The sequence below is a fragment of the Triticum aestivum genome, chromosome 2D, assembly GCF_018294505.1.
Source record: "Triticum aestivum cultivar Chinese Spring chromosome 2D, IWGSC CS RefSeq v2.1, whole genome shotgun sequence".
NCBI lineage: Eukaryota > Viridiplantae > Streptophyta > Magnoliopsida > Poales > Poaceae > Triticum > Triticum aestivum.
Window position 1 is genome coordinate 276,747,763 of NC_057799.1, and position 72,089 is coordinate 276,819,851.

The window sequence follows — 72,089 nt, forward strand, 5'->3', positions numbered from 1 at the left end:
TGTGACCATAAAAGGTTTTTATTCATGTAAACAGAACAACAATTGTTCTCTAACTTAAATGAATAACCGTATTGCAATAAACATGATCAAATCATATTCATGCTCAACGCAAACACCAAATAACACTTATTTAGTTTCAACACTAATCCCGAAAGTATAGGGAGTGTGCGATGATGATCATATCAATCTTGGAACTACTTCCAACACACATCGTCACCTCGCCTTTTACTAGTCTCTGTTTATTCTGCAACTCCCGTTTTCGAGTTACTACTCTTTAGCAACTGAACCAGTATCAAATACTGAGGGGTTGCTATAAACACTAGTAAGTACACATCAATAACATGTATATCCAATATACCTTTGTTCACTTTGCCATCTTTCTTATCCACCAAATACTTGGGGTAGTTCCGCTTCCAGTGACCAGTCCCTTTGCAGTAGAAGCACTTAGTCTCAGGCTTAGGACAGACTTGGGCTTCTTCACTTGAGTAGCAACTTGCTTGCCGTTCTTTTGAAGTTCCCCTTCTTCCCTTTGCCCTTTTCTTGAAACTAGTGGTCTTGTCAACCATCAACACTTGAAGTGGTCTCGTCAACCATCAACACTTGATGTTTTTCTTGATTTCTACCTTCGTCGATTTCAGCATCACGAAGAGCTCGGGAATTACTTTCGTCATCCCTTGCATACTATAGTTCATCACGAAGTTCTACTAACTTGGTGATGGTGACTAGAGAATTCTGTCAATCACTATTTTATCTGGAAGATTAACTCCCACTTGATTCAAGCGATTGTAGTACCCAGACAATCTGAGCACATGCTCACTAGTTGAGCGATTCTCCTCCATCTTTTAGCTATAGAACTTGTTGGAGACTTCATATCTCTCAACTCGGGTATTTGCTTGAAATATTAACTTCAACTCCTGGAACATCTTATATGGTCCATGACGTTCAAAACGTCTTTGAAGTCCCGATTCTAAGCCGTTAAGCATGGTGCACTAAACTATCAAGTAGTCATCATATTGAGCTAGCCAAACGTTCATAACGTCTGCATCTGCTCCTGCAATAGGTCTGTCACCTAGCGGTGCATCAAGGACATAATTTTTCTGTGCAGCAATGAGGATAATCCTCAGATCACGGATCCAATCCGCATCTTTGCTACTAACATCTTTCAACATAATTTTTCTCTAGGAACATATCAAAAATAAACACAGGGAAGCAACAACGCGAGCTATTGATCTACAACATAATTTGCAAAATACTATCAGGACTAAGTTCATGATAAATTTAAGTTCAATTAATCATATTACTTAAGAACTCCCACTTAGATAGACATCCCTCTAATCATCTAAGTGATTACGTGATCCAAAGCAACTAAACCATGTCCGATTAACACGTGAGATGGAGTAGTTTCAATGGTGAACATCACTATGTTGATCATATCTACTATATGATTCACGCTCGACCTTTCGGTCTCTGTGTTCCGAGGCCATATCTGTATATGCTAGGCTCGTCAAGTTTAACCTGAGTATTCCGCGTGTGCAACTGTTTTGCACCCGTTGTATTTGAACGTAGAGCCTATCACACCCGATTAACACGTGGTGTCTCAGCACGAAGAACTTTTGCAACGGTGCATACTCAGGGAGAACACTTTTATCTTGAAATTTTAGTGAGAGATCATCTTATAATGCTACCGTCAATCAAAGCAAGATAAGATGCATAAAGGATTAACATCACATGCAATCAATATAAGTGATATGATATGGCCATCATCATCTTGTGCTTGTGATCTCCATCTCCGAAGCACCGTGCTCGTGATCTCCATCTCCGAAGCACCGTCATGATCACCATCGTCACCGGCTCGACACCTTGATCTCCATCGTAGTATCGTTGTCGTCTCGCCAACTTATTGCTTTTACGACTATCGCTACCGCTTAGTGATAAAGTAAAACTATTACATGGCGATTGCATCTCATACAATAAAGCGACAACCATATGGCTCCTGCCAGTTGCCGATAACTCGGTTACAAAACATGATCATCTCATACAACACATTATATCACATCATGTCTTGACCATATCACATCACAACATGCCCTGCAAAAACAAGTTAGACGTCCTCTACTTTGTTGTTGCATGTTTTACGTGGCTGCTACGGGCTTAGCAAGAACCGTTCTTACCTACGCATCAAAACCACAACGATAGTTTGTCAAGTTGGTGCTGTTTTAACCTTCGCAAGGACCGGGCGTAGCCACACTCGGTTCAACTAAAGTGAGAGAGACAGACACCCGCCGGTCACCTTTAAGCAACGAGTGCTCGCAACGGTGAAACCAGTCTCGCGTAAGCGTACGCGTAATGTCGGTCCGGGCCGCTTCATCTCACAATACCGCTGAACCAAAGTATGACATGCTGGTAAGCAGTATGACTTATATCGCCCACAACTCACTTGTGTTCTACTCGTGCATAGCATCAACGCATAAAACCAGGCTCGGATGCCACTGTTGGGGAACGTAGTAATTTCAAAAAAATTCCTACGCACACGCAAGATCATGGTGATGCATAGCAACGAGAGGGGAGAGTGTTGTCCACGTACCCTCGTAGACCGACAGCGGAAGCGTTATCACAACGCGGTTGATGTAGTCGTACGTCTTCACGATCCGACCGATCAAGTACCGAACGTACGGCACCTCCGAAGTTCTACACACGTTCAGCTCGATGACGTCCCTCGAACTCCGATCCAGCCGAGTGTTGAGGGAGAGTTTCGTCAGCACGACGGCGTGGTGACGATGATGATGTTCCACCGACGCAGGGCTTCGCCTAAGCTCCGCGACGGTATTATCGAGGTGTAATCTGGTGGAGGGGGGCACCGCACACGGCTAAAATATCGTATATCAAAGTGTGTCCATGGGGTGCCCCCTGCCCCCGTATATAAAGGAGTAAGGGAGGAGGAGGCCGGCCCTAGGAGGGGGCGCACCAAGTGTGGAGTCCTACTAGGACTCCCTAGTCCTAGTAGGATTCCACCTCCCATATGGAATAGGAAAAGAGGAAGGGAAAAAGAGAAGGAAGGAAGGGAGCGCCCCCCTTCCCTAGTCCAATTCGGACCAGACCAAGGGGAGGGGTGCGGCCACCCTTGAGGCCCTTTTCCTTCTTTCCCGTATGGCCCAATAAGGCCCAATACGTATTCCCGTAACTCTCCGGTACTCCGAAAAATACCCGAATCACTCGGAACCTTTCCGAAGTCCGAATATAGTCGTCCAATATATCGATCTTTACGTCTCGACCATTTCGAGACTCCTCGTCATGTCCCCGATCTCATCCGGGACTCCGAACTCCTTCGGTACATCAACATACATAAACTCATAATAAAACTGTCATCGTAACTTTAAGCGTGCGGACCCTTTGGGTTCGAGAACTATGTAGACATGACCGAGACACCTCTCCGGTCAATAACCAATAGCGGGACCTGGATGCCCATATTGGCTCCCACATATTCTACGAAGATCTTTATCGGTCAGACCGCATAACAACATACGTTGTTCCCTTTGTCATCGGTATGTTACTTGCCCGAGATTCGATCGTCGGTATCTCGATACCTAGTTCAATCTCGTTACCGGCAAGTCTCTTTACTCGTTCCGTAATACATCATCCCGCAACTAACTCATTAGTCACAATGCTTGCAAGGCTTATAGTGATGTGCATTACCGAGTGGGCCCAGAGATACCTCTCCGACAATCGGAGTGACAAATCCTAATCTCGAAATACGCCAACCCAACAAGTACCTTTGGAGACACCTGTAGAGCACCTTTATAATCACCCATTTACGTTGTGACGTTTGGTAGCACACAAAGTGTTCCTCCGGTAAACGGGAGTTGCATAATCTCATAGTCATAGGAACATGTATAAGTCATGAAGAAAGCAATAGCAACATACTAAACGATCGGGTGCTAAGCTAACGGAATGGGTCATGTCAATCACGTCATTCTCCTAATGAGGTGATCCCGTTAATCAAATGACAACTCATGTCTATGGCTAGGAAACATAACCATCTTTGATTAACGAGCTAGTCAAGTAGAGGCATACTAGTGACACTCTGTTTGTCTATGTATTCACACATGTATTATGTTTCCGGTTAATACAATTCTAGCATGAATAATAAACATTTATCATGATATAAGGAAATATATAATACTTTATTATTGCCTCTAGGGCATATTTCCTTCACATTGTTGTCTAGCAACATGACTTCCAAGACAGGATTATGTACCACTCTGAAGTAGTACGCATCCTTGTCGTCCTATGAGGTTTGGTAGTGACTTGATCTGAAGTTTCATGATCACTATCATAAGCTTCCACTTCAATTGGTGAAGGTGCCACAGGAACAACTTCCTGTGCCCTGCTACACATTAGTTGAAGTGACGGTTCAATGACCTCATCAAGTCTCCACCATCCTCCCACTCAATTCTTTCGAGAGAAACTTTTCCTCGAGAAAGGACCCGTTTCTAGAAACAATCACTTTTGCTTCCAGATCTGAAATAGGAGGTATACCCAACTGTTTTGGGTATTCTATGAAGATGCATTTATCCGCTTTGGGTTCGAGCTTATCAGCCTGAAACTTTTTCACATAAGCGTCGCAGCCCCAAACTTTTAAGAAACGACAGCTTAGGTTTCTCTAAACCATAGTTCATACGGTGTCGTCTCAACGGAATTGCGTGGTGCCCTATTTAAAGTGAATGCGGTTGTCTCTAATGCCTAACCCATAAACGATAGTTGTAATTCGATAAGAGACATCATGGTATGCACCATATCCAATAGGGTGCAGTTATGATGTTCGGACACACCATCACAATATGGTGTTCCAGGCGGTATTAGTCGTGAAACAATTTCCACAATTTCTTAATTGTGTGCCAAACTCGTAACTCAGATATTCATCTCTATGATCATATCACAGACATTTTATCCTCTTGTCACGACGATCTTCAACTTCACTCTGAAATTACTTGAACCTTTCAATAATTCAGACTTGTGTTTCATCAAGTAAATATTCTCAGCATCTACTCAAATCATCTGTGAAGTAAGAACATAACGATATCCACTGCGTGCCTCAGCACTCATTGGACTGCACACATCAAATGTATTACTTCCAACAAGTTGCTCTCTTGTTCCATCTTACTGAAAACGAGGCCTTTCAGTCATCTTGCCCATGTGGTATGATTTGCATGTCTCAAGTGATTCAAAATCAAGTGAGTCCAAATGATCCATCTGTATGGACTTTCTTCATGCATATATACTAATAGACATGGTTCGCATGTCTCAATCTTTTCAAAAACGAGTGAGTCCAAAGATCCATCAACATGGAGCTTCTTCATGCGTTTTATACCAATATGACTCAAGTGGCAGTGCCACAAGTATGTGGTACTATCATTACTATCTTATATCTTTTGGCATGAACATGTGTATCACTACGATCGAGATTCAATAAACCATTCATTTTAGGTGCAAGACCATTGAAGGTATTATTCAAATAGACAGAGTAACCATTATTCTCCTTTAATGAATAACCGTATTGCGATAAACATAATCCAATCATGTCTATGCTCAACGCAAACACCAAATAATAATTATTCAGGTTTAACCCCAATCTCGATGGTAGAGGGAGCATGCGATGCTTGATCACATCAACCTTGGAAACACTTCCAACACATATCGTCATCTCACCTTTAGCTAGTCTCCGTTTATTCCGCAGCTTTTATTTCGAGTTACTAACACTTAGCAACCGAACCGGTATCTAATACCCTGGTGCTACTAGGAGTACTAGTAAAGTACACATTAATATAATGTATATCCAATATACTTCTGTCGACCTTGCCAGCCTTCTCATCTACGAAGTATCTAGGGTAGTTCTGCTTCAGTGACCGTTCCCCTCATTTCAGAAGCACTTAGTTCGGGTTTGGGTTCAACCTTGGGTTTCTTCACTAGAGCAGCAACTGATTTGCCGTTTCATGAAGTATCCCTTCTTGCCCTTGCCCTTCTAGAAACTAGTGGTTTTACTAACCATCAACAATTGATGCTCCTTCTTGATTTCTACTTTCGCGGTGTCAAACATCGCGAGTTGCTCAAGGATCATCATGTCTATCCCTGATATGTTATAGTTCATCACGAAGCTCTAATAGCTTGGTGGCAGTGACTATGGAGAACCATCACTATCTCATCTGGAAGATTAACTCCCACTCGATTCAAGTGATTGTAGTACTCAGACAATCTGAGCACATGCTCAACGATTGAGCTTTTCTCCCTTAGTTTGCAGGCTTAAGAAACTTGTCAGAGGTCTCATACCTCTTGACGTGGGCATTAGTCTGAAATCCCAATTTCAGTCTTTGGAACATCTCATATGTTCTGCGACGTTTCAAAACCGTCTTTGGTGCCACAATTTTAAACCGTTAGCATCACACACTGAACTATCACGTAGTCATCAAAACGTGTATGTCAGATGTTTCGTAACATCTACAGACGACGCTCGAGGTTCAGCACACCGAGCGGTGCATTAAGGACATAAGCCTTCTGTGCAGCAATGAGGACAATCCTCAGTTTACGGACCCAGTCCGCATAATTGCTACTATCAACTTTCAACTAAATTTTCTCTAGGAACATATCTTAGTAGAACTAAAGCGTAAGCTACGACATTATTTGCAAAGACCTTTTGACTATGTTCATGATAATTAAGTTCATCTGATTATTTAATGAACTCCCACTTAGATAGACATCCCTCTAGTCATCTAAGTGATACATGATCCGAATCGACTAGGCCGTGTCCGATCATCACGTGAGACGGACTAGTCATCATCGGTGAACATCTCCATGTTGATCGTATCTACTATACGACTCATGTTCGACCTTTCGGTCTCTTGTGTTCCGAGGCCATGTCTGTACATGCTAGGCTCGTCAAGTCAACCTAAGTGTTTTCTTGTGTTCCGAGGCCATGTCTGTACATGCTAGGCTCGTCAACACCCGTTGTATGCGAACGTTAGAATCTATCACACCCGATCATCACGTGGTGCTCCGAAACAACGAACCTTCGCAACGGTGCACAGTTAGGGGGAACACATCTCTTGAAATTTTAGTGAGGGATCATCTTATTTATGCTACCGTCGTTCTAAGCAAATAAGATGTAAACATGACAAACATCACATGCAAATCATAAAGTGACATGATATGGCCAATATCATCTTGCGCCTTTTGATCTCCATCTTCGAGGCGCGGCATGATCACCTTCGTCACCGGCATGACACCATGATCTCCATCATCGTGTCTTCATGAAGTTGTCTCGCCAACTATTACTTCTACTACTATGGCTAACGGTTAGCAATAAAGTAAAGTAATTACATGGCGTTTTTCATTGACACGCAGGTCATACAATAAATTAAGACAACTCCTATGGCTCCTGCCGGTTGTCATACTCATCGACATGCAAGTCGTGATTCCTATTACAAGAACATGATCAATCTCATACATCACATATATCATTCATCACATCCTTTTGGCCATATCACATCACATAGCATACCCTGCAAAAACAAGTTAGACGTCCTCTAATTGTTGTTGCATGTTTTACGTGGCTGCTATGGGTTTCTAGCAAGAACGTTTCTTACCTACGCAAAATCCACAACGGTGATATGCCAATTGCTATTTATCCTTCATAAGGACCCTTTTCATCGAATCCGATCCGACTAAAGTGGGAGAGACAGACACCCGCTAGCCACCTTATGCATCAAGTGCATGTCAGTCGGTGGAACCTGTCTCACGTAAGAGTACGTGTAAGGTCGGTCCAGGCCGCTTCATCCCACAATGCCGCCGAATCAAGATAAGACTAGTAACGGTAAGCAAATTGAACAAATCGTCGCCCACAACTACTTTGTGTTCTACTCGTGCATGGAATCTACACATAAACCTGGCTCTGATACCACTGTTGGGGAACGTAGCAGAAATTTAAATTTTTCTACGTATCACCAAGATCAATCTATGGAGTCATCTAGCAACGAGAGAGAGGGGAGTGCATCTACATACCCTTGTAGATCGCGCGTGGAAGCGTTCAAGAGAACGGGGTTGATGGAGTCGTACTCGTCGTGATCCAAATCACCGATGATCCTAGCGCCGAACGGACGGCACCTCCGCGTTCAACACACGTACGGAGCGGGGACGTCTCCTCCTTCTTGATCCAGCAAGGGGGGAGGAGAAGTTGATGGAGATCCAGCAGCACGACGGCGTGGTGGTGGAAGTAGCGGGATCCTGGCAGGGCTTCGCCAAGCGCAAGCGGGGAGGAAGAGGTGTCACGGGAGGGAGGGAGGCGCCAGGGCTTGGGGTGCTGCTCCCATGCGCCTCCCCACTATATATAGGGGTGGAGGGGGCTGGTTTCTTGCCCTCCAAGTCCATTGGGGCGTTGGCAAAGGTGGGGGAAAGAAATCCCATCATTTCCCTTCCCCACCGATTGTTATCCCCCTTTTTAGGGATCTTGATCTTATCCCTTCGGGATATGATCTTATTCCTTCTAAGGTGGGATCTTGGTGCGTCTTGACCAGGGGTGTGGGGCCTTGCCCCCACTACCCACGTTCATGTGGGTCCCCCAATGCAGGTGGGCCCCACTTCGGAACCTTCTAGAACCTTCCCGGTACAATACCGAAAAATCCCGAACATTTTCCGGTGGCCAAAATAGGACTTCCCATATATAAATCTTTACCTCCGGACCATTCCGGAACTCCTCGTGACGTCCGGGATCTCATCCGGGACTCCGAACAACTTTCGATTAACAGCATACTAATATCTCTACAACTCTAGCGTCACCGAACCTTAAGTGTGTAGACCCTACGTGTTCGGGAGACATGCAGACATGACCGAGACGACTCTCCGGTCAATAACCAACAGCGGGATCTGGATACCCATGTTGGCTCCCACATGTTCCACGATGATCTCATCGGATGAACCACGATGTCGAGGATTCAATCAATCCCGTATACAATTCCCTTTGTCAATCTGTACGTTACTTGCCCGAGATTCGATCGTCGGTATCCCAATACCTTGTTCAATCTCGTTACCGGCAAGTCACCTTACTCGTACCGTAACGCATGATCCCGTGGCTAACTCCTTAGTCACATTGAGCTCATTATGATGATGCATTAACGAGTGGGCCTAGAGATACCTCTCCGTCATACGGAGTGACAAATCCCAGTCTCGATTCGTGCCAACCCAACAGACACTTTCGGAGATACCTGTAGTGCACCTTTATAGCCACCCAGTTACGTTGTGACGTTTGGTACACCCAAAGCATTCCTATGGTATCCGGGAGTTGCACAATCTCATGGTCTAAGGAAATGATACTTGACATTAGAAAAGCTCTAGCAAACGAAGTACATGATCTTGTGCTATGCTTAGGATTGGGTCTTGTCCATCACATCATTCTCCTAATGATGTGATCCCGTTATCAATGACATCCAATGTCCATGGTTAGGAAACCATAACCATCTATTGATCAACGAGCTAGTCAACTAGAGGCTTACTAGGGACATGTTGTGGTCTATGTATTCACACATGTATTACGGTTTCCAGTTAATACAATTATAGCATGAACAACAGACAATTATCATGAACAAGGAAATACAATAATAACCATTTTATTATTGCCTCTAGGGCATATTTCCAACACTTGCGCCCACGCCGGAGGACCACTGGAGTAGGCGCCACGACCACGACCGAGCCGTCGCGACCTTCTTCTCCGGCGACATCGATGCCCACCACCGCGGTAAGCCGTCGCTCCGTCCCGTCCGTCTGATCCTAGATCTAGGGCTGCGATTAGATCTACTCCCTCTGTCCCATAATGTAAGACGTTTTTAACACTAGTGTAGTGCCAAAAAACATCTTACATTATAGGACGGAGGGAGTAGTAGTTTTTTTATTTTCAAACCAGTATGCGTTAGTTAGTGAACGTTCGCTCTATTAGCCCCGCAGTGAACGGTTTTTCAGCCTGTCGTTTTCTGACACGTGTCGAGGGACTTAGTTGTAGATAGTTTTTTTCAGTTTAGCCCCTGGTTTTCAAACGACTACAACTTTTAGCTTGCTTATCCAAATCCAACAAAACTAACGCCCACTTCTTCGTTATGATCCCCACTATCCAGTAAAACAACTTAAACATATTTTTGAAAGTTTTAAAATTTGAATTCAAACAGATTTATATTTGAACTTCTTTTGTTCGTAACTTGAGTATCGTAGCTCCGTTTGAGTTGATTCTTTTTGCAAATCGAAGCTCTTGACCTAAACTTTCTGATAAGGCCAAATACACTCAATTTTGGTACTGTTAGAAGTAGTTTTCTGTTGCAAGAGTTAATTGCTTGTTTTCGAAGTTTTTCAAGATCTTTTCTTCGATTCTTTTGCATGAGTGCTTATGTATGAAATTGATTGCTTACGATAGATTGAGTGGAGTGTGACGAGTAGAACTATCAGGAGTTATGAGAGCGAATCATCTTCATCAACAGTACAAGGCAAGTTCACACTTTGATCATATCCCTTTCATACCCAGTTTTTATGCATTAGTTTCACCCTCAAACATTGCATGAGTAGGATCTGATTAATATGTGGGTTTTGGGAAGTAGTTGATGAGGTAGAACCTATTGTCTTTTAATATCAAACCCTTGGGAGTTACTTCTATGTTATGCTTATACTGCTATGCTATGCTTGTAGACGTGGATTGGTTATAGAGAATTCATGAAAGTTGCGAGAGTAATATTATCTAAGGGAAACTTAAGGTGGCTACTTTAATACACCTCTGGGTGGATTGGTTGGGGCACCCTGGGGACATACCAGTGGCTTGCCCGGACACCTGGGGATATACTAGTGTTGTCCTAGGAGATCCCGGGGAACCCGTGTGATCATCCTATGGAATGCCACCCAGGCTCAAAGGGATCATAAGATTATTCATGCTGGAAACTTCCGTGTGCAGCCACAAGCCATTATGGGCTCTTGCATAGTTGAGTATGTTGAGTGACCTCGTTCAGTGGTGGGCTAGCAGATGTAGGGGAAAGTAGGTGTAACTGTCCACCCAGAGTAAAGAGTAAATGCTTCTGAAAGACTGTGTCTCGGTCATCTGTTTCTCAAACATCATGTAGTGCGAGAAATTCAACGGAGGAGATCGAGTCTTGTGGGGAAAAGTGCGCAAACCTCTGTAGAGTGTACAAACTAATAATGATTAGCCATGTCCCCGGTTATGGACATCTTGAGTCTCTCGTACTTGGATTATCATGTTGATCTCATCACTTTACTAAATTAATTTGTTGGGTTGTTCACTTATAATTGCGATTGAGTTGGAGGAACCTTCTCAATATTTTCAAATAACTTTGTAGTTAAATAAAATATATTCCTTTGCTGTAGGGAAAAATTGGCTTTATGCAAAATTAAACTTAGAGCCTCCACCAGCCGTATATGCATGTAGTGATAGCCATTACTCAGCATTGCTCTACAGTGTGAAATTGCCAGTACATTCAATGTACTGACCCTTTGTGGCTGCAACGTCTCATGTTGCAGGAATCTTACGATGAGTAAGTGATACGTTAGCGTTACGATTTGTACACTCAACTTTGCCGTTGGTGTTGATGGGAATCCACAACCTTTGTTACTTCCGCTATTTGGATTGAGGTAATAGTATTTACGTTACTTTCTACATGTGATTTACCTCTGTTATAAATCCTCGAGTACTGTGTGTGTCAGCATACCGATCCAGGGATGACACTTAAGCACAGAGACTTGACCGTCTGAGGTCGGGTCGCTACAAGATGGTATCAGAGCACAGGTTGACTGTAGGATGTGACCCCTAGAAACTGGCAAGCCCACATGAAAGATTTTCTCTAAAACTTTATTTTCAATAAGATCTTTTACCTCTCTTCTTTTCTGAGCTTTATCAAATATTCCCTTTTAGATAGATTATACCCCATTTTCCCTTTTGACCTCATGAAGATTCGACTAATGAGACCACTCCAAGAAGTACAAGATATCGGACAACTAAGACCACATCAGAAGGAAGAGGATTTTGCCGTGCATCTGAATAATGGAAACTACAACGGTTGAAGACTCCGGAGACTAGGAGAATTGGAGGCTATGAAGAATTTCCAGATTGGTATGACCTAGGAAGGCTACCCTTATGGAATTTGTCAGATAATTGAAGCTGTCAATACCCGAGATCAAAGTGTGTCAGAGAAAGACCAGAACATGGAGCGTTAGAACTCAAAGTTTTTGTCAAGAAAACCCTAATGGAGGAGATATCAACTATGGAATGATAGCTCATGGCAATGACAAGGGTAGAAAACACGACTATCCATGACGTTATCGCCCGCTTATGCTATTGTCACCGTGCTGAGTTAAGCATGCATTTCTTAGGAATGATTGGATGGTAGAAGGCTGATGGAGCATCTATCAGCAAAGGATGCAGTTTTGACCTTAGCTGGTGTATCGCCAGGATCTGGAGTATTACATCCAGAATTTTAAGATGGACCTTCAGGAAGCCGTATTTGACAACGAAGTATTTCGTGAAGAACTCAGGACCAGAAGCTGATAGTAGCCAATCTGAAGGAGCAAAACCTCGAGATACAGGGGATTCGTCAGGAACTAAAGGACAGTAGGATCATGGTTCATGTCAAGGTTGTTGAAACCCAGAAGTTTGAAACACAACTCCAGGATATTAAAGGACGTCATGAGAGACTTCACAACAACAGAAATGACCTGGCAGAAGAACTTGAGAAGGACAAACATGGTCGGAAGAAGCCATCAGAGACATGAACAGGACTTGAAGAGTTTGGCGACTTTGAAGATTTATTGACCTTTAGAAGACCAAACCCCTGTTATATACCTACGTTAGATGCGACGATTGTGATCTGTCATTTTGTTTGATGTGTTTCTGACAGCCACAAAATAAAATCTGTCTTTTCAAAACTATTGTTTGCATTGTGTATATCCTTCTCTATCTCTCTCATCTCACCCCAAAACCCATGGACCCAATAGAGGATGAATGGAGATGAGCTTGTATTTTCTGGACCGATGAGTCAATTGGAGACAGACCGATGGATTCAGAACATGGAGGATCACATGGAGAATAACACTATAGCCGGAAAGGATATGACCCAGCATGCTCTTCAGTGCTTTGAAAGAGGTGTTGCTACTTGGTGGAGGATGTACCAAACCATCAATGGATGGCAAGGAGTAACCACTTGGAAATAATTTAAGTTGACTTTGCCAAAGTCTCGGTTTGTGTCCCAGAAATTGAAGCCTTATGGAAATGGTATGAAGAAACCCTGTGCCTGCAAGCTTTGTGGAGAAATAGGACACAAGCATAAAGAACATAAGGATGAATGCCCTAATTGTGAAGGAAGTCACCCAGCTGAATAATGCCCAACTAGGCAGATGACTTGTTTCTTATGTGAAGGGACTACCCACTACCCTGCTTAGTGTCACATTTACCCTATGGTACAAAGAACCATCCAGCAGAAGAAAGAAGCAATGAAAGGAGCCCTCATGGAAATTTTAGAAGAACCCATGATGAAGGAAGAGGTGGAGGACACACCCGATGAAGACCCAATTAAACCCTGCACCAAGTGATGCTATGCATGTGGAGAAGAAGGACACATATCCCAGAATTGTCTGAATGGGGATCTAGTGGAATTCCCGACAGAGGAAGTAGAGTATGACCCACAGGAAATAGAAGCCCTGATTGGAACGAAAGAGTCCAGGAAGAGAAATAGATTGGATACCAGGAAGGACCTGAGTCATATCACCTGTTTCAGGTGCAAGGAGTCTGGGCACTACCTCAGCAGTTGCCCAAAAAGGAAGCGGAGGACCAAGGAGGCTATGTAGTCATAAGGAAACCACGAGACTTGTCGGAAGTAATATGTTTTCGTTGTAATGAAGCAGGGCACTTTGCCAGAGATTGTCCCAAGAAGGAGACTTGTGATAATTAGTGGTGTCTGTGACAAGTATAGTAGTAGTAGTGAGAACATTTTCCTTTATGTTGAGGCGATGAGTTGAGGCATGTAATGGAAAAGCAAGAGATTGTAATCATTGGAGAATCAATAAAGTTAGCATCGTTGGAACCGATTGGATTTTATGAGTTGTTACTCTATGAAGAAAGATTTTAACCATTTTCGAGGATATGAGAAATATGGTTTATGCATGAAATTGTGCATTTTATGGGTGGCAGTACCTTGTGAGGACACTTGACCCCTGGAAAGGATAATGATGTTCCACGAAGTGCACTTCATGAGTATAAGTTTTATCTTGATATGTAGGATACCCCAAGAATATGAAGGGATGAAGTATTATTGGATATAAAGGAGGTAGAACGTTGGTAATATGGAGCAATTGTAACTCCATGATGAGTCTGGGTATCACATCTCAGTTTGGTACCAATAGAAGGAAGGGAGACAGTAAAATTCGATGGATTTAAGAATGCTAGGAAGCGGGATGTTGGAGTAATGATCAGTTGCCCCGATGATGAGTTAAAGGTTTACAAGTGATGAGATGGGCAATAACACACAGGCTCCAGGACATGCCAAGAAGCATGCACACTCTTGCTGAAGGAAGAAACCTGGAAGAAGATATGCCTTTATCAATAGACGATCTTATAGGAGTTACGCAAAACCTGAGAGATGTGAAGAAACGATAGATGTTTGTTTGGCTTGCAGAATCAATGGATTCATCCGAACTTAGTTCGTCGACAAGAGAAATTCTGCAATGCTTGTGAGGATGACCGAGTGTTAGAATGCGAGATTCGCTAAACCATGTACAAGGTAATGATTTGGGTGCGGGATGGGTTAATCACCATACCGACTTACTCTTATTATTCGCCTTGATATATGGGATGGTAAATCTGAGTAACCTACCTATAGTAGAGAGACGACGATATTAAACCTTGTTTAAACCTTAGAATGGTATAGCAATTTTTTCCTTGTACAAGGCAGCTGTTGCCAATCATAGGTCATACGGTGAGAATGAAGCCCAGACCCATTTCCTGTAGGAGAAACCATAAATTGGTGACCACCATGAGATATCAATAGTTGTTTAGTATTGACGCCAGACCTGTCAGCTAAGAAGGCCCAGTCCCAGAAGAATCTTACTAAGATGAAAGGACAGAAGAATTGCGGTAAAGGTTACGCCACTACCGGAAGAGCCCAGAGGAGGAATTTTTCCGAAAATTTGAGAAGACCGACACTGTCAAGAATAAGGATGAAGTATATGAGGATTGATGGAACCGTAATAATGCTTCTAAGGGTGGTAGCACCCCAGACCCCTCTCACGATCGATGGATTTTGAGATAATCCCCGAACCTAACCTAATTCTTTCTAGCCTCTCCGAATCTCGAGGACGAGATTCATTTTAAGGGTGGTAGGTTTGTAACATCCCAAAATTCTAAATTTTGGAATGTTATATTAAATAGATAGTTATGATTGATTGTTTGATTGATTGTGGAAAATTGAGTGAAATTTGAAACTTTTTGAAAGTTAAATGAGAGGGAATAAACGAACTTTCCCAAACTTTCATTTTTCATTTATGATCTCGACGAATTCAAATTCTTTTCAGATACAAAACCCTAGAGAGAAGATGACCTGACTTCTTACATTTAAATAAAATGAAAAGGGTTCTGAAAATATTTGAATTTCATTTGGAAATATTTAAAATTCAAAAACTTTATGCAACTCAATGATTTTCATGAGAGAAGATAAAATGACTTCTTCAAAACATATGAAATATGAGTTGGAAGTTTTAAAAGAATTAAATTTAAAGTCCTTTTGGAAATTGTTTTCAATTTGGAGTTATTTGGTTTTATTCAAATTATTTTTCTCCAAAAATAAAATATATGGAAAATAGGGTAAAATGATTCCCTACATTAGAAAATTGGAGAGAAATAAATTTGAATTTATTTTGGTATTTTTAAAATGATTTTATGGGGTTTTATTGCACCAGTAGCACTCTTTGTTTTATTTAAATTTTGCGTATTTTATTTGACGTTAGTAAAATGTTCAGGTTGTAGAAAATGTTTTTCTGAAAATTTTGATATATTATATGCCTATATAATATTTTTATTTAATATTTTTGTTTGTCTGGAAAAAATATTTAAAAAAAGAGAAAGACTTGCCCCGCCGACCGAGCCGGCCCAACCCCGCGCCGACCTACCTCCGCTCGCTCGCTCGCTCGCAGCCCCGTTCGGACGCCCGCTTCACCAGCCACCGACAGGTGGGGCCCACCTGTCGGGATCGTCTTCCCCAAGCCGAGCCGGACTCCTCCTCCTACATGAGTCGCCGGCCGACGCCAAGTCCGCTCGGGATTCTCCTCCCGCCTTTCCCCTCGAGCACGAAAGCCCGCATATAAATAGCCGAGGCCCCGGCCTCGTTTTGCCTCAAACTGCCGCACCCGAGACCCTCCCCACGCCCCACACGAACTCGCCGAAGTTCGCGAGATCTACCGAGCTCCGCCGCCAAGCGCCGCGCTGTTCCGACGCGGCAGCCGAGCGTCGACCCCGCCATCGGCTTCACCACCTCGCGCCACTTCTCCCCGACCTTGCGCCCACGCCGGAACACCACCGGAGCAGGCGCCACGGCCATGACCGAGCCGCCGCGACCTTCTTCTCCGGCGACGTCGACGCCCACCACCGTGGTAAGCCGTCGCTCCGTCCCGTCCGTCCGATCCTAGATCTACGGCTGCGATTAGATCTAGTAGTTTTTTTATTTTCGAACCGGTATGCGATAGTTAGTGAACGTTCGCTCTATTAGCCCTGCAGCGCACGGTTTTTCAGCCTGTCATTTTCTGACATGTGTCGAGGGACTTAGTTGTAGATAGTTTTTTTCAGTTTAGCCCCTCGTTTTCAAACGACTACAAGTTTTAGCTCGCTTATCCAAATCCAACGAAACCAACGCCCACTTCTTCATTAAGACCTCCTCTATCCAGTAAAACAACTTAAACATATTTTTGAAAGTTTTAAAATTTGAATTCAAACAGATTTATATTTGAACTTCTTTTGTTCGTAACTTGAGTTTCGTAGCTCCGTTTGAGTTGATTCTTTTTGCAAATCGAAGCTCTTGACCTAAACTTTCTGATAAGGACAAATACACACAACTTTGGTACTGTTAGAAGTAGTTTTCTGTTGCAAGAGTTAATTGCTTGTTTTCGAAGTTTTTCGAGACCTGTTCTTCGATTCTTTTGCATGAGTGCTTATGTATGAAATTTATTGCTTATGATAGATTGAACGGAGTGTGACGATTAGAACTATCGGGAGTTATGAGAGCGAACATCTTCATCAACAGTACAAGGCAAGTTCACACTTTGATCATATCCCTTTCATACCCAGTTTTGATGCATTAGTTTCACCCTCAAACATTGCATGAGTAGGATATGATTAATATGTGGGTTTTGGGAAGTAGTTGATGAGGTAGAACCTATTGTGTTTTATTATCAATCCCTTGGGAGTTACTTCTACATTATGCTTATACTGCTATGCTATGCTTGTAGACGTGGATTGGTTTGAGAGAATTCATGAAAGTTGCGAGAGTAATATTATCTAAGGGAAACTTAAGGTGGCTACTTTAATACACCTTTGGGTGGATTGGTTGGGGCACCCTAGGGATATACTAGTGTTGTCCTAGGAGATCCCGGGGAACCCTTGTGATCATCCTATGGAATGCCACCCATGCTTAAAGGGATCATAAGATTAATGATGCTGGAAACTTCCGTGTGCAGCCACAAGCCATTATGGGCTCTGGCATAGTTGAGTATGTTGCGTGACCTCTTTTAGTGGTGGGCTAGCATATGTAGGGGAAAGTAGGTGTAACTATCTACCTAGAGTAAAGAGTAAATGCTTCTGAAAGACTGTGTCTCGGTCATCCGTTTCTCAAACATCATGTAGTGCGAGAAATTCAACGGAGGAGATCGAGTCTTGTGGGGAAAAGTGCGCAAACCTCTACAGAGTGTACAAACTAATCATGATTAGCCGTGTCCCCGATTATGGACATCTTGAGTCTCTGGTACTTGGATTATCATGTTGATCTCATCACTTTACAAAATTAATTTGTTGGTTTGTTCACTTTTAATTGGTATTGAGTTGGACGAACCTTCTCAATATTTTCAAATAACTTTGTAGTTAATTAAAATATATTCCTTTGCTGTAGGCAAAAATTGGCTTTACGCAAAATTAAACTTAGAGCCTATGCATGTAGTGATAGCCATTACTCAGCATTGCTCTACAGTGTGAAATTGCCAGTACATTCAATGTACTGACTCTTTGTGGCTACAACTTCTCATGTTGCAGGAATCTTACGACGATTAAGTGATACGTTAGGGTTACGATTTCTACACTCAACTTTGTCGTTGGTGTTGATGGGAATCCACAACCTTTGTTACTTTCGCTATTTGGATTGAGGTAATAGTATTTACGTTACTTTCTACATGTGATTTACCTTTGTTATAAATCCTCGAGTACTGTGTGTGTTAGCATACCGATCCAGGGATGAAACTTAAGCACAGAGACTTGACCGTCTGAGGTCAGGTCGCTACACCGCCGATCACTCATCTGGTTGTAGTTGTGGAGGATCAAGCCAAGGGTAACTCCCCCCTATACCGAGAACAAGCTATGTTCGGATTTCCGAGCCCTGCGAGCCAGATACCCACCTTCGGGAAGAGACTCCCTGTCCTCCGAACATAGAATCAGGCGTCAAGCGTGAAAACTCCCAGGTTACTCCGGATCCTGGGTTAGTGACCTTAGAAATTCTTAAAACTTCGGATCCCACAGTGGGTCAGGGTTCAGATTTAAGCCCTCCCACCCACCACAAGCCATATTCCCCAAGCAATTCCGGGCCTCCGGACATATGCGACCTAATGTATGTGTGGCAGCAACCTTAGGAAACAGTCCATCACTTTTGGGCCAGATTCCTCCTTGTCAAAAACAAGATCAAAGATTGCTACAACGATGACGCAGTTTCAGTATTTTGCCGCAACTGTACGGACGGGGGGATCCTCAATGCCCTCACCCAACGCCGCATTCTGCACTTTGCAGATTTGGCACACATAGTACATAAATATTGCGCCATAGAAAGCGCCTGGAAGGCCCAAACAGCTCGGTGGGAACCGCCGGCTTTAAGCCACCCACCGGACGGGCAAAAAGGATGCAACCTCACGGTGCACCTGATCATCACCCTACAGACAAGAAAATTAAGCCCTTAACGGGACACATAACTGTCCTGGATGAATGGCTCGACAAGCCCTGTTGGATACACATGACGCCGAATTCCGAACCAACACACAGCCTTCGGGCATGTTGGGTACTCCGGCAGGTGGCAAAGAGCGCTGAGGCTATCCTCACCAATATGACCTCGGAGAAATACCCTCCGAAGGACGACAATTTCCATGTCTTTACGGTCTTCAAGACCTTTTCTTCAATAATCGGTGTAAAAGGGCGCTCCGCGACCTCGCCGAAGTCAACCAAGTAGCCGCAGTAAACCCTTGGAACGATACGGCAATAACTTTCACCGCCAATGACGAACCAAGGGCTCGATTAGTCCGCGCACGAACCGCTTTGGTCTTAAATCCAATTGTCGACGACTTTCGGCTCGCTAAACTGCTCATGGATGGCGGCAGCGGACTGAAGCTCATCTACAAAGACACGCTCGATAAAATGCAAATAGACAAGAGCCGCATCGAGCAGAGCAGTACAACCTTTCGTGGCATTATCCCCAGTCGAGAAGCGCGATGTTCGGGGAAAATTAAACTTGATGTGGTATTCGGCACGCTGGAGAACTACAGGTCCGAAGAGTTAATCTTCCATGTGGCACATTTCAACAGCGGATATCCCTGTTGGGGCGAGACGCATTCACACGCTTTCAAGCCATACCCCATTACGGGTACATGAAGCTCAAAATGCCTAGGCCCAACGGAGTTATCACTATCACCAGTGATCCGGACATAGCACTCCCCGCAGAAAACAAAACCGCATCCCTGGCCCTCGAGGCACTATCCGAGGCCCTTGCGGCCGAGGAGCTCACCGCCTTGCATTCCACAGTGGATAGAGACGACGTAATCCTCGATAAAAGGCCTAAGTCCACCTCTTTCAAGCCAGCAGATGAAATAGTCAAATTCCAAGTCCACCCGATGGATCCTAATAAAATAGCAGCCATTGGAGCACAGTTGGATCCGACAGTCGACGCCGCTCTAAGAGCATTCCTGCATGAGAATTGGGACATCTTTGCCTGGCAACCTTCGGATATGCCAGGAATCCCACGCAGACTGGCCGAACACAGCCTCAACATAATAAAGGGGTTTAAGCCAGTTAAGCGAACGCCACGGCGATTTTCCAAACCCAAGTGACAAGCTATGGGGGAGGAGCTAGCCAAACTACTTGAAGTCGGGTTCATTTGAGAGATAAAACACCCGGACTGGCTAGCAAACCTGGTCATGGTGCCAAAGAAGGACAAATCCTGGCGCCTTTGCGTTGATTTCAAAGACCTCAACAAGGCCTGCCCTAAGTACCCCTTCCCATTGCCCCGCATTGACCAAATCATTGATGCAACTGCAGGACACGATTCACTGTGTCTCCTCGACGCATACACCGGATACCATCAGATTAAGATAAAGGAATCTGATCAGGCCGCAACGGCATTCATCACTCCGTACGGGCCTTTCTGCTTCAACACTATGCCTTTTGGACTAAAAAACGTCGGCGCCACTTACCAACAAATGATTCAAACATGCCTGGAAAAACCAATTGGCAAGACAGTGGAGGCATATGTAGATGATGTAGCCATCAAAACTAAACATGTCGAATCATTGGTGGACGACTTACTCCTTACATTTGACAACCTCCGAACATATGACATACGACTCAATCCGGAAAAATGCGTTTTCGGCGTTTCGGCCGGAAAGCTGCTCGGGTTCATTGTTTCCAATAGAGGAATCGAAGCAAATCCGACCAAAATCCGAGCCCTGTCACAGTTGGCAATACCAACAGACCTAAAGCGGGTCCAAAAACTAGCTGGTTGCGTGGCAGTCTTGAGCCGCTTTGTCTCTAGATTGGGAGAGAAGGCGCTGCTGCTATATCGCCTGCTCCGACGTACCGATCACTTTGAGTGGACGGACGCGGCAACAGCCAGGTTGGAAGAAATAAAAACTTTGTTAGCAAACAACCCAATTCTTGCCGCACCTAATGTCGGCGAACCTATGCTGCTGTACATATCTGCAACTCACCAGGTGGTGAGCGTCGTGCTCGTCGTTGAACGAGAGGAAGAGGGACACAAATTCCCACTCCAAAAACCAGTATACTATGTATCGGCGGTTCACACACCATGCAAATCCCGATACCCGCACTATCAAAAGATAGCATATGCGGTTTTCATGTCATCTCGGAAGCTGCGGCACTACTTTCAAGAGTGCTCGATCATGGTGGCCTCCGAGGTACCACTCAATGACATCATAAACAATCGAGACGCCACCGGCCGCATTGCAAAATTGGCTATCAAGCTCCTACCATTTGAAATAACATACAAGCCACGCCGAGCTATTAAATCTCAGGTGATGGCCAACTTTGTCGCCGAGTGGATAGAAGCCGAACTCCCTAAAGAGTACGGCACATACTCCAACTGGGTGATGTACTTCGACGGCTCTAAAATGTTAGCCGGACTGGGGGCTGATGTCATCCTAACATCCCCTACAGGGAACACAGTCCGTTACGTATTACAAATCATGTATACAAACTCCAATAACGCAGCCGAATATGAGGCACTACTGCATGGTCTCCGAATGGCTGTTTCTATGGGCATACAACGCCTCGAGGTGCACGGGGATTCGAACCTCTCCATATCCCAAATAAAAGGAGAATTTGATGCAAAAGATCCAAAGATGGCGGCTTACTGCAACACCGTACTCAAAATATCAGCTCGGTTTGAGGGGCTCGAGTTTCGTGATGTGGCCCGAGATAGTAATCAAGCAGCGGACATCCTTGCTCGAATGGGCTCTAAACGCGACCCCGTCCCGCCTAACACCTTCACGGAAAGGCTCTTTAAGCCATCCGTGGTATGGTAGGATGAGAGCGGAAATACCAGTCCGGCACCGATCACACCCCCAGATGCCGAACATGATTCGGATATCATCGGGGGCTCGGGCACAGAACCAACGCCTTCCGCCCATGTAATCATGGCAGTAATCGCTCCATGGACCGAACCTTTCCTAGCCTACCTTAATAGGCGGGAGCTCCCTGATGACCAGAATGAGGCTCGTTGTATCGTTCGACGCTCGAAAGGCTACATTGTTCATGAAGGAGAGCTCTATAAGAAGAGCACTACTGGAGTCCTTCAAAGAGGTATCTCCGAAGAGGAGGGGCGGCAACTCTTGGCCGAAATACATGCTGGCCTCGACGGCCATCACGCTGCAGCTCGGGCCCTCGTAAGCAAGGCCTTCCGTACAGGTTTCTTCTAGCCCACGGCCCGAGCAGACGCATAGGCCCTTGTACAACGATGTGTCGGGTGCCAGCTCTTTGCCAATCAAAGCCATATGCCACCCACGGCCCTAAGAACAATCCCCATTACCTGGCCTTTTGCGGTCTGGGGGCTAGACATGGTCGGACCCCTTAAAGGGGGAAGCCATAAGAAGAAACATTTATTGGTTATGGTGGATAAATTCACTAAGTGATAGAGGCCAAACCAGTAAAAATGGCTGAAGCCGGAACGGTGATAGATTTTATCTCCGGTGTTGTACATCGTTACGGTGTCCCACATAGTATCATTACTGACAACGGCTCTAACTTCACAGCTGATGAGGTGAAAAATTGGTGTGGTAATCTAGGTATTGAACTCGATTACGCCTCCGTGTACCACCCCAAACAAACGGTCAAGTTGAACGGGCCAATACCTGATAATGAGCGGCATCAAACCCAGACTAGTGTGATCCCTAAAGGAGTCAGATAAACACTGGGTCGAGGAGCTCGACTCCGTACTATGGGGGCTGCGGACCACGCCCAATCGCACGACCAGATACACGCCGTTCTTCATGGTGTACGGCGCAGAGGCTGTCTTGCCTGTGATATTATTCATGACTCACCTCGAGTGCACATGTATGAGGAGAGAGAGGCCCAGCTCGACCGGCAGGATGACTTAGATGGCCTGGAGGAGGAGCGCGATGTCGCAGAAGCCCGTTCTGCATTCTACCAGCAACAAGCTCGAAGATACCAAAGCAGAGAAGTGCGAGCAAAGACTTATAATGTCGGTGAACTCATTCTACGCCTACCAGAGAAGAAAAAGGACAAGCTCAAGCCTAAATGGGAGGGTCCCTTCATTATAGATGAAGTTCTCACTGGAGGAGCCTATCGCCTTCGCAATGCATCGGACAATCGCTTAGAGCCGAACCCATGGAATGCTGCCAGGCTCCAAAGATTCTACACCTAAGTCCGGACGCATACCTTCGTTCCCTTTTTCTCCTTTTCAATTTTTTCTTTTTTTCGCTTTTTATGATTTCTAGCGTGTGTTCGGGTAAGCCGCACACTTTAGGGGTATACATCCTTAAATGTACACACCCCACCATAACTGGGGGCTTCTCTCAATAGAAGCTTATTATTATTTTGACCATAAAGCTCACCATATATATGTGTTGTTTGCTCATACACGTCCTGTCTTCGCCATTATATGCACCTCTATGACTTAAGTTTGTGCCAAGCTGGGTTGCCTGGCTCCTATGCTTATGCCCTATGTTCCCGCTTGTTTGGCTAGGGCATAAAGGGAGCACCTCTGTGATTGTTACAACCGGGTCAGCCGGACATGTACCTCAAACGGGTGAAGCCGGAAGCTAACATTCTTAAGGGAATAATTGGTCGGCGCGGAAGACTCCTGTGATTGAACTGCCTTCATTGTAATATAAACTATCAAAATACAAAGACTCCTGTGATTCTTTTGCATCACGGCTTAGGCACGCATAAATAATGCATGCCGACCCAGGGAGAGGAACCCTTAACGGAACTATTCTCTCTGGAAGATGTTTCTTACATTAAAAAGTAATATAACATAACTCCCCGAATACAGTTTGTCTGTTCAAGCACTATGACCGGATTGCCTGGTTTCCGAACATACTTTGTGTTTCCTACTGGTATAGTGTTCGGAAACACTCGAACCCTTGGGTTCCGGAGGTAGAAGCGGAAGGTTTGCCATCACAATATTTTCCAGTTCGGACGGAGATAAGTTTGGTGATAAAGTACATTGTTCCATGGAATCAAACGCCTACTCATTATCTATACCATCTATCAGGCTGTCTAGTTTACAGTCCTGTTGTGAAAGTTTGGCGACTGTCTTTACTTGGCGTACACCAAGCTAACCGGAATTTCTTGCCCGTATGGTACCTGAGGTCCTACCCGGGCCATATGATTAGGATCGAGTCTGGTATACCGCGTTTTCACCATGGCCCAGGCCTCTCGTGCACCTTCTCGACATGCTGAAGCCTTTCATAGTTCAAAATGAAGACGAGCTCCCTTGAATAAATTCGCGAGCTCCTCCATATTCCTGGTGGAGAATCGGAGGGCCATAAAGCCTTAGACATGTTCCTCATGGCTTTACAAGCTCGCTTGTGCACTTTAGACAGCTCTTGCAGCAAGTAGCCTTGAAATCCGGACACTTCTCCCTCGGGCCGCCCAGTTAACAAACCTACAGAACAAATCTCGTAAAGACCTTTCCATTAGAGGACCGTATGAAAGTTAGGTTAAGGGACATACTGAATATGCCGCCTTTCAGCTTTCTGTTCTCCTTCAAGGCATCCGACAGTTGGGCCCGTACGTCCTTTAGCTCTTCGGCTTGTTTGATGTTGGTGTCCTGTAGCTTGTTCTTCTCATTAATGGTCCGTGTTAATACACGTTGACCAGCGGCTTCTTGCCCTTCGGCATGTTGTTTGCCCACCTGAGCAGCCTTCAGCATCTCCTCCAATTGATCGGCCAATGCTGCAGCTGTAAACAAAACAATGCATATTTAACAATCATTGTTGGCGCAGAATCATATTTTTCGGACACTGTTGTGCTTACCATCCGGTGCCTCCCTGGATTTCTTCCAATTTTCCAGTTCGGTGGTGACAACAATTAGGTTGGTCCGACATTCTTCAAGCTCCTTGGATAGCATGTTATTTTTCTCCGTGAGTACCTGATAATATAACGACCCTTAAATCAGTTGGGCCAACTACTTCAAGTCTCGGGGGCTACTGGCACACGATTATTGAATCTACACAAAGTTCTTACCCGCATATCCTTTCAAAGCTCGTGAGTGGATCCGGCTAGTCCATCCCGAGCAGATCGGCTATATGCATCTGCAGAGCTAAGGGCGTTGAATACCTCTTCGGTGAAACTAGGGTCGCACATGGCCTCTTTCTGCCACCGATGATTCATCGCACTCTCCACCTCGGAATTGGTGACAGATACATTGTCTGAATCCTCTAAGAGATGATAATCCGGCATTTTTCCCGTATCAACTCTAGTCCTTATGCCAGGGTCCGGGGCCGGATTGGTCGACGCCTGGCCGGCGATGTCCCCGGGTATAGTCCGGCGTATGCTCTTCCTAAAAAATGGCCGAGCATAAAATGTCAGTATTCGGTCTACCCACCGAGTGCATGTTAAAATCTATACCTCTTTGGTGAAGGCGGGGGCTCGGTAGCATCACCGCTTGCCCCTCTTTTCAAAGACTCGCCCTGCACGGGCGTCGCCTTCTTAGAGGACGCCTTTGATACAGCTCGGCGGGACGAGCGCCGCCCCTTCGGAGCATGAGACAGTGCGGTGGGTGAGGCGCAATGGGAAAACTCTTTTGGAGGAGACATCTCCTGGGTACTTACCTGGGAGGAGGGGAGAAGACCGGGGTAATCGGCTATAATAGCCACTTCTGTGATGTCGTAGCTCGCCTGATAGAAGACCCCCTCCTTAAGTTCTATAAATATATCTGGATCTTCTTCATATCTGGGATCCAGATCTCGAACATGGTCTTCTGGGTGCGGAGCGGGGCTGTATACCCCCTCAACGACCTTTCTCCACTCCTGTTAAAAGTAGCCAGATTAGATTCGACTAGCCTAACTCAGGAAAAAGATTGAGTGAGGCCGATAATAAAAAAAACTCACCCAGTCGATGGGGTTATACATGGAAAAACCTTCCCGACATTTCAAGCGAGTGAAGTCTTTCTTCTCCCCTTTGTAAAGGTCAGCTAAAATGGTGGCCAGGGCGGCAAAGTTGTCTGGGCCCTTGTGTAGGCAACGGGATGCATCGTCCTCTCCGTTGTAATTCCACATTCGAAAGACTCTAGATTGGAGCAAATCGCCATTACCTCAATTATAGACAGCCCAGAGTTGGCAAGCACTCTGATCTTGCTTGCTAACCTCACGACCTTCGCACTATCTTCTTCCTCGAGGCTTCGGGGACGCCCGCTGGCGCGCTTCTTTAAAGGAGCACTGGAGAATTCGGGAAGACCACACCAGATTGGGTCCGGAAGAACGACGTCTTCAATATAAAATCATTCTGAGGGCCACCCTTCAGATGCCTTCTTCGGAGTACCGGACAGGTATCTTGTCTCGGCTATGCACCATACTTCGGCGCCGCCCACCTCGAATATAGATCCCTTTTGGGAGTGGGGGACGAGGCAAAAGAATTTCCGCCATAGCTCGAAATGGGCCTCACAGCCTAGGAACAGCTCGTAGAGAGCAACGAATCCCGCGATATGCAGGATGGAGTCTGGCGTCAGATTGTGCAGTTGGAGGCCATAATACTCCAGGAGACCTCTGAGGAAAGGGTGGGTAGGGAATCCTACGCCTCTCAGAAGGAAGGAAACAAAGCACGCCCGCTCCCATTTAGAAGGATTGGGGAAATTCTCCGCCAGAGCTTCGGCATTGAGGGAAGTTAATCCAGCCTGAACAGAGACTAGATCTGCGGGAGGAAGATACCCCTGCGTCTGAAGTTTATTCAGATGGGCATGGGACACCGAGCAGCTTTCCCAGTCGCCTTTTTGAGGGCCGTGGGGACGTGAGGAAGAGCTAGGAGCGCTGGCCATGTTTGGACGATTTCCTGTGGCGAGGTCTAAGGATGTCCGCCTGGTGTGGAATGGCATCTGAGATCTAATCTCCTTAAATAGACTCCTTCCCTGCATGGTCAAGGGGTATTTGTAAAAGATACCTAGACCGTTCGCATTCGTTTGACACATGGAAGCCGAGGCGACAGCGACAAAGAATCAATAGAATATGATATTTAAATGTGGAGCCGAACTATCGTCAATCCGAAGTATAATGGAGAACCCGCCTTGCAAAACCGAAGACATAAAGTCGGATACTACATCGTCATTGAAAGCAAGTTCGGTGCTACTAAGGGAGTCCGGGATTAAGGGGTCCTCGGATGGTCGGACTATGTGAAATGGGTCGGACTGATGGGCCGTGAAGATACAAGACAGAAGGCCTTCCCCCGTGTCCGGATGGGACTCTCCTTTGCGTAGACGGCAAGTTTGGCGATCGGATGTGCAGTTTCCTTTCTCTGTGAATCGAATCTATACAACCGTAGCCCCCTTCGGTATCTATATAAACCGGAGGGTTTAGTCCGTAGAGAAAAACACAAATAATACAGGCTAGACATCTAGGGTTTAGCCATTACGATCTTGAGGTAGATCAACTCTTGTACCCTTATACTCATCAAAGTCAATCAAGCAGGAAGTAGGGTGTTACCTCCATTAAGAGGGCCCGAACCTGGGTAAACATCGTGTCCCCCGCCTCCTGTTACCTTTGATCCTCAGACGCATAGTTCGGGACCCCCTACCGGAGATTAGCCGGTTTTGACACCAACATCCGCCTCGGGAGGGTCTTGAGTTGTCGATAGCGAAGCTGGCCGTACCAGGCCGTCGATGGAGCCATGCCGTGGGCCGCAGGCAGGCAAGTCTGGGTACCCCCTTTCCCAGAACACCGACAGTAGCCCCGGTGTCCAAGGCGCACTTGGACTTGGCTTCGAGGCAAAGCCAAAGGGCAAGAGCGAAGCGCCGCGGGCCCTAACCGCCTGCGGCCTTGGTCGACGCGTGGCGATTGAAGGGACGTGGGCGTCTCCGCCTCCCCGTGCGGCCTCGGCAACCATTCTTGGCTGACAAAAAGGCTAGTGCCTGCTGCGGGGCCTTCATTGCCCCTCCTTCATCTTGCTGCAGATCACCTTCTCGTTCTGCTCAGAAAACCGCCAGATCTGCTGATCTTCCCTAATCTCGCCACCAATGGCCTTCGATAAGGTGAAGTCTTCTTCTCAGACTGTGCGCCTCACTTCTTGGTTCGAGCCAGCCCTGAGCGCGTCCACCAACACCGAGGAGAAGCACCTCGCCGCCGTGCTCCAACTGACGGCGAGCAGCAGCAACGAGGGGGGTGAGATGGCGCTTTGGGTCGACTCTGCCAAGCCGGAAACTTTGGGTGGCACCTTTTACCCCTTCTTCCTGCACAATGTCTTCACTGGGCTGGTTCCCCACTTCTCCAGTTTCTTCTACGCCATCCTTCGCCCTTACAGGCTCCATGCCCTCCATCTTCACCCCAACTCCATCCTCCTCCTATCGATCTTCGCCTTCTACTGTGAGGCGTTTGTGGGGGTGATGCCCTCCGTGGCGCTGTTCCGCCACTTCTTCTACCTTCGAGCGAGCAACGGCCCATGCTCTGGATGCGCCATCTTCATCGCGGCCAGCGGTAGCAACACGATCTCGCGGGCTGGGAAGAAGGTGGGGGACTTCTGGAACAAGTGGATCTTCATGGACACCAAGCGCTCCTACCCTCGGCTGGAGCTGCCGACCGGGCTGCCGACGCCCCAGGAAGGATGGAATCATGAGAAGCTCACCGATCCCCAGGCAAAGCCGTTGCTGGAGGGGATGGTGGCAAACCTAAAGGCGGAGGACCCGAAGGCGGAGCGGCTGACGGGGGCCATGATCGTCAAGGAGTTCCTGACGCATCGCCTGGCTCCACTCCACGCGCACTCGCGCCCCCTGTGGAGGTTCAAGGGCACAGAGGACGACCTTCGGTTGCGACCGGACAACTTGTCTGACGAGGAGCTGGGCAAGGTCATGCGTACCTTGCTCGGGAAGGACCAGGGTGGCCCCCCGGACACCCATCTCCCGTTGAACCGCCGCGCCGACGGGGAGAAGATTGCCGACGCCATGCCTGTCTTCAATGAGTGGGGGCTCGTGCCGCTGGAGCCTTCCTGGTCCTTGGGCTCCCTGGTGCCGGTGTCCTCCGGCGAGTCTGAAGAGGAGGAGAAGGCGGACTCGGAGGCGACCTGGGAAGGTGTGGGGGAGACCTCTCCCCCGCGCCAGACCGTTCTCCTCCGTGTCCTTTCTGATGACCATGATGCCGGCGAGCACCCAATCAGGCAGTCGCGGCGCTCCGCCGAGGTCACCATGAGGTCCAGGGTCACCCTCCAAAGAAGCTGAAGCTGGGGGTCCTGAAGAAGGGAAGGTCCGCGCTGCTTTCCCGAGGCGACGCCTCTCCCTTTTCGCCGGCTGACGCTACCGCAAATCCGGGCGCCGGGCACCCGTCTGCCCCCGAAAGCGCGGCGGGGCTCGCGCCCAGGAAACCTGCAGGCATCACACTCCTGAAGAGGATGAGGAAGTACGTCGCCATGGACCAGTAAGTGCATTCCCTCGCCCTTATTCTTTGATCTTGAGGCAGTACCCAATATCTCTATCTTGATGCCAGGCTGACGTCGGCGGTGAAGAGGAAGAAGGTAGACACAGGAGTCACCAAGGCCAAGCAGCCTGCCACGGCCGTGCCGCCTCTGGTGCAGATGGACGAGGCCGGCTCGCGTGCTCCCATGGCAGGGTTGCCCTCCCGAGCCTCCGGGGCCCAGCCTCAGGAGAGGACAATCCCTGCGGCCATGCCGACTCCGGAGGCGCTCGCCCCCAGCTCGCCGGCTGAGGTCCCGAAGGCTCCGCAGCCCCCGTTCCTTTCTGCTACCGCTGCTTTGCCAGTCTTGATGCCGACACCGCTTCCTCCCGTAGCCATCACATCAGTGGGCCATGGTTCCTCTGCCAGGCCCGATGCCCTGGAGCAGGCCCTCTCCACGCTGGATCATCTCCGGAACGATCTTTGGGGCTCCGACCGGCGCCGGGCGTCGGGGCGCCTGGAGCTGGTCTCGGGGTGGCTCCAGACTGACACATCCGTCAGGGCGGACTGGGCCCAGGTCAACGCAGCTGAAGAGGAGGGCAAGAAGGTGGCCGGAGTGATGACCCACAAGTATAGGGGATCTATCGTAGTCCTTTCGATAAGTAAGAGTGTCAAACCCAACAAGGAGCAGAAGGAAATGATAAGCGGTTTTCAGCAAGGTATTCTCTGCAAGCACTGAAATAATAGGTAACAGATAGTTTTGTGATAGGATAATTTGTAACGAGCAACAAGTATCAAAGGTAAATAAAGTGCAACAAGGTGGCCCAATCCTTTTTGTAGCAAAGGAGAAGCCCGGACAAACTCTTATATAGAGAAAAGCGCTCCCGAGGACACATCGGAATTATCGTGAAGCTAGTTTTCATCACGTTCATATGATTCGCGTTCGGTACTTTGATAATTGGATATGTCGGTGGACCGGTGCTTGGGTGCTTTCCTTACTTGGACAAGCATCCCACTTATGATTAACCTCTATTGCAAGCATCCGCAACTACAACAAAAGTATTAAGGTAAACCTAACCATAGCATGAAACATATGGATCCAAATCAGCCCCTTACGAAGCAACGCATAAACTAGGGTTTAAGCTTCTGTCACTCTAGCAACCCCTCATCTACTTATTACTTCCCAATGCCTTCCTCTAGGCCCAAATAATGGTGAAGTGTCATGTAGTCGACGTTCACATAACAACATACATCTCATCAAAATATCGAACGAATACCAAATTCACATGACTACTAATAGCAAGACTTCTCCCATGTCCTCAGGAACAAACGTAACTACTCACAAAGCATATTCATGTTCATAATCAGAGGAGTATTAATATGCATAAAGGATCTGAACATATGATCTTCCACCAAATAAACCAACTAGCATCAACTACAAGGAGTAATCAACACTACTAGCAACCTACAGGTACCAATCCCAGACTTGGAGACAAGAATTGGATACAAGAGATGAACTAGGGTTTGAGAGGAGATGGTGCTGGTGAAGATGTTGATGGAGATTGCCCTCTCCCGATGAGAGGAGCGTTGGTGATGACGATGGCGATGATTTCCCCCTCCCGGAGGGAAGTGTCCCCGGCAGAACAGCTCTGCCGGAGCCCTAGATTGGTTCCGCCAAGGTTCCGCCTTGTGGCGGCGGAGTCTCGTCCCGAAAGCTTGCTTATAATTTTTCTTCGGACGAAAGACTTCATATCGCAGAAGATGGGCACCGGAGGGCCAACAGTGGGCCCACGAGGCAGGGGGCGCGCCGGGGGGGTAGGGCGCGCCCCCCCCCCATCGTGGACAGGTGGAGGCCCCCCTGACGTGGATTCTTCTTCCAGTATTATTTATTATTTCCAAAAATAACTTTCGTGGAGTTTCAGGACTTTTGGAGTTGTGCAGAATAGGTCTCTAATATTTGCTCCTTTTCCAGCCCAGAATTCCAGCTGCCGGCATTCTCCCTCCTTATGTAAACCTTGTGAAATAAGAGAGAATAGGCATAAGTATTGTGACATAATGTGTAATAACAGCCCATAATGCAGTAAATATCGATATAAAAGCATGATGCAAAATGGACGTATCAACTCCCCCAAGCTTAGACCTCGCTTGTCCTCAAGCGAAAGCCGATAATGATAAATATGTCCACATGTTTAGAGGTCGAGGTGTCGATAAAATAAAATACGGACATGAGGGCATCATGATTATTCTCATAACAGCAGCATATATGGATATTGTCATATGATTTCTTATGCTCAAGTAATAATCTATTCACAATGCAAAGTATGAATCAGAAACTTTATTGAGAACTAACAAACTATAATCTCAGTCATTGAAGCAATTGCAATTTATCATAACATCAGAAAGAGTCCATGTCAGAGCTTTCTAGCAAGTCCACATACTCAACTATCATTTTGTCTTTCATAATTGCTAACACTCACGCAATACTTGTGGTTATGGAGTTTTAACCGGACACAGAGAAAGATAGGGGCTTAAAGTTTCTCCTCCCAACCTTTTACCTCAAGGGTAATGTCAACAATAATAACTCATGCTAACTTACATCCAGTTATATATATATATATATATATATATATATATATATATATATATATATATATCAGGATCTTTCCAACATCCTGTGCTTGCCAAAGGATAAAATGTAAAAAGGAAAGGTGAAGATCATCCTGACTCTTGCATAAGGTAGAGGATAATAATAAAAGATAGGCCCATCGCAGAGGGAAGCAGAGGTTGTCATGCGCTTTCAGGGTTGGATGCACAAAATCGTAATGCGAAAGAACATCACTTTATATTGCTACTTGTGATATGAACCTTTATTATGCAATCCGTCGCTTTTATTTCTTCCATATCACAAGATCGTATAAAGCTTATTTCCTCCACACCAATCAATCATACATATTTAGAGAACAATTTTTATTGCTTGCACCGATGACAACTTACTTGAAGGATCTTACTCAATCCATAGGTAGATATGGTGGACTCTCATGGCAAAACTGGGTTTAAGGGTTTTTGGAGGCACAAGTAGTATCTCTACTTGGTGCAAAGAATTTCGTTAGCATGAGGGGGAAAGGCAAGCTCAACATGTTGGATGATCCATGACAATATACTTTATCTCAGATATAAGAAAACATAACCCATTACGTTGTCTTTCTTGTCCAACATCAACTCTTTAGCATGTCATATTTTAATGAGTTCTCCCAATCATAAAAGATGTCCAAGATAGTGTATTTATATGTGAAACCTCTCTTTCTTTATTACTTCCTATTAATTGCAACGATGACCAAAGCTATGTTTGCCAACTCTCAATAATTTTTAATCATCATACTCTTCCTATGTGAAGTCATTACTCTCAATAAGATCAATATGATCTCTTTGTTTCTTTTTATTCTTTTCTCTTTTCTTTTATTCATTCAAGATCATAGCAAGATAATCAAGCCCCTGACTCAACACTAATCTTTATTATAAAGCTCACAGACTCGAATACATAGAGGGATCATAAAGCAAAACTCAAAACTAGATCATACCAAAACTTGTATTCTACTAGATCAAGATACTACTGAAAGGATCGAACTAAGAAAAACGGTAAAGATAGGAGAGTGATGGTGATACGATACCGGGGAACCTCCCCCAAGCTTGGCAGTTGCCAAGGGGAGTGCCCATACCCATGTGATTATGTCTCCTTTGCTAGTGAAGAAGGTGGAGGTGATGATGGATAGTCGCACATCGAGCGTAAGAGGTCCTCCACCTTGCGGATAATGCCCTTGAGTGCAACGATATGCTCCTTCAACAAAATATTTTCACGTGTGATATACTTGTTTTGTATACGAGCTAACTCAATCATCTTGAAAGCTTCGATCTCAGTTGGGGTAAGAAGATTGTGATCAAGTTGAAGGATGTCTTCTGTTGCCGGAACTTGGTCCTCCGTGGCCTTCTTGATCCCTTCATCCTTGTTGATATCCATGGGTTCTTCCCTCTTCAGCTCTATCTTCATTACCCAAGCATCATTGTCACCATTGTTGGAGGAGGGGGACGACATGATGCCTGGCCTTGACAACCCTCATAGAAAACAGCTCGAAACAAGAACAAAAGATAATTGCGTGATACAGGAGTCAAAACCTTCGGGAGATTATATAATGAATTTTTACCAACCAAAATACGTATCGTGCAAGAAAACAGAGTCCGGAGAGCACACGAGGTGCCCACGAGGTGCCCACGAGGTAGGGGGCGCGCCCAGGGGGTAGGGCGCGCCCTCCACCCTCGTGGAGCCCTCGTGTCCTTCCCGGACTGCTTCTTATTTTTCTATTTTTCTAAATATTCCAAAACGGAGAAAAATTGCCTTTAGAACTGTTTTGGAGTCGGTTTACTTACCATACCACATACCTATTCCTTTTCGGAGTCTGAAACGTTCCGGAAAGTGTCCCTTATGTATTCCTCCGGGGTTACGGTTTCAATAACATTGGTTTCAACATTTATGGGATTACCTAAGATATAATGTTTGATTCTTTGACCGTTCATCACCTTCGGAGTTGTACCTTCGAAGTTGTTAATTTTTATGGCACCGGAACGATAGACCTCCTCGATAACGTAAGGACCTTCCCATTTAGAGAGAAGTTTCCCTGCAAAAAATCTTAAACGAGAGTTGTATAGAAATACGTAATCACCTACATTAAACTCACGCTTTTGTATCCTTTTGTCATGCCATCATTTAACTTTTTCTTTAAACAATTTGGCATTCTCATAAGCTTGGGTTCTCCATTCATCAAGTGAGCTAATATCAAATAACCTCTTCTCACCGGCAAGTTTGAAATCATAGTTGAGCTCTTTAATGGCCCAATATGCCTTATGTTCTAGTTCTAGAGGTAAGTGACATGCTTTTCCATAAACCATTTTATACGGAAACATACCCATAGGATTTTGAATGCAGCTCTATAGGCCCATAATGCATCATCAAGTTTCATGGACCAATTCTTTCTAGATCTATTAACTGTCTTTTGCAAAATTAATTTGAGCTCTCTATTACTCAATTCTACTTGACCACTAGACTGCGGGTGATAAGGAGATGCAATTCTATGAATAAAATGTGAACCACCATCAGTCATTAAATATCTAGGGACTCCAAACCTCGGAAAAATAACTTCTTTAAGCATCTTAATAGAAGTGTTATGATCACCACTACTAGTTGGAATAGCTTCTACCCACTTAGTAACGTAATCAACAGCAACTAAAATATGTGTGTAACCATTAGAGGCAGGAAAAGGTCCCATATAATCAAAGCCCCAAACATCAAAAGGTTCAATAACAAGTGAATAGTTCATAGGCATTTCTTGACGTCTACTAATGTTACCAATTCTTTGACATTCATCACAAGATAAGACAAACTTATGGGCATCCTTGAAGATAGTAGGCCAATAAAAACCAGATTGCAATACCTTATCTGCAGTTCTATCTCCAGCGTGGTGTCCTCCATAAACCTCGGAGTGACACTTGCGTAGGATCTGTTCATGTTCATGCTCAGGTACACACCATCTAAGATGTGAGTCATCCCAGAAGTAATGTCTCAAGTCATAGTAAAACTTTTTCTATTGCTGGTATGTGAAACTAGGTGGTATAAATTTAGCAACAATATAATTAGCATAATCAGCATACCATGGAGTAGTACGAGAAGCATTTATGACATTTAATTGTTCATCAGGAAAGCTATCATCAATAGGTAGTGGGTCATCAAGAACATTTTCTAACCTAGACAAGTTGTCTGCCACGGGGTTCTCAGCTCCCTTTCTATCAACAATATGCAAATCAAATTCTTGTAGCAAGAGAACCCATCTAATAAGTCTAGGTTTAGCATCTTTCTTTTCCATAAGATATTTAATAGCAGCATGATCCGTATGAATAGTTACTTTGGAATCAATGATATAAGGTCTGAACTTATCACAAGCAAATACGACAGCTAAGAATTCTTTTTCAGTAGTAGCATAATTTCTCTGAGCATTGTCTAGAGTTTTACTAGCATATTGAATAACATTTAATTTCTTATCAACTCTTTGCCCTAGAATAGCACCTACGACATAATCACTAGCATCACACATGATTTCAAAGGGTAAATTCCAATCAGGTGGCTGAACAATAGGTGCAGATATCAATGCTTTCTTAAGTATTTCAAATGCTTCTACACAATCATCATCAAAGACAAATGGTATATCTTTTTGTAATAAATTAGTTAGAGGCCGAGAAATTTTTGAGAAGTCCTTAATGAACCTCCTATAAAAACCGGCGTGACCAAGGAAACTTCTTATACCTTTGATGTCCTTGGGACATGGCATCTTTTCAATAGCATCAACCTTGGCTTTATCAACTTCAATACCTCTTTCAGAAACTTTATGCCCCAAGACAATACCTTCATTAACCATAAAGTGGCACTTTTCCCAATTCAAGACAAGATTAGTTTCTTCACATCTCTGCAAAACTCGATCAAGGTTGCTTAAGCAATCATCAAAAGAGGATCCATAAACGGAGAAATCGTCCATGAAAACCTCACAAATCTTTTCACAAAAGTCAGAGAATATAGCCATCATGCATCTTTGAAAGGTAGCAGGTGCATTACATAAACCAAAAGGCATACGTCTATAAGCAAAAGTACCGAAAGGTCAAGTAAAAGTGGTCTTTGATTGATCATCGACTGACACAGGTATTTGAGAGAAACCAGAATAGCCATCTAGAAAGCAAAAAATGTGTATGTTTGGATAATCTTTCTAGCATTTGATCGATAAAAGGTAAGGGATAATGATCCTTTTTAGTAGCTTTATTTAATTTGCGGAAATCAATGACCATCCTATAACCTGTAATAATTCTTTGCGGAATCAATTCATCTTTATCATTAGGGACGACGGTAATACCTCCCTTTTTAGGGACACAATGGACAGGACTTACCCACTGAGTATCAGCAACGGGATAAATTATACCTGCCTCAAGGAGCTTTAGTATTTCCTTTCTTACCACTTCTTTCATTTTAGGATTTAGCCGTCGTTGGTGATCACAAACTGGTTTGGCATCTTTCTCCAAATTTATTTTGTGTTGGCATAGAGTGGGACTGATGCCCTTAAGATCATCAAGAGTATATCCAATAGTAGCACGCTGCTTCCTCAGAGTTTTCAATAATCTCTCTTCTTCATGCTCTGAAAGGTTAGCACTAATAATAACAGGATACATCTTTTTCTCATCAAGATAAGCATATTTAAGAGTATCAGGCAACGGTTTAAGCTCAAACACGGGATCACCCTTGGGTGGAGGAGGATCCCCTAGGATTTCAACAGGAAAATTGTGTTTCAGGATGGGTCCCTGTTTAAAGAATACTTCATCTATTTCCCTTCTTTCATTCATAAACATATCATTTTCATGGTCTAACAAATATTGTTCTAAAGGATCACTAGGAGGTACAACAATAGAAGCAAGACCAATAATTTCATCCTTACTAGGTAATTCCTCTTCACGGTGTTGTCTACGAAATTTAGAAAAGTTGAACTCATGAGACATATCACCTAGACCAATAGTAACAACATCCTTTTCGCAGTCTATCCTAGCATTAACTGTGTTCAAGAAGGGACTACCAAATATAATGGGACAAAAGCTATCTTGTGGGGAACCAAGAACAAGAAAATCAGCAGGATGTTTAGTTTTCCCACACAAGACTTCAACATCTCTAACAATTCCCATTGGTGATATAGTATCTCTATTGGCAAGTTTAATTGTGACATCAATATCTTCTAACTCAGTAGGTGCAATATCATGCTTAATTTCTTTGTATAACTCAATAGGTATTGCACTAGCACTAGCACCCATATCACACAAGCCATGATAACAATGATCTCCTATTTTAACAGAAATAACAGGCATGCCTACCACAGGTCTATGTTTATCTTTAGCACAAGGTTTGGCAATTCTAGCAGTTTCATCACGGAAATGAATAACATGCCCATCAATATTATCAAACAAGAGATCTTTAACAATAGCAATATTAGGTTCAACTTTAATTTTCTCAGGAGGTGTATAAGTTCTAATATTGCTTTTACGGACCACAGTTGAAGCTTTAGCATGATCCTTTATCCTAACAGGGAAAGGTGGTTTCTCAACATAAGAAGTAGGAACAATAGGATCATTATAAGTGATAGTCTTTTCTTCAACTTTAATAGGTGCAGCTACTTTTACTTCTATGGGAGGATGATATTTAAACCACTTCTCCTTAGGGAGATCAATATGAGCAGCAAAAGATTCACAGAAAGAAGCTACTATCTCAGAGTCAAGTCCATATTTAGTGCTAAATTTACGGAAAACATCGGTATCCATAAAAGATTTAACACAATCAAACTTAGGTGTCATACCTGACTCCTTACCTTCGTCGAGATCCCAATCTTCAGAGTTGCGTTTAATTATTTCCAATAAATCCCATTTGAATTCAATAGTTTTCATCATAAAAGAGCCAGCACAAGAAGTATCGAGCATGCTGCGATTGTTATCAGAAAGCCGAGCATAAAAACTTTGAATAATTATTTCTCTTGGGAGCTCATGATTGGGGCATGAATATAACATTGATTTAAGCCTCCCCCAAGCTTGATTGATGCTTTCTCCTTCGCGAGGCCAAAAATTATATATATAATTGCGATCTCGATGAACAAGATGCATAGGATAAAATTTCTGATGAAATTCCAATTTCAATCGTTTGTAGTTCCATGATCCTGATCATCACATAGCCTATACCATGTCAATGCATCTCCCTTCAAAGATAAAGGGAAGACCTTCTTCTTAATAACATCACCGGGTATACCTGCAAGCTTAAATAAGCCACAAACTTCATCCACATATATTAGGTGCTCATCAGGATGCTTTGTTCCGTCTCCTGCAAAAGGATTAGCTGGCAGTTTTTCTAACATACCTGAAGGAATTTCAAAGTAAACATTTTCATCTTCAGTAGGTTCAGTAGGTTGAGGAGCAACTCTTTGCTCTACTGGTCGGGGTGAAGATACCCCGAACAAGCCCCTCAAAGGATTACTTTCCATAGTAACAAGTGACAGTAAATTTCAGCACACTATATAAATTTTTCCTTACCAAATTCCACCTACCAAAGGCGCTTCACTCCCCGGCAACGGCACCAGAAAAGAGTCTTGATGACCCACAAGTATAGGGGATCTATCGTAGTCCTTTCGATAAGTAAGAGTGTTGAACCCAACGAGGAGCAGAAGGAAATGATAAGCAGTTTTCAGCAAGGTATTCTCTGCAAGCACTGAAATAATAGGTAACAAATAGTTTTGTGATAGGATAATTTGTAACGAGCAACAAGTAACAAAAGTAAATAAAGTGCAGCAAGGTGGCCCAATCCTTTTTGTAGCAAAGGACAAGCCTGGACAAACTCTTATAAAGAGAAAAGTGCTCCCGAGGACACATGGGAATTATCGTCAAGCTAGTTTTCATCACGTTCATATGATTCGCATTCGCTACTTTGATAATTTGATATGTGGGTGGACCGGTGCTTGGGTGCTGTCCTTACTTGGACAAGCATCCCACTTATGATTAACCTCTATTGCAAGCATCCGCAACTACAACAAAAGTATTAAGGTAAACCTAACCATAGCATGAAACATATGGATCCAAATCAGCCCCTTACAAAGCAACGCATAAACTAGGGTTTAAGCTTCTGTCACTCTAGCAACCCATCATCTACTTATTACTTCCCAATGCCTTCCTCTAGGCCCAAATAATGGTGAAGTGTCATGTAGTCGACGTTCACATAACAACATACATCTCATAAAAATATCGAACGAATACCAAATTCACATGACTACTAATAGCAAGACTTCTCCCATGTCCTTAGGAACAAACGTAACTACTCACAAAGCATATTCATGTTCATAATCAGAGGAGTATTAATATGCATAAAGGATCTGAACATATGATCTTTTACCAAATAAACCAACTAGCATCAACTACAAGGAGTAATCAACACTACTAGCAACCTACAGGTACCAATCCCAGACTTGGAGACAAGAATTGGATACAAGAGATGAACTAGGGTTTGAGAGGAGATGGTGCTGGTGAAGATGTTGATGGAGATTGCCCTCTCCCGATGAGAGGAGCGTTGGTGATGACGATGGCGATGATTTCCCCCTCCCGGAGGGAAGTGTCCCTGGCAGAACAGCTCTGCCGGAGCCCAAGATTGGTTCCGCCAAGGTTCCGCCTCGTGGCGGCGGAGTGTCGTCCCGAAAGCTTGCTTATAATTTTTCTTCGGACGAAAGACTTCATATAGCAGAAGATGGGCACCGGAGGGCCAATAGGGGCCCCACGAGGCAGGGGGCACGCCCAGGGGGGTAGGGTGCGCCCCCCACCCTCGTGGACAGGTGGAGGCCCCCCTGACGTGGATTCTTCTTCCAGTATTTTTTATTATTTCCAAAAATAACTTCGTGGAGTTTCAGGACTTTTGGAGTTGTGCAGAATAGGTCTCTAATATTTGCTCCTTTTCCAGCCCAGAATTCCAGGTGCCGGCATTCTCCCTCCTTCTGTAAACCTTGTGAAATAAGAGAGAATAGGCATATGTATTGTGACATAATGTGTAATAACTGCCCATAATGCAATAAATATCGATATAAAAGCATGATGCAAAATGGACGTATCACGGCCTGGCCGCAGCCGCCCGCGACGTGGCGTCAAAGGCCGTCGAGGAGCACTGTCGCGCGGCAGAGGCCGAGCTGAAGACCCTTCGTGACAAGCAGGCTGCCCAGGCCTGCCAGCTCGAGGTGCAGGAGAAGGAGCTGAAGGCCCGGGAAGCTGCAGTCACCGATCGTGACACTGAGCTGGAGCGAGTGGCCCAGGAGCAGGCCACGGAATGCGGCTGCCTGGAGAAGTTGAAGAAGGAGGTAGAGGCGACCTAGATGTCCCACGCCAAGCTTGTTTCTGACGAGAAGGCTCAGCTGGAGGCCAGGGAGAAGCTCCTTGCCAAGGCTGACAAGGCGGCCACCGTGGGGTGCGATGCCTTCGTCTCCCTCGAGATGAGGTCCTGCAAGGCGTTGCAGGATCTCTTCGAGCGCGAGTACAAGGAGCCGATGGCGACACCGGAGCAAGGTCTCGTCTTGATGCTCCCCAAGCTTGTCCTGGAACTCGAGGGCGTCGTCGTTGGAGTAGGCCCCATGGTGGAGGGAGAGGCCCGCACGCTTTCTTCCTCGGCCATGACGCGCGTCTTCAGCCACCTATATCTCTGGGACACCAGCTTTGACTTCGGTGCCTTGCTCCGTGGAGGCCATGAAGGATCAGGTGGAGGCCCTGCTGAAGAAGTTCCTCGCTGTCGACCCCATGGCTAGGGCTGATGGCAAGGAAAGCGACGACGTCATCGACAATGGCTCTCCCCAGGCGAGCAATGGCGGCGCCCAAGGCTGAAGAAGAGGCTCGATGGCAGCGCTTCCCCCTGTTTCAGCCCTGCAACATGTATCGTGCCTTGTAGAGGAGTACTTGTGCTTGGTACTTTTAAGAGACAATATGCTTTGTAATAATTTGCTAGGGTTCCGTGATTTCCTTTCCGTTTGCTTTAGTGTTCTGCGTCGGTAGGGCCCGGCCCCGCGCATACCTCAGCCGCCGTTGGATCGTCCGGATCACCAGGACGAGGCCAAGGGGTGAGGGGCTATGTGATCAGTTAGGCTCCTGAGTCGTGATGCTCAGGAGTCCCCCTTGACGTACAAACAACCCTCGGGAAGGAGATGCGAGAGTAGGTCTTAGCGTTCTGCGTCGGCAGGGCCTGGCCCCGCGCATACCTCAGCCGCTGTTGGGTCGTCCAGATCACCAGGACGAGACCAAGGGATGAGGGGCTACGTGGCCAGTTAGGACCCTGGGTCGCGATGCCTAGGAGTCCCCCTTGATGTACAAACAACCCTCGGGAAGGAGGTGCGAGAGTAGGTCTTAGCGTTCTGCGTCGGCAGGGCTTGGCCCCGCGCATACCTTAGCCGCCGTTGGGTCGTCCGGATCACCAGGACGAGACCAAGGGGTGAGGGGCTACGTGGCCAGTTAGGCCCCTGGGTCGCGATGCCCAGGGGCCCCCCTTGACGTACAAATAGACCACCATACCTTTCCTCGCCGGGCTCTCGCTCGGGAGGGGTGCATGAAGACCAGGTCCGCGGGACCTGGCGAGGTGGCGTATGCCAGGTGTGACCTGAGCGTAGCCCCCATGCCCAGCCCCCTCGCGTGACTCTCCCGGGGGAAAGCAGCACGGTGAGGCTAAGCACTGAGCCTGGTGGCTCCCTGAGGTTAATGCAGCCGTGAGGCTACCCCCAGTTGTTTATCACCAGCGCGGAGCATGGCACTTCCGCTCTTGCACGGGCATAGCCGCTCCTTGACGGTGTCAACTGCCAGCGCAGAGCATGGTGCTTCCACTGGTACGTGGGTGGGGGCTCCCTCTGAGGAGAGCCCTTGGGGCGTGTATAGCCCCACCCTGACATGTGGCTTGCACGACAGGGCTAGAGGAGGTGTGTCTGGGCACCCGTGAGCCAGCGCGGGACTCATGGAGCCTTACCTCAAGGCGGGTTGCGCCTGAACTTGATTGGGAACACTCGTGATAGTCCTGTGAGATGGTTAGGTAACCTGCGCCGAGTGAATCTCCTGTTGTTATCGCATGAGAAGGCCAAACACCAACGACCCCAGGAGGTGACGTGAGCGGGACCGGCCCGCCAGACAGAGCTCAGCCGTTGGGTTTATCGATGCTGCAGGGATGGACCCCAGCACAGACGACGTGCCCAGTCTTCTCATGCGAATGTCTCGAAGAGAGACAACCAGTGCGCGGCTCCCGCTGTGACGAGGCACCGGGTCGCGCGCCCTCACTCATCTGCCCGCGATTAGCTCATGCGAGAAAAAGGCACCAAGGACCATGGGAGGTGAAGTGTACGGGAGCTGGCCCGCGAGCCAGAGCTCAGCCTCTTGGGTTTAGCGACACTGCAGGGATGGACCCGAGCACAGATGTCGTGCCAGTCCTTAATCATGAGGCGGTCGTGGGTGGGCTTGCAAGGGCGTACGACGTTCATGGCGACGAAGCACCGGACAGACAGATGATAATCATAAAGCAACTCATGGAAGAAGGTAAAGCCAGCTCTGATAGATGCAAGAAGGATACATGCCGCAGGGACAGACCCACGCGGCTTGGGGATAATGCAGCCCGAGGGGTGCCCCCAATTGAACAAACCGAAAGATGTCACCTGGCACCGTTGCTAAAGGGGTGTCGGAGTAGTTGAAGACGCGTGCTGCAGAAGTCGCTCCTCATGAGTCGCCCAGGTCCTGAACCTTGGGATGCTCTGGAGACCTGGGAGGATCATGAGGATCCATCGCCATCTCCGCCTGGATAGCCTGGCGCCTGGCCTCATGAGCTGCTAGGATGCCCCGCATGTGGCACCGGAATGTAGCAGCCGCGTACGGCAAACCGAAAGGCATGCGAACATAGCCGTGAGGGGGGCCCTCACACCGGCCAATGCGGGACAGCCAGAAGAGCTCCTGAGATGCGGCCCTGTTGAGCCCAGGAACGTCGACGTAGACGCGCAGCTCACTGTCCTCGCCGGGGCAGGGGGCTGCGCCCGGTGGTGGGCGGTGATCGCCCCGCATAGTTCTTGCCTCCTGATTCTCCGTGGTTGCCTTGGCGATGAACTCCTGAGCGCCTAGTGCCTCACGCCCTGCACTTTCTTCACAGAAGTGCGCGTTGAAGCATGCCTCCACATGGTGCCCGAGAGCCTCCCTCGTGACGTCAGCCAGGTTAGAGGCCCTCCATAGGGGAGCCCCTGAGCCTAGCCTGAGAGGGGCATCAGGCACGCCTTCCTATGCGAGACGAGAAGGTGCCCCATCAGTGGGTGCAGGGCTCGAGGCAGCACCGCCGGACACGCCACCTTCCTGAGATCCTTGGTGGAGCAGCTGCTTCTTCTTCTTGGGGACGGCCTCAGGAGGGTAGACATCGCCCTCGTCGTATGGGTTCTCGACCGCCGCAGCCTGGTAGGCGCGCTCGAGAGAGCACACCGCGTCCTTCTCCTCGCAGGCGACCGTGATGATGCCGCAGCTTCCTGGCATCTTGAGGACGTTGTAGCCATGGTGGGTGACCGCCATGAACTTGGCCAGGGCCGGGTACCTGAGGATGGAGTAGTACGGGAGGCGGATGTTGGCGACGTCGAAGTCGGTGAGCTCTGTGCGGTAGTTGTCGCGCTTGCCGAAGGTGACAGGGAGGCGGATCTGCCCTAATGGGGTGGTGGAGCCATCGGTTACTCCTGAGAAGGGCTTGGTAGGCTGAACCTAGTGGTATGGCACTTGGAGTCTGTTGAACGTCTCGATGGAGAGGACATTGAGCCCCGCACCCCCGTCGATGAGTGTCTTGGTGACGAGTATGTTTCTTATGATGGGCGGGCAGAGCATCGGGAGGGCGCCGACTGTGGTCGCGCACTTGAGCTGGTCGGAGGAGTCGAAGGTGATGGTGTACTTGGACCACCTGAGCGGGTGTGTTACCCCGAGCTTGGGGAGGGCTGCGTTCACCTCACACGCGAACTTCTTGAAGATGCGATGGGAGGCTGGGGCTTGGGAGCCGCCAAGGATGCAAGCGATGGCACGAGGCTCCTAGAAGCCCCAGCCCCCTCGTCCTGGTGGTGATCTTCGTTCCTTCTTGGTGGTGGCGGCAGCGGGGGAAGGCCAGCGTTGCCCTGAGGACAGTCCTCATGAGGCCGATCCCTCCATGCGCCCTCACGAGGCTGGCCTTGCCAGCGGTCCTCCCGAGGCTGGTCGCGCCACTCCTGACGATGGTCGCGGCCGTCCCAACACCCTCCACCTCAGCCTCCTCCGCGACCGTAGCCTCGGTCGTTGCGCTCGGGGCGTCGACTGAGGCGCCCGTCGCGGATGGCCCTGAGCTCCTAACAGTCATTCGTGTTGTGACTGTCCACGTTGTCCAAGACGCAGAACGGGCCGCTGCCCTTGGATGACTCTGGGTGATCGCAGCCGCGCTTCATCTCTAGCTCGGCCGCGAGTACGATCGGTCCCTTGCGCTTCACATCCTTGGCCTTGGACTTCTTATCTTCTGGGTCCGCGTCAGGGAGCTCGAGGAGGGAGAGGCGTCCCTCAGTTGTCGCGCCCTTGGTTGCCATGTTGAACATCTCGAGAGCCGTGCATAGGTCCTCGTGTATGGTGAGCTCCTCCTTCATCTTGATGTCGTGGACACCATCGGTGAATGCCGAGATGATGGTCTCATCCGACACCTTGGGGATCTTGAGGTGAACGTTGTTGAAGCGCTGGATGTACTTCTATAGGGTCTTTCCTAGCTACTGCTTGATGCGCCGCAGGTCACCCGCGGCCGGCCGGTGGTCGCGAGTGCCCTGGAAGTTGGTGACGAAGCGCTCTCTCATCTCTTCACAGGAGGAGATTGATCCAGTGGGGAGGTTCAGGAGCCACGAGCGCGCGCCATCCTTGAGGGCCATTGGGAACCAGATTGCCATGACCTTCTTGTCGCCGTTGGCCGCCTCGATGCTCAGCTCATAGAGCTGCAGAAACTCAGCAGGGTCGGGGTGCCATCATAGCGTGGAGGCAGGTCGGGCATGAACTTCCCTGGCCAGATGATGTTGCGTAGCTCCGGAGTGAAGGCGCGGCAGCCCGCTGTGGTCACGGGTGCCCGTCGTGGAGGTGGAGCCTGATCTTGGCGCTCGCGCACCACCGCCGCAGGCGGCGCGTGGTCTTGACGTGGCGGTGCTGGGAGTGCACGAGCATCTTCTTGGGGACGCTGCACCACCTGACAGCTTTCTTCTTCACGCGTCGGCGCCCTGCGTGGCGGGTCATGCCTCGGGGCCTCATGCCTTGGCCCGAGGACGATGTCTTGATGGGGAGGTGGAGGAGGTGCTCTGTAGGCCACGTCACCCGCGGCAGGTGGCGAGTGAGGAAGCAAACGAGACGGTGTAGGAGAGTCCCCGGCGGCGCTAACAAGCTCGGTGATGCGGTCGAGCCAGTCCAAGTAGTAGTTGGTGACCGGGCGGAAGCGCAGGAGCTCCCGTGCCATGAGCAGCGTGGCCTACGCGTTCGCCGGGCCATGACGAGCATGGGAGGATGAAGCAGCCGGAGTCAGTGACGGAGTGGCGGTGCGCCCGTCGCGGCGCACGGAAGGATGCAGTGACGAGGCCTGCTGCTCATGGCCCGCGGGGCCGGTGGCGGCGCTTGCCGCTGGCGACGGGGAACATCGAGGGCAGTCGTCGCCCGCCGGTGTTGTCTGAGCGACACGGGAGGCGAGAGTGGCCCGGTGCTTGGCACGAGCACGACGAGCGTCAGCCATGGAAGCGGCGAAGCGGTTGCGAATCGACCTGCGGAAGAGAGGCTCCGACGCACCCCTACCTGGGGCGCCAAATGTCGGATTTCGGGTTCCGCAGACCCTTGAGAGGTTCGAAATTTGGGGTGCGTGCGAAGAACTCAACTTCCCCAGTCTGCCTACTCGCCGATCTCACAGCCTAGCTCGTCGAACTCAAAGGAAAAGGGGACACGACAGTTTACCCAGGTTCGGGCCACCTTGCGGTGTAAAACCCTACTCCTGCTTTGTGGTGGATTGGCCTTGGAAGGCTGAGGATGAACTAGTATAGTGGGAGAACAACCTCAGGAGGGTGTTCTTGAGCTCAAGTAAGCTAGTGAGCTGGTCCAGGTGGAATGGATCCGATCCCCCTCTATGTTGATGGCTAGGTCCTATTTATAGTGGCCTTTGTCCTCTTCCCAAATGAAGGCAGGAAGGGATCCCACAATTGCCAAATTCGAAGGGAGACAACTAGTACGTCTTATCCTGACAAAAGTAGTCTTCGCTTGCAAAAGCCTCTGGTTGTGACGCCGCGGTGGGCTCGGTGATGACCTCTGTCCCGCCGTCCTGGCGGTTGTTGCACGGGAATGGAAACCTTTGGCTGGTTCCACGGGACTCCGCGCCTGTGCTTGCCCCTTTAGCACCGAAGAGGAAATTGGTACATTGCGCCCGCTAGCGCCTTCCTAGCCTTGGTCGTCATGGCTCACGTCATTTGAGCCTTGCGAGGTGAGACTTGCATAGAGATCTTCGCCCCTCGGGAGCCAGCCTGAGGAGGTTGTTCCTCGTGGATGTCTTATTGTCGTCCGCCTCACGAGGCTTGGCCCCTCACGAGGGTCTTGAGTTGTCGATAGCGAAGCTGGGCCGTACCAGGCCGTCGATGGAGCCACGTCGTTGGCCGCAGGTAGGCAAGTCTGGGTACCCCCGTTCCCAGAATGCCGACACACACTTAATATCTTTGGAACAGGGACGCTCAACTCTATTTTATTGGAACTGCACAAAATGATCGGAATGTTGCATGCTCCTGACAGCTACTTTTTTTCCCAACATGCCTTGTTGATTTAGACAAAGCTGGGGGGAAGTTGCTGCCAATGAAAGCATGGATCAATTTTAATTTAACACCTTCTCACAACTTTGTCTTCAGTTGTGATGTAAATATTAGCTCTGATCTGCTAATCATTGAGATGCATTAGCAAGGAAGTTAGTTTTTTATTTTTTCCGAAAGAGCATGGACGGCAGGACACACAAAACAAAAGCTGAAAGCTCAGAGCATTGTACAATTTAATGTTGCTGGAAAATTATTTGTATAGTATGTCAATTATGTAAACAAATGCTAGAAGCTTGATAGCATTGCCTGAAGCCTCTTCAGCATCCGTGTCCACGTGCCATGCACAAAATTATACTCCCTCCGTTCCTAAATATTTGTCTTTTTAGAAATTTCAAATGGACATATTTAAGAGTGTAGATTCACTCATTTTGCTTCGTACGTAGTCACTCGTTCAAATCTCTAGAAAGAAAAATATTTAAGAACGGAGGGAGTAGTGCACAACCGCATGGGATACTCAGCCCGGTCATTGCGCCGCACTAATAGTGAGTAATGAGCAGTCAAATCATAAGCCCCACCTTTCCCACTATAAGTTGCTCGGAAGAAGCAACCACCAATACGCTCTTCTTTTAATCCGCTCATACTACTCCCTTCGTCGTTGTTTATAGAGTGCGCTTCAACAATCTCCGGGACCAAGGCGACTTGCGATCGGCCTGAAAAATAGCACTGGTAGTTGCACGGCGCAATTACTAGAGGAAATAATGCGTACACGCATGCATGCAGTGCTTCCACCCCGGGTACACACATGCATGCACTTACTCCACTCCGCGTACACACCTACTACCTCCGTCCTGGTTTATTGGCCCCCTTTGTAATTTTGCCAAACTTGACAAAATATTTAACTAAAAAATGTTAATGCATGTCAAAAACAATATATTGTTGGATTCATATTTGAACATAGTTTCCAAAGATATAGTTTTTTGTGAGATGCATGAACATTTGGTTAGTTAAATTTATGGTCAAAATTTGGCACGAAGTACAATGGGGACCAATAAACCAGGACGGAGGTAGTACATCGAGAGAAAATTGTGGACTTGATTGCGGTTACCACGCCCGAATTAATTGAGCATTAAACCAAACACGTCTAAAATCTCTCTGGTGGTGGAAATGCATGGAGATAAATGCATGAGAATGAAGCGCGCCCTGTAAAATGTGATGGAGGGAGGAGTAGTATGAAGGTGCAAAACGAAGTACGCGTATGGCTAGTCGGTCAACGCACTTCCTCTGGGCATTTCACTGACATGTGGGACTGGAGTGTGAGCAAACCGATCTCAATTGACGGCAAAATGGCCAGCCCGCCGTTCCTTGAGAGAGATGAGTTGCGAGAACACACACACGGGCTCGCATGGAGGCCAAGATATATTGAAGCATGGTTGATCGATATCGTCATTACATGTTCGATATTTTTTAATAGTACTATTGGGTTGCCGTTTTCTGCACTTCTCCTGAATAAATGTGTAATTTATCGGAGATTAAAATAAAATAAGAGTACAGACGCTCCACCATGCGGTTCCTAGTACTTGTATGCTACTAGTAGTACTACTCGTACTACTAAACCTTGTGCTTGGTTCTTCACCTCTTCGTGAAGTCGAGCAATGATGGTACTACAGTGTATGCCTCTGGCAATCTGACACTGAATGGACTGTTGCCCGTCCACTGCCTGGGCGAGGGTAGGTTGCATTAGTCAAAAGCTTCTCATTGTCATGTGAGCCACCAGGCTTGAGTTTGACGGAGAGGGCGTAAGCGAGCTTCACCTTGTCCTGCAAGCTTCTCCTCGTTTTGCGAGTTGACGGGACACACCAAAAAGTACTGCTAGTCCATACTCCCTCCTTTTCGGTTAATATGGTTTAATCTTTTTTGCAGGTAAATGAGGGATCTTTATTCATATATAAGCATTCTTACGACGATCAACCAAGCGACTGGTCACTAGGAAGCGAGGTACCCCGCAAAAGAAGAAGAAGGAAGCGAGGTGTTTCGTCAAGCCAGCTCTCGATCACATTCAAAGTGCAGCAAGCACGGTTCGCACAAAGATGCGCCGCAAGGTTTGCTGACCTGTTTACATGCTGAATAACAAAAAAAGAGAAAATATTATCTTGCGCTCCTATTTCTAACAGGATAGGAGCCAAAATTAAGCGAGAATTGTGGCGAGTGTCCCATGCAATCAACTTCCATTATCACATGCGAGAACCCTCGAAGAGAACCAAATGTGTTAAAGATTGCTTTATCACAGATTAAAATAAAATAAGAGTGCACACGCTCCACAATCTGGTTCCTATTAGTACATACCTGTATAGTAGTACTAGTAGTAAACTTTGCGCTTGGTTGTTCGCCTCTTCCGGAAGTCGAACAATAATGGTACTAGTACAGTGTATGCTTCTGGCAATCTGACACCAAATTAACTATTGCACGTCCACCGCCTAAGCGAGGGAGAGCTTGCATTAGTCAAAAGTTTCTCCTTGTCTGCGAGCCACCGCGCGCAAGCTTCTCCTCGTTCGGCAAGTTGACGGGACACGGCAAAGTAATGCTAGTCCATACTGCCTCCTTTTCGGTTAATATGGCTTAATTTGAAACGAGACAAATACACTATCTGTCACTGTATATATGTAAAAATACGGTCAGTGGACTTCATAATATGCTCACTGCGCTCAATATATACATTTTCCGGTGTTTATACGGTCACTAGCTACCCTGGCTGAGTATGTGTGTGCATGCACGTGTAGGTTGAGCACTTGAGCGCGGCCGTGTGTGTTCCGTCGTGTGCTTGGACATGCATGCATTAGGGCGTCGCGCGTTTTTTTGCGCCCATGTGTACATGTGACTGTTGCATGCATGCACGAGATTGTAGTCCCTCACATTCACATGTTCATAAGTCAATGCCTTGTGAAAACATTGTATGCAAGGTTTAATCATCCGTTGTTCACGCATGCATTCCCGATATTAATACGTTGGTAAAGACAATTTATTGAGGAAAACGAGCCCATGAATTGAGTACAAAGGGGACCAATCAGCCAGGACGGAGGGAGTACCAGTAGTGAACCAGAAGGAGGGAGTAGGTACTAGTAGTACTACGTAACAACATGCAGTAACAAAATTCCTCTATGCGCATCATCTCTACGTGTCATGCAAGAAAATAGAGATAAGTACAAGTGAGACTCATGGACGGTCATACACGTAGGGGTAGTACATGTAGGGGCCACTCAGGAGCAGTCAAATCACACAGTAAGTTAGTCGGATGAAGCAACCATCATTTCACTCTTCAATGACACGTACGCAGGTTGATATGGAGAGAAAAAGAAAACCGCTCCACTATATATACACTAGCAGGAGCCTAAGCTACAAGCCTGCTTGCTTGGGTTGCTCTCATCACAAGCATAGAACGACGGTGGCCACACCACTGGTCACAGATCCGGCCTGATCCCACCGCTAGGGGAGGGGACGATGTTCTGAGTTGCGCGGTCGACAGCGGCGAGGGAGAAAACCCACTGTCGGTGCATCCCGATCGGGGGTCCCCGCGGCATGGGTTGATGCCGCCTCCCAACCGCCCTTCTAGCTACAGCCCGACGCCCCATGTACAACTTCCTTTTGGAGCCGGCTTGCTCCACTGCCGCAGCTCCCCACGTAGCTCCATCTCCATGTGGGTCTTTCTCTACTTCAACCGGCTTCTATTTGTGATGAGTTTATGTCTCATGAACTAGTGCCAGTACTATTATTGTAATCACACTTCTTCAATATCTTTGCCAACAGGGATGCTCAGCCCGATTTTAGTGGAACTGTACAAAAGCATCATATGATCCGAGGGTGCCAGCCGTCTTTCCTTCGACAGGTTCTACCTAGGTAGGAAATTAAATCCTATTTAGGGTTTAGGGTTTACGTCGTAGTGACCCCATCAGTAGTTTTTTTGTACACACTCTCACAAGTTTTGTCTTTAGTTGTGAAGTAAATATTGGCTACGATCTGTGAATCATTGAGATGTATCAGCATGCGTGCTAGTTTTCCTTTGTATTTGATGGAATGTCGTAACGGGGCAACCTTGGAGTAGGAATGAAAATGGAGTGGAAAGTTTCCGTTTTCGGGAGAAAAATTGGAAACGGAGAGAAACCAATTTTTCGTTTCGTTGCATCACGCCATCGAGCAAAACCAATGTTTAAATCACGTCTGTCGCGTTCGTGTCTCACCCTCCTCCACGGCTCCACCCCACACGGTCGCTCGGCATGCCACTCACTGCAAACCGAGTATACCATAACTTTCCCGCCTGCTTGTCGATGGATCGCGCCATGGAGTACTAGCACTACTTGAAGAGATTGAAGAGGAGGGGGAGGACAGCTAGCTGTAGCACGGACTCCCGAGAACTTTTTACATGCATGTTGTGGCCGGCTATTGCGACCTTTGAACGCGGAGCAGTCGCGTGCAACGGGAAGCGGCGCGGGCGGCGCTCTCTCGGCCGATGCGCCGCTTCAATGCCGGCACCAGTGAGAGGTCAGGTCCGCTCTGGCCGTGCATGAATGCGGCAATGACCGTTTCGGGTGGGAAGCACGCGCGAGTGATGAAGAGGGTTCGGGTTTGTTGACACCAGATTTTGGCATAGAATGAAATGCAATTAAGATGGTCTCAAATGGAGAAGTGATCTACATGAAAAAGTTCCATATTGTCGACAAGAACATCTTTGAAGTGTGGGCCATCACCATCCGATCTCATCTCTAAGGCCGAAGTGGTGTTCGAAATACTGAGATTTTGTATCCAGAGCGCTGTTCGGCCAATTAAGCCTCAAGGGAAGCCTGAAATGAGAAAACATTCTACATGAATAGTTTTTGTCTCGTCGAAATGGTCGATTTTAATTTAAAAATCATATCAATCCAAGGTAGCATGTAAAAGTTACAGCCACCTGAGTGCGACCCTGTCACGGGGCAAAAGTGGCGCGCCCCATCAGACACGGTGTCTGATGGGTAGCGCGAGTAACAACCTATTTTGCGCGAGCGACTCGGCCCTGAATATGGCCTCGAATCGGAAAATGTCCAACACAAAAGTTGTTCGTCTCGTTGAACCGGTCAAATTTTCTTTCGGGCTCATCCTCATCCGAGGTCGTTTGGGGCCTGTGGGACCTAAAAATTAAACTGATGTTCCAGACATACCTAAATCCGAGTTCGGTTAATTTTGGGAAGATTTCGACGTGATGTCGAGTCCTTTTCTTGTACGGGAAGTCCATCCGCCTCTTATATACCTAAGGGGTGACGGCCGATTGAATAACACACAATCACAAAACCCATCTATTTTTACCCTAGTTTTACATCTCTCCCTGGTTCTTTCTGTCTCGTTCTTTGTGTTGAAGGGCAACGATCCTCGCGGCTCTAGGGGCGGGCGAATTGACCTAGGGTAGCCCATAGCCACGTGCGTCCAGACGGGGTCCCTCCCGGGCGTGTGGGGTTTCGGGTCCTGAAAGGCACCCGCCGGATTGCTTGTGTACCACACTTCCGGACGAGTCTCCTTCGACGTGAGTTGCGGTGCATCACCCTCGGCATTGGAGGTACACGTTGAAGTGCTCGTGTGCAAACACACTTTTTGGCGACTCCGTTGGGGAAGAAAGATCAAGAATCATCATCAACCATGTCTAATCTCCCCAAGCCCTTAGAAGTTAGCGCCGATAACATCATTAAGCTCGGTCTTGATGAACCATCAGATGAACATCGCCAAGCCTACGAAGCGCGCAAGAAGCAGCGTGAAGAGGCTTTTGAGGCGCTCAAGAAGAAGCGTGAGGAGGAGGATTTGGAAGCATTTCTTTCAAGTTTCAAGAAGGACCATCAAGGCAACATCACTCCGGTTGGAAACGTCAACTTCCCTCCTCTCACTGACGAACAAGATGAAATCACTGTGAGTAAAGTTTTTTCTCCAGAGCAAGTGGCTATAATTGGGCCGGGGAAGTGAAATTCTCCCCCAATTTTTATAACGGCGGATTCTTGGCATCAGGAAAACGATCCCAAGGTCCCCGGAGCAGCCGACGCCACTGCGGTGGACGGCGACCTTCTCCACAACATTTTTTGACGGGAGGGTGGATTGGCGACCCGGTGCTCTGTTCCTGGATCGACCTCACTACTTCTGCTTCCTGCGAGATGGGGAGGGGAAGATTGAGGAGGGTCATCTCGTTCGTGACGGGGAGAGGATCTTGCCGGGCATGGAGCTGGTTCTCGTCGACTGCATCATTTGTGTCGGCCACCGCGTATTCCCGGATCGGCGGCGGCTTACATTAGCTCCCGGCACCCTCCAAGCGCTCGCGGAGTCGCCAGGATCCGGGTCAAGGTTCGACGTGTTGGGCGCCGACAACGAAGATCTAGATCCCGATGCGGAGCGTGCGGCGGTCCAGGCGGACGACATGGTCCTTTCCGGCGAAAATCACGAAGATGACGGAGACCTTGGAAGACCGTGCATGGGAGGAGAAGGAAGACGAAAGATGAATTGGTACAGGAATTTTGGAACGACGTCGGCTTCCCGACGCCGGAGGCGCGTGTTTGGGAGTGCTGTGGATCAACGTCGCCTGCTACTTCTTCCGGCCAGGTAGGCAGCGGTTCTTTTCCGGCTAATTCGGTGTCATCTGGTCACAGGAGATCTCCGGATCAAGTAGTTTGTCGGGGTGCCGCCGGGCACCGCGCGTCCTGTTGACCGTGGAGTGCCCATACGTCCCTGGAAGGGGCCTCTACCGCATCACTGTGCGGTGCAGCCGGTCATCCTCTCGGCGTTCATGCCGGACGTGTCGCCGGCCTCGGTAGAGGCGGAGGTGCAACCGGTGGATCCGGTTGCGGATGGCTCGGCCGAGGCAATTCAAAATCCTGGGCAGCTGCCACGTGGGGACAAGCAGCTGACTTCTCCAACCGGTGGGGTCTATGCTAGCGAGGCACAAACGTCAAGATGGCCCCGTCGGGCGGATGTTTCTCATAGGGAAGGAGTCGTATGGGCTTGGTGTCTGCATCCTACTTCGTCGTCGGATCAATCTCGTGCACCTTGACGCATCGGGCCACCACCTTCGCCCTCCTTCTCCGACACCGTCCGCACCACCCCTCCTTCGACCATGGCTAGGAGCAATCCGCGGCCGCCCTGGAGTGGTCGACTGGCTGGGCAGTGTGCAGTGCAGTCCCCTTCTGCGGTTGTGTCTTAGGAACGGTTCGCTGGTTTTGGCTCCTCGGCCGGGCCACCGCAGATGGGAGGCCCCAGCTACTATGGCTGGGCAAGCCGCCTCATCGAGTGTTGCACCTCCACCGGTGGTATTCTGTGTGCCAACACTTCCTGCACATGAAGCTTCGTTCAACCGACATAACAAAAGAAAGAAACAAAAGGCCAGTAGGGCTCCACCGCTCGTGAGTACAGGGCCGGCAATACTTGCACCGACTCCGAAAGTCGCTCCCTCGGCTCCAGTACAGTCCAACCCTAGGCCATCCCGAGATGTTCAACCAGTCGAGGGCTCTGCTATTGTGGCTAAAACAAATAAACAGAAAATGCACTGCTTCAAATGCCGAGCTGGCGATCATATGTCCAAGAATTGTACAGTATTGCACTATTGCTACATCTGCAACAATTTCAAACACACATTATTTTTTTGTCCCGTGCTGAAGCAACCACGGCCATTGGCGTCTTTCTATGGACAAGGAACAAGTGCTACCAGGTTCATTTAGATTCATGAGTCCGCGAGCAAGGACGTCGATTGTACTCCAGCGGCGTTGCCAATTGCCTTAGTCAAGGTCTCTGGTCGTGAGATTCCTGCAGCAGTGCTTGAAGAAGAGTTTGCTAAGTTTGTTCGGACCCAGGCTCCATGGAAGTGGGAGGCTGTCCCTCATGGCAAGGATACTTTCTTGGTGTCGTTTCCCTCCTTCGACGATCTTCACCGAATGGTGGACCTAGAGGTTTGAATCAAGTCACACAATGTTCAGATTTCTATCAAAGAATGGAACGTGGAAGATGTCCCATCCTATGTTTCTCTTGAGACTGTTTGGGTGCATGTTGCGGCACTTTCTCAGACATTGGGCTGTTGGTTTGGTCATTGGAGCCACTCAAGACGTTGATCTTTATGCCTTGCGTCTCCACGGTATTGATCGCATTCAGGTTGAGGTGCGCTCCTTGGATATTTTCTTCTCTGATGATTTATTGGGAGGAGAATCCGCGTCCGCTGAGGTGTTTGTCAAGCTGGACGGATATACCTTCCACTATCAGGTTGAAAACAAAGACTATATTCCAGATGCGGATTTTATTCCTTTTATGTGGAAGCGTGACCATAGTCGAGACAGAGGTAATGACCGTGATGCTAAAGAATATGATGGGGATTTGAATAAAAAGGCAGAGAATGAAAACTCAGAGATTGTCAGTTCTCCTCCAAATTCGAGTTCAAGCGCTCTAGTGCCTATGCAGACTACATCCCTCTCCACGCCGTTGTCTGAGCTGCCACATTATAAATGGCTTTCAAACATGAATGGTGCTCTTGCTACAGGATTTGCTTCACTGCCCTCATCGTCGTCACCGCGTATAGTAAGCACCGGTGTGGCCCCAGGGGCTAATGCAACGCTGGGCCAACATGCGCAGCTGCAGCCGCATCTTCTACTCTCGCCACAAATGCCAGGTGAGCAGGCATACATGGGCTAACATACATGCACGTCCACAGCGGCTATTGGGTCTCTTGCATAAAGCATGCATGCATGCACGGGGATGGCAACACATGTGTCCCAGCCGGCCATGCAAGGAGCATCTGGCTCATCGCCCGTCGATGCTGTCAAGGCATGCCCGACAAAGCAGCTCTATGCCCAGGTCACGGCTTCACCTACTCCTGAGTCAGTGACCTCACTACAGCAGACTGCACCTCCACTTGCTACAGCTGTTGTGGTTCCATCTGGCACATCTGCTGCTGTATTGGCAGGAGTTGCTACTCCTTTGGGGTCGCCCCCGTCTACTCCGGCGCCACCGAGGACGAGTTTGACTACTCTCATCCGGCGTAGCGGTCATCACGTCTCCTCTGCTGATGGGTCATCAGCCACGGATTAGAATTCCCTCTCCAAGGCAATGCGGCGCCAGGCGGAGCGTAACCTCGACTTGCCAATAGGTTATTTTTCGCTGTACGTACTCGCTTCGTACGTGGTTTACACTACACCAAACAAAGTATCAACCGCTATTCAAGGCGGTGTGTACGCGGTTGAAGCGGGTGGCCAGGGAGGTCTTCACCCAGCATGGGTGGCAGCATAATCTACGGATAGCCACACCAACTCCTTCGACATAGGCGGACTGTCGGTCCTTTATGATCTTACAGTTGCTGACATGTCATCTTTTTTATCTTCTTTCAATTATTTTTTGTTTGGCTATGTGCATCTTAGTTATGCAGAGGCCGGGTGATGCTCATTATGTTTTGTATCCGCTTGATGCTACATTTTGAGTCAATGAAAATGCCCTTTATCGAAAAAAGTGGTTGTAATTGAGAGTCTTGTTAGTAAGGGTAATGTGATGGCATACAATTATTTTGTGGCTGGTGCTAATGCTCAGAAAAATATGCCTCCGTCATCTGGTGGTACAGTTGGTATATCTGGAAGTCCAACTTTACCTATTTCATCGGCACCACCTATGCAACAACAATATAATATGCCATTGAATTTTTACCCTAATCAAACCAACCAGCTTGTGGCTGCACCTACCTATCCTAATCCTATCATGAGTATGCCCAATTCGGCATCAACGCCAAATCACTTTGTCACACCACCTACAGGCGCAAGCATGTTTGGCCTTCCATCGAATTATTGTTCAGTGCCCATCCCACAAGTTGCACCACTAGCTAGTGCTCAGGTTGCTCCTATGTCATTGCCACAAACATCTTCATCTACCTTGGATCCAATTTTAGCCAAATTAAGGGAGGATTCGCATAAGATGTTTCAAGAAACTTTCGGAAACGAGCCGAAAGTAAAGAGTCATGTATACCAAAAGCCTTATCCTGAACACTTTGATGAAGCTTTGTACCCTCAAGGGTACAAGGTTCCTGATTTTGTTAAATTTAGTCGAGAGGGCACGAAAACAACTTGGGAGCATGTGAGTCAGTATCTAGCACATTTGGGTGAAACAGGTTCCATAGAAGAGTTGAAAGTGTGTTTATTTCCCTTGTCATTAACTGGCATCGCATTTTCATGGTTTGTTGCTTTACCACATGGCTGAATTCTTTTATGGTCGCAATTAGAGCAAAAGTTTCATGATCAAAGGCTTGCTTTCGGACCTTCTGCTTGACGGGTCGGGCATGTGGGCAGACAGCAAGGTGGTGCTCAATTACCTCCCTAGGAACACCAGGGATATCTGATGGTTGCCAAGCAAACACATTGATATTCGCCCGTAGGAAGGCAACGAGCGCACTTTCCTATTTGTCATCAAGGGTGGCACCGATAGTAAAGGTACCATCAGCGCCAGCTAACCCTGCCGGGAACTTTTTCACATGAGGTGCGGTAGCCTTGGATTTCTTGATGTTGGAACTCTCCGGCAAGTCATCAACAGGCGCAGCATACTCTGAAGAGGTACGCTTCCCAGATTCCTTGCTGGTGTCCCTGCTAGCTATTTTCCATCATATTAGTTTCCGATCTACTATTTTGCAATCTTTCATTTTCAGATCTATAAACCAAAAGATCCAAAATATTTTACATTTTGTTTAGTTTTATCTAGCTCTATCGTATCTCACCTTTGCAAGGGACCGTGAAGGGATTAACAACCCCTTTATCGCGTTGGGTGCAAGTGTTTGATTGTTTGTGCAGGTGCATCTATTGGGGACTTGCGTGTTTCTCCTACTGGATTGATACCTTGGTTCTTAACTGAGGGAAATACTTATCTCTACTGTGCTGCATCACCCTTTCCTCTTCAAGGGAAAAACCAACGCAAGCTCAAGAAGTAGCATGCACCGATGAAAACTTACTTGAAGGATCTTGCTCAATCCATAGGTAGGTATAGTGGACTCTCAAAAAAAGATTTTGGGTTTTAGGATTTTTGGATGCACAAGTAGTATCTCTACTTAGTGCGGAATTTTTGGCTAGAAAATATATTGCGCAAGCACCAGATGTTGAAGGATCTATGACAATATAACTTCTGTGTGAATATGAACAAACATAAATCATTACATTGTCTTCCTTTTCCAACATCAACAATTTTGGCATATAAAATTTTGTGGGGGCTCACAATCATAAAAGATGTCCAAGATAGTGTATTTCCATGTGAATCTTCTCTTCCCTTATTAATTTTTTAATGAATTGCAGCATGGACCAATGCTATGTTTGTCAACTTTCAACAAATTTTACCACTTGTACTGTTCCTTATGTGATGTCATTACTTACCATAAGATTAGCATATGATCTTTTTCATTATTTTCTTTTATTTTGATTGCAACATAAAAGTAAAGAAACAAAACTCAACAAAACTTTATTATATAACTTGCATTCGATTACATAAATAGGTAGATCACGAAACTAACACTTCAAAATAGATCATGCTAACTTTTATTCAACTAAATCATAAGATAACTGATCGAACTAAGCTAGGTAAAGGCAATAAAAGTTGTGGTGACTACCGGGGCATCTCACCCAATCTTGGCAAAAGCCAAGGGGAGTTGCCATACCCGTTACTCAAGTCTCCTTTGGTGGGGAAGATGGTGATGGTGGTGGTGATGAGGTAGTAGCGAGCTTATCCTCCGACTTCCAGGGCAACGGCTCATCATCGAAAGTGGATGCACGAGTCTCCCAGGTCCTGCAACCGATAGCTAAACTCATACCTTTAAATCTTGCCTCATATTCAAAGACTTGATTTTGGAAATCATAGACTTGGCTTTGCAGAAAATTGATTTGCTCGTTGAGGGTGAAGACGAGGTCCTACATGGACCGGCCATTCACCATGTGATCACGGGTGAATTCCGTGATGATGGAGTGATTGGCACTGAGTCCACGCTCGACCATCCCCTGGCGCTTGAAGATGTCTTGTTCCACCGCATCGAGCTTGGCCTCCATGCTCCCCGTCCTCTTGGGCCCCTGAGCATCCCAGATGTGGAGCACCCCCTCACACATCTCAATGGCTTGAGGGTGCTTCATCACCTCCAACAAGTACGGGTTGATGACCTTCTGGAAGAACTTGTCGTTGGAGGAGCTTGGTGGAGCCATGGCGATCTAGATTTGACCGAAAAACAGCAAGAAATAAGAACAGAGGATTTCTCCATGATACGGTGCTCAATATGTTCGGGGGGTATATAAAGATTATTTTCCTGGAAACAAGCAAACGGAAGGAAAACAGAGTCGGGAAGGTTCCCGAGGGGGCCGCAACCCACCAGGGTGCACCAGGAAGGGTAGGCGCTGTCGGATTTCGGGCTCCGCAGACCCTTGAGAGGTTCGAACTCTAGGGTGCGTGCGAAGAACTCAACCTCCCCAGTCTACCTACTCACCAATCCCACGGCCTAGCTCGACGAACAAGGAGGATATGGGACACAACAGTTTACCCAGGTTCGGGCCACCTTGCGGTGTAAATCCCTACTCCTTCTTTGTGGTGGATTGGCCTCGATGGGCTGAGGATGAACTAGTGCAGTGGAAGAACGACCTCAGGAGGTGTGTTCTTGAGCTGGTGTGGGAGAGGATGATCTGAATGATCCGTCCCCTTCTATGGTGGTGGCTAGGTCCTATTTATAGTGACCTTGGTCCTCTTCCCAAATGAAGGCGGGAAGGGATCCCACAACGGCCAAATTCGAAGGGAGACAACTAGTACATCTTATCCTGACAAAAGTAGTCTTCGCCTGCAAAGCCTCTGGTTGTGACGCCATGGTGGGCTCGGCAATGACCTCTGTCCTGTCGTCCTGGCAGTCATGGTCTTGTTGCACGGGAATGGAAACCTTTGGCTGATTCCTCAGGACTCTACGCATGTGCTTGCCTCCTTTGCACCAAAGAGGAAACTGTTGTCCTGCGCCCGCTGGCGCCCGCCTGGCTTTGGTCGTCATGGCTCACGTCATCCGAACCTTGCGAGGTGAGGCTTGCATAGGAATCTCTGCTCCTCAGGAGCCACCCTGAGGAGGCCGCTCCTTCTGTAGGTCTTGGTGTCGTCCGCCTCACGAGGCCTGGCCCCTCTTGAGGGTCTTGAGTTGTTGACGCTGAAGTTGGGCCGTACCAGGCCATCGATGGAGCCACGCCGTGGGCCACAGGCAGGCAAGTCTGGGTACCCCCGTTCCCAAAACGCCGACAGGCGTGCCCTGGTATATCGTGCCCACCTCGGTTGCCTTCCTCGTTGTTTCTTATTTTCCTAATGTTTCTAATATTCCAAAACTGACAGAAAATATTTTTGCGGATTTTTCGAAGTCCCTTTACTTACCGTATCACGTACCTCCTCTTTTTCAGTGTTCTGGAGTGTTCTAGAAGGTTTCTTTTATGTGTTCCTCCGATGTCATGGTTTTGATAATACTGGTTTCAACACTAATAGGCGTGCCTGAGATATAGTGTTTAATTCTTTGAAGATTGACCACCTTCCGATTAGTGCCTTCGGCATTATTGATCTTAATGGCTCCAGAACGATAAACCTCTTCGATAATATGAGGTCCTTCCCATTTGGAAAGAAGCTTTCCTGCAAAAAATCTAAAATGAGAATTGTACAAAAGAACATATTCACCTATGTTGAATTCCCGCTTTTGGATTCTTTTGTCATGCCACCTTTTAACTTTTTCTTTAAATAGTTTGGCATTTTCATGAGCTTGGGTTCTCCGTTCATCTAGTGAGCTAATATCAAATAACCTCTTTGCACTGGCAAATTTTAAATCATATTTGAGTTCATCAGGAAAGCTATCATCAATAGGCAGTGGGTCATCAAGAATATTCTCTAACCTAGACAAGTTATCAGCTACGGGATTCTCAGCTCCTTTCCTAGCAGTGATATGTAAATCAAATTCTTGTAGCAAGAGAACCCACCTAATGAGTCTAGGTTTAGCACTTCTCTTCCATAAGATATTTTATAGCAGCATGATCAGTGAGAACAATTTCTTTGGAATCAACAACGTAAGATTTGAATTTATCACAAGCAAACACAACTGCTAAAATTCTTTTTCAGTAGTAGCATAATTTCTTTGGGCACTGTTTAGAGTTTTACTAGCATAATGGATAACATTTAATTTCTTATCAACTCTTTGTCCTAGAACAGCACCAACAACATAATCGCTAGCATCACACATAATTTCAAAAGGCAAGTTCCAATCAGGTGCTTGAACAATATGTGCAGAAGTTTAGGCTTTCTTAAGTGTTTCAAAGGCTTCTACACAATCATCACCAAAAACAAATTGAGCATCATTTTGTAAAAGATTTGTAAGAGGCCTAGAAACTTTAGAGAAGTCTTTAATAAACTCCTATAGAAACCAGCATGAACAAGGAAACTATGGATACCTTTGATATCTTTAGGACATGTAATTTTATCAATTGCATCACCTTTAGCTTTATCCACCTCAATACCTCATTCAGAAGGTTTATGCCCCAAGACAATACCTTCATTAACCATAAAGTGGCACTTCTCCCAATTCAAGACAAGATTAGTTGTTAACATCTCTGCAAAACTCGATCAAGGTTGCTTAAGCAATCATCAAAATAAGTTCCGTAAACGGAAAAACCATCCATGTAAACCTCAATCTTTTCACAAAAGTAAAAGAATATAGCAGTCATACATCTTTGAAAGGTGGCAGGTCCATTGCATAAACAAAAAGGCATACGTCTATAAGCATAGGTTCCAAAAGGACAAGTAAAAGTGGTTTTTCTCTTGATCAGGTTGTGAAATAGGTATTTGAGAAAAACCAGAATATCCGTCAAGAAAGCAAAAGTGTGCGTGCTTTGATAATCTTTCTAGCATTTGATCAATAAAAGGTAGAGGGTAATGATATTTTCTAGTAGCTTTATTTAATTTTCTAAAATCAATTATCATTCTATAGCGAGTAACAATTCTTTGTGAAATAAGTTCATTTTTATCATTAGGAACAATAGTAATACCTCCCTTCTTAGGGACACAATGAATAGGACTTACCCATCTACTATCTGCTATGGGATAGATTATACCTGCTTCTATAAGCTTTAGCATTTCAATTGTTACCACTTCATTCACCTTAGAATTCAAACATCGTTGGTGTTCAACAACCGGTTTAGCATCAGGTTCCATATTAATCTTGTGCTGACATGGAGTGGGACTAATACCCTTAAGATCATTAAGAGTATATCCAATAGTGGCACCGTGCTTCTTCAGAATTTTTAATAATCTTTCTTCTTCATGTTCTGAAAGGTTAGCACTACTAATAATAGAATATATATTTTTCTCATCAAGATAAGCATACTTCAAAGTGTCTGGCAATTTCTTTAATTCAAACACTGGATCACCTTTAGGTGGAGGAGTACCTCCTAGAGTTTCAATAGGCAAATTGTGTATAAGCAAAGTTTGTTATTCAAAGAAAATTTTATCTATTTCATTTCTTTCAGGCAAGTACATATCATTTTCATGGTCTAGCAAATATTGTTCTAGTGGATCAGTAGGAGGCATAGCAATAGAAGCAAGACCAATTATTTCATCCTTACTAGGTAATTCTTTCTTATGAGGTTGTCTACTAAACTTAGAGAAATTAAACTCATGAGACTCATCACCAAAGCTAACACTGACAATTTGTTTATGGCAATCTATAGTAGCATTGACAATGTTCAAGAAAGGTCTACCAAAGATAATGGGACAAAAGTCATCTTGCAGGGAACCAAGAACTAGAAAATCAGTAGGATATTTTATTTTCCCACACAAGACTTCAACATCTCTAACAATCCCAAGAGGTGTGATGGTGTCTCTATTAGGAAGTTTAATAGTAACGTCTATGTCTTCTATTTCAACGGGTGCTATGTCATTCATAATTTCTTGGTATAAGGTAAAAGGAATAGCACTCACACTAGCACCTAAGTAACATAAACCATGATAACAATGATCTCCTATTTTAACTGAGACAACAGGCATGGCAATAACAGGTCTATGTTTATCTTTTTCATCAGGTTTGGGAATTGTAGCAGCTTCATCACAGAAATAAATAACATGCCCATCAATATTTTCTACCAAGAGATATTTAACCATAGCAACACTAGGTTTTACTTTAATTTGCTCAGAGGGTTTAGGTGGTTTAATATTACTTTAGTGAACCACAGTTGATACCTTGGTATGTTCCTTTATCCTAACAGGGAAAGGTGGTTTTCCAATATAAGCAGTAGGCACAACTGGATCAACATTGTAAATAATAGTTTCATCCTTAGCTTTAACCGGTTCTTTAGTTTCTTCTTTAATAGAAAGATGATATTTAAATCACTTATCTTTAGGGAGATCAACATGAGTAGCAAATGATTCACAAAAAGAGGCTACATCTCAGAGTCAAGTCCATATTTAGTGCTAAACTTGTGAAAAGCATCGGTATTGATAAAAGTTTTAACACAATCAAACTCAAGCTTAATACTTGACTCTTTACCTTTGTCGAGTTCCCAATCTTAAGAGTTGCATTTAATTCTTTCTAAAAGATCCCACCTGAATTCAATAATCTTATTCATAAAAGAACCAGTACAAGAAGTATCGAGCATGGATTGATCATCACGAGAAAGCCGAGCATAAAAATTCTGAATAATAATTTCTATTGAGAGCTCATGATTGGGGCATGAATATAACATTGACTTAAGCCTCCCCCAAGCTAGAACGATACTTTATCCTTCGCGAGGCCAAAAATTATATATATATATATATAATTCTGATCACGATGAACTAGATGCATATGATAATTTTTTAGGTGAAATTCCAATTTCAAACGATTACAGTTCCAAGATCCAATATCATTGCATAGCCTATACCATGTCAATGCTTTTCCCTTCAAAGATAAAAGGAAAAAATTCTTCTTAACTTCATCTCCAGGTAAACCTGCAAGCTTAAATAATCCACAAATTTCATCCACATGTATCAAGTGCATATCAGGATGTTCTATTCCATCTCATGCATAAGGATTAGCTAGCAGTTGTTCTATCATACTCGAAGGAATTTCATAACCAATATTTTCAGTAGGTACAGTATTGAGGGGCAACTCTTTGTGTTTTCGGTTGAGGTGAAGATACCCTGAACAAACCCCTCAAAGGATTGTCTTCCATAGTGACAAGTAACAATAAATTTTAGCACGTAGTATAAATTTTTCCTTACCAATTTCCACTTACCAAGAGCACTTCAGTCCTGGCAATGGCCCCAAAAAATAGTCTTGATGACCCACCTGTATAGGGGATCAATTATAGTCCTTTTGATAAGTAAGAGTGTCGAACCCAACGAGGAGCAGAAGGAAATGACAAGCGGTTTTCAGCAAGGTATTTTCTGCAAGCACTGAAATAGTCGGTAATAGGTAGTTTGATGCAAGATAATTTATAACGGACAAGTAACGCTAACGGTAAATAGAGTGAAGCAAGGTAGCCCAATCCTTTTGTGGCAGAGGATAGGCCAAAACGGTCTCTTATAATAAGCAAAGCGTTCTTGAGGGTACACGGGAATTTCCTCTAGTCACTTTCATCATGTTGGTTTGATTTGCGTTCGCTACTTTTATAATCTGATATGTGGGTGGACCGGTGCTTGGGTGCTCTTCTTACTTGAACAAACCTCCCACTTATGATTAACCCCCTCGCGGGCATCCACAACTACGAGAAAAGTATTAAGATAAAATCTAACCATAGCATTAAGCATTTGGATCCAAATCGGTCCCTTACGAAGTAACGCATCAACTAGGGTTTAAGCTTCTGTCACTCTAGCAACCCATCATCTAATAACTACTCCACAATGCATTCCCTTAGGCCAAAAGATGGTGAAGTGCCATGTAGTCGACGTTCACATGACACCACTAAGGGAATCACAACATACATATCATCAAAATATCGAACACGTATCAAGTTCACATGGTTACTTGCAACATGTCTTCTCCCGTGGCCTCAAGAACAAAAGTAACTACTCACAAATAATAATCATGCTCAAGATCAGAGAGGTCTTAAATAGCATAATGGATCTGAACATATAATCTTCCGCCAAATAAACCATATAGTAATCAGCTACAAGATGTAATCAACACTACTAGTCACCCACAGGTGCCAATCTGAGGTTCCGGGACAAAGATAGAACACAAGAGATGAACGAGTGTACAAGGGTCCGAATCCTCTCTAAGGTTGCCATGGCCCTCCTTTTATAGATCAAGGGGTCACCACAATGACAAATCAGTCATTGTGTATTGATTAGATAGCAAACAGTGCTATCATACCTAACTCTATAGACAGGACAAGGTGCATTAAATGCATCGCTTAGTGTCACATCGTAGTGCGGCCCGGCAAGCCTTGCCGGGCCGTTCGACCACCTTTTCGCCTGCCTGCATGACACGTCTCTAGACGGGTGTCATATGTAGGTGATTTCCTTCAGAAGTGGCTACCACGTGCCAAATAACAGCCACTTAGTCACTTGGGGGCTCGACACCGCACCGATCGGTGACTTGCGTTGCTGTGAGGTGGAGCAGTGGAGCCTTGGCGGGGTAGTCCGCCCTCACCGTGCCCGGCAGGCCTACCGGGACGGCCCTGAGAGTTGTCTTCGGGGAAACCTCGACCTCGCCGGGCTTGCCTGCCCGGCAAGGGAGGTTTTTCCTTGGTGGTGTCTTGCTCCTTTAGCTTGGTCTTGGTCTTCTTGATCTGCCTTTTGATTTCTCAAAGAGCTATCTCTTCTGCTTGATCTGGTCTTGGACATTGCAACCTTGCTCTTAAGCCTGTCTATAGTCTGGGCAACACACCTGGGGTTTGTTGCACCGATAGGAACCCCGGGCCTGGCCTGAACGCACTGCCACGTGTCGTTGGGGGTAGGCCCTGTCCAGTACACAGGCGAGAGGGTAGTGGTAGCTTGCCCTTCGAGATCTTCTTTGCTTCTTCATTAATCTGACCTTGCATCAGTTTCTAGTTTACCCGCGCATCGCGTAACGCCAATTGTGTTGGGGCCATCTCTGCAATGGCCCATGAATGACTTTAACACACGGGGGAGTAACTGCCAATTCACTCTTCCCACCACGTCCTTATCCTTTGCCACGTATGTTGCATGCATTGAGTGGGGTAGGTAACGGTGGTGAGAGCGCCATGGCAGGGCCCCGGTCTTCTTGGGTTGGTGGAGAGGGGCGGCGGTTGCCCACTAGGGGATCAGCCCCCAGCCCTAGTCCGCCTATAAAAGAGGGGGGTGGGGAGGAGCGGAAGTGTTCATCCACACGCTTCCCCTCCTCCATTCCCTGCCTTCTTCCCTCTATGTTGAAAGAGAGAGACTGGAGCCAGGCCCTGGGCTCTAGCTTGGGGTTGATGACGTCGAATGCTCATGTTGACGCCTCGGGAGTGTGTCTGGTCCGAGGCCCAAGGGGACGCGGTGGTCGAAGATGTGAGCGTCGAGTCGTCCAGAGTGTGGGAGGTGCCATGCTTCTCCAGAATGGAGGAACGCTCGTCTCCCCCACTCGGGCCGGCAGTCAGGTGGGGAGTGCTAGCCCGTGCTGTGAGCTGCCAACACTCGTTGTTCTGGTGACGGGGCTCTTGGGGCTTCCGGCGCCCGTCTGGGATGAAGTGCTTGGGGCAATGGCAATCCCACCACTGCTCCTTCCAGCGGAGTCGAGGTTGACGCTGAAGACGGTGGAGCCTCCCTGCCCGCCAAGGTGGGGAGTGGTGTTCTACACGCGCCTTGGACGTCGCAGTCGACAGTTGCTTCTTCGGGGAAGGTGAGGGCCAAGGGCCCAGCGTCTCCTTGGAGCAGTGGTGATGGGGAAAAACGAGGGAAGACGGAGAAGGCAGGTGGCAGGGTCTCAGGTCGGAGTACGATGGCACCGACGCCTTCGTCTCGAATTGTCGGCCCGCTGCCTCATCTTTCCGCTCTTCCCCTCCCTCCTCGGCACCATCATCGCCGCCCTCTCCAAGGCGGCCGCTGGGGAGGGGGTTGCTCTCTTGGTGCCTTCTCCTCCTCCAGCAGTCTTCCAGCTGAGCTCTGGCGGTCCACCCCGCCGGTGCTCATGTTGTGGCTTCTTGCTGGTCTTGGTGGTGCTAGCCAGGGCACCGCCGAGCTGCTCCCGCCATCCTCGTCCTTCGCAGCTCGCCACTCCCAATCATGTCAGGCTGCGCCCGGCAGGTCCTGACGGGATCGGGTCGGGCATCTGCTCAGGCACTCCTTCTGCCCTCTTCACCTCCCACCGCAGTCCCTAGGAGGAGAGGGACAAGGAAGGGGATTATGGGGCACTTACCTTTTTTCAGTCTAAAATATGTAGGCACGGGCAATCTTTAGTCTAAAATATATAATCTTATTTAGCCATGCTTGTGTTCTGTAAGACCTGTACTTGCTTATCAGCATATTAATGAAAAATACAAGCTTTTGCCGGGAACTTGTGCATGTATCATATCCATGCAGAGGTGAAATGCCTCTATACATTCAAGTAAACAAGTTTTCCCCGACAGGCTATCCTGCCGGTACCCTCAATTTGTTGCCGCGGGGCTAGGTCTGCTGGTCACAAAACCATAAAGAGGGACTAGCCCCCCGCCAAACCTTTTCTATCAAAGGCCACTGTGACCAACCTGACCAAAGCAACGTTCGAGCTGAAGGATGGGAGCACCTATGTTTCAAAGGTGGCGAGGTTTTCATATGCACAAGTTTCACTTTACAGAACACGTATGGATAAGAAAGAACTTATCTGTTTGGCTTGTCGGGGGACACTATGAAGGCTTGTCTTCTCTTCTTTTCTTCGGGACCAAGTCCACGGTAAGAACCCTGCAGCTTAGTACAAATGAAAACAATGCCACATGCGATCTTATCTACATGATTATGCTATGCTCATGATATGTCTATGCATGCATGCAATCTTCTTTGGGGCCCCCAACGCTTCGTTTATTTCTCTGTTGCTCAGGGTCTGCGCTTGGCTTTGTACAAAGGGTTACATGCAACTTCGGCAAAGCTTGTACGAAAGGGTGGCTGCCGGGCAGGGCCTGACAGCCGCGCCTTACAGGTAGAACTTACAGAGATGCTCAATGTTCCATGAGTTTTGCAATTGAATGCCATCTCCGGTCTCCAGACGGATTGCGCCTGGTCTGGTGACTCATACTACCCGGTAAGGGCCTTCCCACTTCGGCGTTAACATGTTTGTACCCTTGGCGGACTGAACGCGCCTAAGGACAAGGTCACCTTCCTCAAAACTCCGGGCATGACCCCTGCGGCTGTGATAGCGATGCATGGCTTGCTGGTAGCGTGCAACACGCGTAGCAGCCCAGAGACGGTTCTCCTCAAGTAGCACAGTGTCGTCACGCTGGTGCTGTTCTTGCGCTACTTCATCATAGGCAAGTACTCGAGGGGATCCATATATGAGTTCCATGGGGATAAAGTCTTCTGCCCCATAGACTAGGGAGAAGGGAGTCTACCCGGTAGCTCGATTTGTTGTTGTACGGAGGGACCAAAGAACCACCGGTAGCTCGTCGATCCATCGCCTACCACACTTGTTTAGCTTATCAAATGTTCTTATCTTGAGTCCTCGCAGCACTTCAGCGTTCGCCCTCTCAGCTTGTCCGTGGCTTCTGGGATGGGCAACAGAGGCATATGAGATCTTGCTTCCGAGGGCGTGAACATATTGCATGAAAGTGCGGCTTGTGAATTGGGTGCCATTGTTGGTGATGATTCGGGCAGGGACCCCGAAGCGACACACCAATCCTTTCAAGAACTTGATAGCTGACTGTGCGGTCACCTTCCTCACGGGCTGCACCTCCGGCCACATTGTAAACTTGTCGATGGCGACGAACAAGAATTCAAAGCCTCGAGTAGCATTGGGGAAGGGGCCCAAGATGTCGAGCCCCCAGACCAAAAATTGCCATGATAAAGGGATTGTTTGGAGAGCTTGGGCATGCTGATGGATATTCTTGGAGTGGACCTGGCAGGCTCCACACTTGGTGACTAGATCGATTGCATCTTGGAGGGCTGTGGGCCAGTAGAAACCTTACCGGAAGGCTTTCCCAACCAAGGCCCTTGATCCGATGTGGGAGCTGCACATACCCTTGTGTATCTTCGCCAGTAGTTCCTTTCCTTTTTCCTGACAAATGCACTTCAATTTCACACCATTGGGCCTTCTTCTGTATAGCGTGTCATCAAACGACTGATACATACTGGCCCTCCAGGCTACTCTCTCAGCTTCTTCTCGCTCTTCGGGAAGTTCTCCTGTTTGGAGGAAATGGACGATGTGTCGCGCCCAAGTTGGAGCTTGAGGCTCGGCAACAAGGATGATGTAGGGTGGAACCCTAGATGGCTGATCTTTCACGAAAGGAGCGGATACCAAAGAGAAACACGAAGAACATGAGGGGAAACATGAGGGAAAACACGAGAGAATCACTCAAACCAACAAGATATGGTCACACATATGCTAGATCCTCGAAACACGAGAGGAGATACAAGATCCACGATCAACAAAGGACGATACAAAGGGTAACCGATTCTTCTCCGTGAGAAGGTCTTGATGGGGGTCTTCTCCGTGAGGAGGTCTTGAATCCATGGTGGATGTTCTCCGTAGAGGGGCCGCAGTCTCTCTCGTGGAGTAGATCCGATATGGATGAGCAAAGCTCTATCTCTAAATGAGCTAATCCTTTGCTAACCCTAAAACGTAGGTGGAGGGGGAGTATATATAGTCTAAGGGGCGAAGGCGTACATGGGCTTTCGGCCCGGATACACTGCACGCAGGAAGGAGTGACCGGATGTCCGGGCGACGGGCCGGATGTCTGGGCTTTCCCGAGACGCCGGATGTCCGGGCGCTGGGGCCGGCTGTCCGGGCTGGCGAGATCTAGCTTCTGGACGTTCTGTGATGGGGCGCCGGATGTCCGGGTTGGGGCCGGATGTCCGGGCTAGCCGGAGGGGCCGGATGTCCGGGCCCTGGCCGGATGTCCGGGCCCTGTAGCACATCGGTTGCTGGGCTGGGCTGCTGTTGTTGACATCATCAGGGGCCGGATGTCCGGGCCAGGGCTGGATGTCCGGGGCCTATAGCCTTTCTCCGGTTCCTCTCGTCGTGCTCCTTCATCCTTGTACTTGGGGACTTGTCCATCATTCCGAGCATCTCCGAGAGGGTCTCCTTGGTACCTAGGCATGTGTAGTGTCCTTGCATTAGGTAGCAACCATGTCTCGCATGAATGGGAAGGAGAAGCATGTAGGAACGGGTTCACCTTAGGTCCAATGGCGTATGCTCGAGTGTACATGGGGATGATCGTAGGATGCTCCGCATCATCTCCCCTCCCTTGGGAAAGATTCGACCTCAGATCGAAAACCTCATCACCATGGAAACGGTTGTCGTGGACGGACTTGTAATTGGACGGAGTGGAAGTCATGGTGCAATCCAAGTACTCCAAGGTGTTTCCGGAGTGGTACACATGCAAAAAGAACAAACACAAACGACACTTGGAAATACAATGGTTAGCGCATACAAGGTGTCCATCATGTAAGAATGAGTCTGTGAGGCAAGATTGTTCATGACAAAGCACATGAAGCTTAGCAAGATGATATGGAATGAGATGTGAAGCATTCATGGGAGCAAAAGTATTCATTGTGCACACAAATGTATTGTGAATGTGATCAATGCAACCACGGTGCAAAATGATGTCATAGTGAGACTATTTATCAATAGCATGAATATGGCAATGGATGCTCAATATGAATAAGTTATCATGCAATTGATGGTAGGCAATATGATCATGATGTATGAATATGCCATCAAGAAAGATCACAACAAATTTGCTAAGGAAATGCGCAAGCTCATATATCATGGATGACATCAAAATACAAGATGCAACAAGGCAATCCATGCATAGGGTGAAAACTTGTGGTGAGTATGATATGTCCATCGAGCATGACATGTATGAGCACAATCAACAAATATGAAGGTGGGGGTGCAATGTGTCAAATGAGTGTTGATGTACCAATGCTCGATGTGATGGCATGAGTGGAGGTTCGAAGGTGTATCCAATAAGTCCGAGCGCTCCTCAATGTGAAGGTCCATAGAGTCGACCTCCGTTGTCGGTCCTCCATCCAATAGATGTATCATGTAGACAATAAGAAGGAAACAACAATGAAAGAATGACCCATCCAATATGCATATATGAGGATGGCTCAAAGGGAAGGAGGTCACCTTTAGGATTTTCTCAAGGATGATGGAGTTGCACATCTTGTATGCCTTCACATAACCAATATGTCTCGTGATGGTACCTCCTTTTGAATCCTTCAAAATGAAAGAACATGACAAACACTCGGAAAAACAAATGAGGTTAGTGCAAATGTAGCACCTATCATTCGAGTGGTAAGATACCCAACAAGTGTTCTCATCATTCTTATCATAAGAAAGGACAAGGTGTGGTATGGTATGAAAGCATAAGATGCAACTACAACCAAAGATAATAGGCTGAAACAAGCAAGCATGCATCACAAGTAATATGTCCAAGTCTCCAAGATCATTAAGCATAGAGGCAATTATTGGAGGCAAGCGACAATAAACAAGATATATCATGTGAGAGGCATGAGCATATATGTCATCAACCCAAGAAAGCGAGTAATGGAACTTCGGTGATGCAACAAAGCAAGCAATCATAGAGATCAAGTCAAGCAAGCTAGTTGTGCGAAGATGCAACATACTAGGAGGAATCATGGCAAACATGTCATGGGTGCAAATAGGGTGCATGAATAATTCACATGACATATCACAAGCATGAACACAAGATATGAGCAAAGTAGGTTCATGGTGTTGGCAAGAAGTCCTATGTAAATAGCAATGGAACATTATGACTCTCCCAACACAACAAGCATCAATAGCATGGGGCACAAAGAAATCATGGCAATAGCTACCAGGATCTCCACCAAGCATGCAAATACACATAGGAGTATCATAATTGTGAATCATGGGTAGATGCAAGCAAGGGTCACAATTGCATGGAAAAATCATGTAAAGAGGCATAGCATGCAAAG